The sequence below is a fragment of the Salvelinus sp. IW2-2015 genome, linkage group LG2, assembly GCF_002910315.2.
Source record: "Salvelinus sp. IW2-2015 linkage group LG2, ASM291031v2, whole genome shotgun sequence".
NCBI lineage: Eukaryota > Metazoa > Chordata > Actinopteri > Salmoniformes > Salmonidae > Salvelinus > Salvelinus sp. IW2-2015.
The window spans coordinates 2466486-2522069 of record NC_036839.1 but is presented as its reverse complement, the minus strand read 5'-3'; the positions used below and the strand labels follow the sequence as shown (position 1 = coordinate 2522069).

At 41.3% G+C, this 55584-nt stretch overlaps 1 protein-coding gene across 1 annotated transcript; it reads right to left on the bottom strand.

Moving 5' to 3' along the window:
- Window positions 1–12905: 12905 nt before the first annotated feature.
- LOC111973188 (SLAIN motif-containing protein 1) lies at window positions 12906–54548 on the bottom strand. The gene is made up of 9 exons (XM_024000466.2): window positions 53728–54548; window positions 39357–39493; window positions 28621–28761; window positions 27644–27730; window positions 26973–27122; window positions 23184–23531; window positions 22691–22873; window positions 22095–22410; window positions 12906–21612 (listed from the first exon to the last, which is right to left on the bottom strand). The coding sequence occupies exons 1-9, from the start codon at window positions 54156–54158 to the stop codon at window positions 21537–21539; spliced, it is 1869 nt and encodes a 622-aa protein (XP_023856234.1). The 5' UTR covers window positions 54159–54548; the 3' UTR covers window positions 12906–21536.
- Between the last annotated feature and the right edge of the window lie 1036 nt (window positions 54549–55584).

Genomic DNA, 55584 nt, shown 5'->3' with positions numbered 1-55584 from the left:
TTCCAGGGTCCTGAGCTTGGTGATGAGCTTGGAGGGGACTATGGTGTTGAATGCTGAGCTGCAGTCAATGAACACCATTCTTACATAGGTCTTCCTTTTGTTCAGGTGGGTGAGGGCAGGTCGGAATGCAATAGAGATTGTGTCATCTGTGGATCTGTTGTTCGGTATGCAAATTAGCGTGGGTCCAGGGTGTCTGGGATGATCGTGTTGATGTGAACCATGACCAGCCTTTCAAAGCATTTCATGGCTATGGATGTGAATTCTATAGTCATTTAGGCAGGTTGCCTTGTTGTTCTTGGGCACGCAAACTTGAATATGTCAGTGAAGACACTTGCCAGCTGGTCAGCTCATGCTCTTAGTACACATCCTTGTATTCCATCTGGCCCCGATGCCTAGCGAATGTTAATCTGTTTAAAGGTCTTACTCACATCGGTTACGGAGAGCAAGATCATACAGTCGTCCGGAACAGCTGGTGCTCTCATGCATGGTTCAGTGGAACCAACCTGATCGCTGTGTTCACCTTTCTATTTCATTTCTGATTTCATTGAAATGTGAAGTGAAATAGAATGGTGAAGCCCACGATCAGGCTGGTTCCACCAGGCTAAGTTATGCCCTGGACATTATATGCATATAAGAAATAGAATATAAGCAAAAAGTAATGTCAATTTAGATACGTTTTCTTTCCCAATTGAGTTTTCAAATGTATAAAAGTAATGAAGTGTGTTTACTTTCTGTATTTGTTCAAATGATGAGCCTGTGAAAGCTTTTGACACTGACAGGTGAAGGTTGCTGGCAGAATACTTTCCAACGTGTGGCTGACTGTTCCAGTCATAGGAATGCAAACAGTCTGCATGATGCGGATGAGGGCCCCCTTGCTGATCTTCTCTATGCTGCATGTTCGGCTGCAAACTGGACATCTCTCAAACAACTGCAGCAGGCAATCTTATGAGGTGGTGTTGACTTGTAGGACCTGTGACAGGGTGATATAATAGACAGCCAAGTGTTTAATTGCATTTTGTTCTAAATAAAGGACCAAGCTATTTGCTAATGCACTTCACAACAAAATGTGTATCTGCCTGGCTGGGGAATTAGCCAATTGTTTATCAAGCCGGGTATTTTTAATAAAATTTTTCAAATGTTTGAATAAAACTTTTCATGTTTCACCTAAAACACTATCTGTCATTGTTGAGGAAGTGGTGGGGGGGGGGGGGGGGGGGGCAAGTTAGGGGCGGCAGGTAGCCAAGCTCGAGAAATTGCTCCTCCTGGTAGATCCCGGCATCCGTTCATGACCAGGGGATCAGTCTGGGTCTTCGAAAGCCAAGTTAGGATCAGATTACCGACCACTTCGAATCCCACCATACCTTCTCCGCTATGCAATCTGGTTTCAGAGCTGGTCATGGGTGCACCTCAGCCACGCTCAAGGTCCTAAACGATATCCTAACCGCCATCGATAAGAGACATTACTGTGCAGCCYTATTCATCGACCTGGCCAAGGCTTTCGACTCTGTCAATCACCACATTCTTATCGGCAGACTCAACAGCCTTTGTTTCTCAAATGATTGCTATGCCTGGTTCACCAACTACTTCTCTGATAGAGTTCAGTGTGTCAAARCGGAGGGACCTCTGGCAGTCTCTATTGGGGTGCCACAGGGTTCAATTCTCGGGCCGACTCTTTTCTCTGTATATATCAATGATGTCTCTCTTGCTGCTGGTGATTCTCTGATCCACCTCAACGCAGACGACACCATTCTGTATACTTCTGGCCCCTCTTTGGACACTGTGTTAACAAACCTCCAGACGAGCTTCAATGCCATACAAGTCTCCTTCCGTGGCCTCCAACTGCTCTTAAATGCAAGTAAAACTAAATGCATGCCATTCAACCGATCGCTGCCCACACCTGCCCGCCCATCCAGCATAACTACTCTGGACGGTTCTGACTTAGAATATGTGGACAACTACAAATACCTAGCTGTTTGGTTAGACTGTAAACTCTCCTTCCAGATTCACATTAAGCATCTCCAATCCAAAATMATATCTAGAATCGGCTTCCTATTTCGCAACAAAGCATCCTTCACTCATGCTGCCAAACATACCCGTGTAAAACTAAACATCCTACCGATCCTCGATTTTGGGAATGTCATTGACAAAATAGCCTCCAACACTCTACTCAACAAATTGAATGAAGTCTATCACAGTGCCATCTGTTTTGTCACCAAAGCCCCATATACTACCCACCACTGCAACCTGTACGCTCTTGTTGGCTGGCCCTCACTTCATACTTGCCGCCAAACCCACTGGCTCCAGGTCATCTACAAGTCTCTGCTAGGTAAAGCCCCACCTTATCTCAGCTCACTGGTTYCCATAGCAGCACCCACCCGTAGCACGCTCTCCAGCAGGTATATCTCACTGGTCACCCCCAAAGCCAATTCCTCCTTTGGTCGCCTTTCCTTCCAGTTCTCTGCTGCTAATGACTGGAACGAACTGCAAAAATCACTGAAGCTGGAAACACTTATCTCCCTCACTAGCTTTAAGCAACAGCTGTCAGAGCAGCTCACAGATCACTGCACCTGTACATAGCCCATCTATAAATAGCCCATCCAACTACCTCATCCCCATACTGTATTTATTTATTTATCTTGCTCCTTTGCACCCCAGTATCTCTACTTGCACATTCATCTTCTGCACATATACCATTCTAGTGTTTAATTGCAATATTGTAATTACTTCGCCACCATGGCCTATTTATTGCCTTACCTCCCTTATCCTACCTCATTTGCACACYCTGTATATAGACTTTTTTTCWACTGTATTATTGACTGTATGTTTGTTTATTCCATGTGCAACTCTGTGTTGTTGTATGTGTCGAACTGCTTTGCTTTATATTGGCCAGGTCGCAGTTGTAAATGAGAACTTATTCTCAACTAGACTACCTGGTTAAATAAAGGTGAAATAAAACTTTWAAAAAATACCCATGATGCAGCCTGCACTATGCTTGAAAATATGGAGGGTGGTACTCAATAATGTTTTGTGTTCGATTAGCCCCAAACATAACACTTTGTATTCATAACAAAAAGTTAATGACTTTGCCACATTTTTTGCAGTATTACTTTAGTGCCTTGTTGCAAACAGGATGCATGTTTTGGAATATTTTTATTCTGTACAGGCATCCTTCCTTTCACTCTGTCAATTAGATTAGTATTGTGGAGAACATACAATATTGATCCATCCTCAGTTTTCTATCACAGCCATTAAACTCTGTAACTGTTTTAACTTCTTATGGCTGCAGGGGCAGTATTGAGTAGCTTGGATGAAAGGTGCACAGAGGTGCCCAGAGTAAACGGCCTGCTCCTCAGTCATAGTTGCTAATATATGCATATTATTAMTAGTATTGGATAGAAAACACTCTGAAGTTTRTAAAACTGTTTGAATTATGTCTGTGAGTATAACAGTACTCATATGGCAGGCTAAAACCTGAGAAGAAATCCAACCAGGAAGTGAGAAATCTGAGGTTGGTCGATTTTCAACTCATCGCCTATTGAAAACACTGTAGGATATGGATCTGTTTGCACTTCCTAACGGCTTTCCACTAGCATGTCGAACAGGTCTGTAGAACTCTTTTAGGCTGTTTCGTTTCCGTATGTCTGCACACCGTTACCTTTGCGGTTTCCGTGGGCTGCATCCGGATCGCTGCGCTCATCGCATCCGCAAGTGTCAGAATGAGTATATTGGTATTATTGTCGAGTCACCTAACGCGCTACAAAGATGGACATTACCGAACAAAACGAAACATTTCTTGTGGAAGTGGGAGTCCTGGGAGTGCATTCGACGAAAGTCAGCAAAGGTAAGTGAAGATTTATAATGCTTTTTATGAGTTTTGTTGACTGCACAGTTTGTCAGGTAACTGTATGGCTTACTTTTGTGCGCGAACGCTGTTCTCAGATTATTGAATATTGTGCTTTTGCCGTAAAGATTTTTGAAATCTGACACAGTGGTTGCATTAAGAACACGTGTATCTTTATCTATGTAACACATGTATCTTTCATCAAAGTTTATGATGAGTATTTATCTGTTATTTGACGTGGCTCTCTGCATTCTCCGGATATTTTGGAGGCATTCTGAACATGGTGCCAATGTAACTGAGGTTTTTGGATTATAAAACTGAACTTAATCGAACAAACACATATACAGTGGGGAGAACAAGTATTTTGATACAGCTTTGTCCAGATTTTTTGGCAGGTTTCTCCTGACTTTTCACAAGGCATGTAGAGGTCTGTAATTTTTATAAATGGTACAACTTCATGCCGTGAGAGACGGAATGTGAAAATCAAAATCCAAGAAAAATGACAATTGTATGATTTTTAAGCTAATTGAATTTGCCATTTTATTGGCATGACATAGTATTGATCACCTACCAACCAGTAAGATCGGCTCTCACAGACTGTTAGTTTTTCTTTAAGAACCCTCCTGTTCTCCACTCTTACCTGTAATTAACTGCACAGTTTGAACTCTTACCTGTATTAAACGAACCTGTCCACACACTGCAATCCAACACTCCAGACCTCTCCACAATGGAAAGACAGAGAGCTGTGTAAGACAGTCAGGGATACAATTTGTAGACCTGCACAAGGCTGGGGATGTGCTACAGGACAATAGGGCAAGCAGCTGGTGAGAAGGCAACAACTGTTGCCATTAAATTAGAAAATGGAAGAAGTTCAAGATGACGGTCAATCACCCTCGGCTCTGGGGCTCATGAAGATCTCACCTCGTGGGGCATAAATGTCATGAGGAAGGTGAGGGATGAGCCCAGCACTACACGGCAGGACCTGGTCAATGACCTGAAGAGGCTGGGACCACGTCTCAAAGATTTCATTAGTAACACACTACCGCTGTCCATGGATAAAATCCTGGCAGCGCACAGGCAAGGTCCCCTGCTCAAGCAGCGCATGTCCAGGCCGTGCTGAAGTTTGCCAGATATCTGCGATAATCCAGAGAGGAATGGGAGAAAGGTCATGTGGTCTGATGAGAACAAAAATAGAGCTTTTGGTCACATGTCCACTCGCCGTGTTTGGAGGAAGAAGAAGGATGAGACAACCCACTAAGGAACATCAATCCAACCGTGAAGCATGGAGGTGGAAATCACATCTTGGGGATGCTTTTCTGCAAAGGGGAAGGACGCCTTGCAGACGTATTGAGGGAGGATGGGATGGGGCCCATGATCGGAGATTCTTCGGCCACCAGACCTCCTTCAGCCTCAGTAAGAGCATGAAGATGGTCGTGGCTGGGTCCTTCCAGCATGACAACGACCCCGAAACAACACAGCCAGGGCAACTACCAGGAGTGGCTCCGTAAAGAGCATCTCCAAAGTCCTGGAGTGCCTAGCCCGTCTCCAGACTGACCCAATAGAAACAAGTCTTTGAGGGGAGCTGGAAGTCCGTATTGCGCCAGCGACAGCCCCAAAATCCTGAAAGGATTCTGGCGAAGGTCTGTATAGGAGGAGTGGGCCAAAATCCCTGCTGGAGTGTTTTGCAAAACCTGGTCAGAACTACAGAAACGTATGATCTCTGTAAATTGCAAACAAAGTTCTGTAGCCAACATATTAAGTTCTGCTTTTCTGATGTATCAAATACTTATGTCATTGCACTAAAAATGCAAATTCATTACCTTAAACATCATCAAATGTAGAATTTTCTGGATTTTTGTTTTAGAATTCCGTCTCTCAACAGTTGAAGTGTACCGAGAGAGAAATGTACAGACCTCTCTATGCTTTGTAAGTAGGAAAACCTGAACAAAATCGGCAGTGTATGCAAATACTTTGTTCTCCCCAACTGTCATGTAAGTTGTGTAAACATGAAGTCCTATGAGTGTCATCTGATGAAGATCATCAAAGGTTAGTGATTCATTGTATCTCTATTTCTGCTTTTTGTGACTCCTGTCTTTGGCTGGAAAAATAGCTGTGTTCTCACACCCTTGTGTGAGTTACAGTCTGAATTTAAAATGGTTTAAATGTAGATAGTTTTGTCAGTGGCCCCCATAATGTTAAAGTGGAATTATGTTTTTTGACATTTTTATGTGTCTTGCCTGAAGGCACCGTTGCATACTTATTTCTCGTGTTCTTATTTTTCTTTCTCATGTGTTTTTGTTTTACCTTAATGTTATTTTTAGTACTACATTGAAATTGATTACTGCTTTATTGGGTTTAGAGTTTGCAAGTAAGGCATTTCACTGTTCTTTTGCAAATGACATTAAAACCTGAAACTTGAAATATACACACACACACTTTCACTGCTCCACATACTGTATGCTGCTGCTACAGCTCAGTTGTATCTGTCCTGTTGCCTAGTCTCTTTACCCCTATCTATATATACATAGCTACCTCAATTACATCGTACATCGACTTGGGACGGATACTCCCTGTGTATAGATAGCCATGTTATTTTTTACTTGTTTTTAATTATTCACTGTGTATTTATTTCTTGTGTCTCTATTAATGTATATTTTTTATCTTTATCTTTGAATTGTTGGAAAAAGACCCTTGAGTAAGCATTTTTGAGGAACAATGGGGAAGTAATTCTGCTTTGAAAGTTGATTAACTTGTAACCTCAATTTTTAGAAAATGGCCTTTGTATCATGCCCTGATTTGTTTCAACTGTCCAACTGTCCTCCACCACCAGGTGTCGCCCATCTTCCCCATTATCCCTTGTGTATTTATACATGTGTTCTGTGTTTGTCTGTTGCTAGTTCGTCTTGTTTGTCAAGTCAACCAGCATTTTCTCAGCTCCTACTTTTCCCAGCCTTTCTTTTTCTCGCCCTCCTGGTTTTGACCCTTGCCTGTCCGGACTCTGAGCCCGCCTGCCTGACCACTCTACCTGGCCTGCCTGCCGTCCTGTACCGTTGCCCCTACTCTGGATTACCYACATCTGCCTGACCTGAGCCTGCCTGCCGTCCTGTACCTTTGCCCCACCACTCTGGATTATCAACCCCTGTCTGCCTTGACCTGCCGTTTGTCTGCCCCTGTTGCTCTAATAAACATTGTTACTTCAACACAGTCTGCACTTGGGTCTTACCTGAAACGTTATACTTTTAATGTTTTGGTACTACTACTGGAGCACTCTCCTTTGTCTACACCCATTCAGCATTGTTCACACCCTCTTAAGCCAGCCCCACCCATCTCTTTAAGGGTTCACGTGATGTCATGTGCTAAACAGTGAGTAGTGCAGTAAATATTAAGACTAAACGTGGTAAAAGTAGTAGCCTACAATACGGAAAAATTGCAGGTAAACAGAAAGTGTCCAGATAAAAATATTTTATAAATATTAGATGACGCTTACCAAGACACACTTGTCTAAATTGATGGGTCGGGAAATAAATGCTATAAATAAATGCTAAGTGGATGGGTGTCTACAGAAGCTGTAAACGGTACAGCCAAATGGTTACTGCATAGTAGCAATATCAGAAAGTGTCAATATAAATAAAATATACAATATGTACAAGAACAATATCAATAACGATATCAGTGATAGATGAGGTAGTTATATGTATACAATCAGGGGTAAAGTGGCTGAGAAGCAGYATAAATGTAAAAAATTGTAGCAGCAACGTATGGCGTGTGTGTTAGGAGAGAGTCATGTGAATAGAGGCACTGCAGATAGTGCTGATGACTGGTCCCTCCGAACCACGCATGAACAAGGGAATCTATATATTCGGAGAGCATGTTTCTGTCCTGCCCTTGACTTTTGTGCAGGGCATGTGATGTCCATAGCCTCTTCATCGCAAAACTCCCTGATCTTCTCAAAAAGATAGGTTTGTCAAGCTGTGTCCAGTCCAGGTGGTGCTTGTACAGGCAGACCATCTATGGGAGGAAGGATGTCAGCGTTGTGCATCATCTGAAACCTGGTCCCGACTGAGTCCAAACGCTCCTTGGCGACAACAACACCAGGCTCCAGAGCATCGAAGCTTAAAACAGGAAATAACAACAACAAAAAATAGAGAAGACATTACAACCTTGTCCAACATCAATTCACCTCTGAACTTTAGATAAGAAGAATAACCTCATACAATGCAATGYAAATTCTATTCACCTGAAGTGCTGGTACTGCTTGATCTGTGGCAGCGGCCTGAAGTACGGAGTCAGGTGTTGTTGCCAGCCATAGCGTTCCACCAGCACCGTACCATCCTCGAGTCCAACCAGCTGTGGGATGTTGACCCCTGTCACAGTGCTGTCCTTCACAACACCAGCAATCTCAGACAAAATGTTCACTGTGGTCTTTATGAAGCGCTGCTTGATGAAGCCGAAGCACCAGTCTGGGGCAAAACTTGGCGTGGCCTGTGACCAGGAAGTYAAGGRCCAGACTGTGGTGGAGCTTGTGCAGGGTCTGCCAAGCACAATACCAGAGCACAAACTTGTTCTTGTTTTGGCCACTGCAGTTATCACAATTCAGGTCCACACGTGTTTCCCCAACTCTGTTGTTGGTGAAGAAAGGGTGCATGTCATTGATGACTGCACTGCTGCCTTTGTTGGATGACATGCAGACATCAGTCAAGTACAAGTACTGACTTGTTGTGGTATTCCTTCACAGCTGACACCAAACAAGCCACACTTGTGAGGATTTCAAAAGTACATGGGACCTGGCTGCATAGGGTCAGAAGGATAGTATACCTGCAAACAACAAAGAGCATTAAGATCAATTCAAATTAATTCTCTCACCCCTGTCAGTCTGTCTTTACATAGCTCAGTMAAAGGCAATTGCCTGCCTTTTTTGTGTATATCTATCTACAGTCGTGGCCAAAGGTTTTGAGAATGACACAAAAACTAATTTTCACAAAGTCTGCTGCATCAGTTTGTATGATGGCAATTTGCATATACTCCAGAATGTTATGAAAAGTGATCAGATAAATTGCAATTAATTGCAAAGTCCCTCTTTGCCATGCAAATGAACTGAATCCCAAAAAACATTTCCACTGCATTTCAGCCATGCCACAAAAGGACCAGCTAACTTCATGTCAGTGATTCTCTCGTTAACACAGATGTGAGTGTTGATGAGCACAAGGTTGAAGATCACTCTGGCATGCTGATTTTGAATATCAGACTGGAAGCTTCAAAAGGAGGGTGGTGCTTGGAATCATTGCTCTTCCTCTGTCAACCATGGTTACCTGCAAGGAAACACGTGCCGTCATCATTGCTTTGCACAAAAAGGGCTTCACAGGCAAGGATATTGCTGCCAGTAAGATTGCACCTAAATCAACCATTTATCGGATCATCAAGAACTTTAAGGAGAGCGGTTCAATTGTTGTGAAGAAGGCTTCAGGGCGCCCAAGAAAGTCCAGCAAGCGCCAGGACCATCTCCTAAAGTTGATTCAGCTGCGGGATCGGGGCACCACCAGTACAGAGCTTGCTCAGGWATGGCAGCAGGCAGGTGTGAGTGCATCTGCACGCACAGTGAAGCAAAGACTTTTGGAGGATGGCCTGGTGTCAAGAAGGGCAGCAAAGAAGCAATTTCTCTCCAGGAAAAACATCAGGGACAGACTGATATTCTGCAAAAGGTACAGGGATTGGACTGCTGAGGACTGGGGTAAAGTCATTTTCTCTGATGAATCCCCCTTCCGATTGTTTGGGGCATCCGGAAAAAAGCTTGTCCGGAGAAGACAAGGTGAGCGCTACCATCAGTCCTGTGTCATGCCAACAGTAAAGCATRCTGAGACCATTCAAGTGTGGGGTTGCTTCTCAGCCAAGGGAGTGGGCTCACTCACAATTTTGTCTAAGAACACAGCCATAAATAAAGAATGGTACCAACACATCCTCCGAGAGCAACTTCTCCCAACCATCCAGGAACAGTTTGGTGACAATGCTTTTTCCAGCATGATGGAGCACCTTGCCACAAGGCAAGTGGCTCGGAGAACAAAGKATTGATATTTTGGGTCCATGGCCAGGAAACTCCCCAGACCTTAATCCCATTGATGCCAGGGCGGATTGCAGAGGTCTTGAAAAAGAAGGGTCAACACTGCAAATATTGACTCTTTGCATCAACTTCATGTAATTGTCAATAAAAGCCTTTGACACTTATAAAATGCTTGTAATTATACTTCAGTATTCTATAGTAACATCTGACAAAAATATCTAAAGACACCGAAGCAGCAAACTTTGTGGAAATTAATATTTGTGTCATTCTCCAAACTTTTTGCCACAACTGTACATCCATGGGCCAGCCGCGACATACGCCTAGTTTCCTGAAATGGGTCACACATGCTAAAGTTGTCCGTGATAATATTCAAACACTCAWCTTTTGGGTTGCTATGTAGATGTTTGTGCTACAAGCCCACACGCCATTCATTTTTGCCTTAAGTAACCTGTCTTATGTAACCATACCAAACGTAATATACACTAATATGAGTGTCTCGGATTTTTGTTTACTATGTTACGTCTAGTCTATGAGACCCGGCTGCAGGAATATGGGCTTTCACAAATGAGGGAAAGAGAAATTTAACAGACATGATGGAACACATTACATTTATTTAAATGTCTAGAGAAATGTGTAGGAAAAYTGTAGGACAATGGGTATTATTTTGGAAAGCTTTTATTTACATTGAAAATACACTCATTCCTTTTCAATACCATATGTTTTAGAAAAAGAGTCACAACTCCCCTATATGGGGACGGCAGGTAGCCTAGTGGTTAGAGTGCTGGGCCAGTAATCAAAAGGTTACTGGATTGAATCCCACCGCTGACAAGGTAAAAATCTGTTATTCTACCCCTGAATAAGGCAGTTAACCCACCCTGGTAGGCCGTCCTTGTAAATAAGAATTTGTTCTTAACTGACTTGCCTAGTTAAATAAATGTTACATTTAAAATGGGAATGTGCGATTGTGTTTTACAGTACAATTGTTTCTCAGTAGGAACATCAAAAATATTAACTGTCCTGTAAACAGTTATGATAAGAAAGAGAAGTAGGTGCAGAGCTACATTTGAGCTTTTATGATTGCAATATTTTCCAAAAGAATTCTGAGCATTTGTCTGAATCAAAAACAGTACTTGTAAGAAGTGTCATTAGTTCTGAAAACAACAAATACATTTCATGAAATCAATTCCAACACTTCAATAACAGGCACAAAATACTAAAAAACAAATGTTGAATTCCTATAAATCCATACTTAGACACTTGTTTCACAGTCCTCAATATTAAACAGGAAGGGACAGTTCCAAATTTACTACAGGGGAGTCGAACTCGAGGGGTCATAAAAAAATCACTACCCTCCTCCTTCATAAAATTAACAAAATAATATTGATCACCACAAATAATAACTGTAATCAGCTAGAGGGAAATGCGATTTTCATTGCTATAATAATATAAAATAGAATCTTCCGGCGCCGACAGCAATAGCTGCCTCGCTTCGCGTTCCTAGCAGAAGGAGCAGCCCCCTATCCACATCGACGGGACAGTAGTGGAGAAGGTGGAAAGTTTTAAGTTCCTCGGCGTACACATCACGGACAWACTGAAATGGTCCACCCACACAGACAGCATGGTGAAGAAGGCGCAGCAGTGCCTCTTCAATCTCAGGAGGCTGAATAAATTCGGCTTYTCACCAAAAATACTCACAAACTTTTACAGATGCACAATCGAGAGCTTCCTGTCAGGCTGTATCACCGCCTGGTACGGCAACTGCTCCGCCCACAACCGTAAGGCTCTCCAGAGGGTAGTGATGTCTGCACAACACATCACCGGGTGCAAACTACCTGCCCTCCAGGACACCTACACCACCCAATGTCACAGGAAGGCCAAACAGATCATCAAGAACAACAACCACCCGAGCCCCTGCCTGTTCACCCCGCTATCATCCAGAAGGCGAGTATAGGTGCATCAAAGCGGGGAACGAGAGACTGAAAAACAGCTTCTATCTCAAGACCTTCAGACTGTTAAACAGCCATCACTAACATTGAGTGGCTGCTGCCAACATACTGACTCATCTCTAGCCACTTTAATAATGGAAAAATTGATGTAATAAATGTATCACTAGCCACTTTAAACAATGCCACTTTATATAATGTTTACATACCCTACATTACTCATCTCATATGTATATACTGTACTCTATACCATCTTCTGCATCTTGCCTATGCCGTTCGGCCATCGCTCTTTCATACATTTTTATTTACATATTCTTATTCATTCCTTTAAACTTGTGTGTATAAGATAGTTGTTGTGAAATTGTTAGGTTAGATTACTTGTTAGATATTACTGCATGGTCGGAACTAGAAGCACAAGCATTTCGCTACACTCGCAATAACATCTGCTAACCATGTGTATGTGACAAATAAAATTTGATTTGATTTGAAATATATACAATACATTTTCGACCAACAGGTTTTTGTGCCAATGCACCACACACATACGGGGACTCGTCTGAAGTCGGTAGAGCCGATCTGCCAACTTCTGTCTGTAGCATCCAAACAATTTGGGCTACCCACTAATATGTCCCCTCTGTGGAAAGTTGAGACTCTCACGATAACGAACATGTCAGTTGCTCTAGAACCCCCACGGGCCTCACAATACTAGTCTGAAGGTACCCGGTACCAGTTGAATAAATTAATGTAAGTTTAGTGCCAAAAATAATGATCACATAATCTATCTCTCTCAGATATAGGAAAGACACTTCATAACAAACTTTGTTTAGATTTTTTGGGGGGAACTATCAGTTGTTCCTTGTAGTGAATCTATTACTTCATTGAGTTTGTAAGGGCTAATAGCAGTAAGGCCAAATAAAAATGTTCATAAAATAATTTTTTACAATATTTTTTTGATACTTCAATGGGTCTTAATAATCAAATAGCAATAGCAAAATGATCCTTGGTATGACCTTCTTAAAACAACTCCATATTGCTTGGTAACCCCCCCCCCCCCCCCCACCCCTCCGGGCTTAGACTTGAATGGGTTACAAGTTGAATGACAAGAATTAGATAGGTTCGAGGTCAGAGGTCGGCAACTAGGTTTGGCCTCGGGCCAATTTATTTCTGAGCAAATAGTTGGCAGGACAGAAGATATTTATCATAAAAGCAGCTCAATTCATATACTGTAGGCTCTCACTACAAATTAAACATGATTTGAACACATCTGGTTAGTATGTAATCATTTCAATTACAATAACATATTAATTACACTGATAATATCATCAATATCTATTAAATGTGTTTTTTATGTCTATTTCTCTGTTCATTGATCAGAGAAAATCAGCTGCAATCAAGAGAAAATGTCGCTTTCAAAGCCTCAAAAGAAAGATGGATAATGAAAATAGGAGTTTCAGGGAAGAATGGACACAGAAATATTTATTAAATCCAGGGTCTTGTTTGCAACAAAACTGTTGCTCTTAAGGATCCGCCCCCTTTTTTCAATTRTTGCCTGAAATGACATACTCAAATCTAGCTGCCTGTAGCTCAGGCCCTGAAGCAAGGATATGCATTTTCTTGGTACCATTTGAAAGGAAACACTTTGAAGTTTGTGGAAATGTGAAAGAAATGTAGGCGAATATAACACAATAGATCTGGTAAAAGATAATACAAAGAAAAACCAACCGTTCTTTTGTTTTTTTTTGTACCATCATCTTTGAAATGCAAGAGGAAGGCCATGATGTATTATTCCAGCCCAGGTGCAATATACATTTTGGCCACTAGATGGCAGCAGTGTGTGTGTGCAAATCTTTTGACTAATCCAATGAACCATTGCATTTCTGTTCAAAATTGTGTAACAAGACTGCCCAAATTTGCCGAATTTGTTAATTAATAATTTTTTAWGTTCAAAATTGTGCACTCTCCACAAACAATAGCATGGTATTATTTCACTGAAATAGCTACTGTAAATTGSACAGTGCAGTTAGATTAACAAGAATTTAAGCTTTCTGACAATATCAGATATGTCTATGTTCTGGGAAATGTTCTTGTTACATACAACCTCATGCTAATCGCATTGGCCTACGACACTGATCCCGAAGAAGTTTAACAAATAATTAAGACGTCCTTATGAATCTAAGCATATCCTACTTTCAAACGTTACCTTTCCACCCAGAGCCCCAACAGATACAGAAAAATTGAAGTTTCAACTGCTACTCTTCCGTTGCTTAATTAAGTTTCAAGTTTTAATGTCACATGCACAAGTACAGTGAAATGTCTTCCTTGCTAACTCAAAACCCAACAATGCAATAATTAATAACAGGTAGCAGGTAGGTAGCCTAGTGTTTAGAGCGTTGGACTATTAACCGAAAGGTTGCAAGATCAAATCCCYGAGCTGACAAGGTAAAAAATCTATCATTCTGCCGCTGAACAAGGTAGTTAACCCACTGTTCCTAGGCCGTCATTGAAAATAAGTTGTTCTTAACTGACTTTGTGCCTAGTAAATTAAAAAATGATCTAATACTAGAAAAAACACATGAGAAAGAAGAAGAAATATGAAGAACACAGTAAGTAAGCATAGTATATACAAGGTCAGTTCCAATACCATATGAAGTTGAAATCTTAAGTTTACTTACACTTAGGTTGGAGTCATTAAAACTTGTTTTTCAACCACTCCACAAATGTATTGATAACAAACTATAGTTTTGGCAAGTCGGTTAGGACATCTACTTTGTGCATGACACAAGTTATTTTTCTAACAATTGTTAACAGACAGATTATTTCACTTATAATTCAATGTATCACAATTCCAGTGGGTCAGAAGTTTACATACACTAAGTTGACTGTGCCTTTAAACAACTTGAAAAATTCCAGAAAATGAGGTCATGGGTTTAGAAGCTTCTGAWAGGCTAATTGACAACATTTGAGTCAATTGGAGGTGTACCTGTGGATGTATTTCAAGGCCTACRTTCAAACTCAGTGCCTCTTCGCTTGACATCGTGGGAAAGCAATTTCCGTGCGGCAGCAGAGAGAATAGTCTATGGGCTTGGGTGGTTGGAGTCTTTAACGGTTTRCCGGGCCTTCCTACCACACCGCCTGATATAGATGTCCTGGATGGCAGGGAGCTTAGCCCCAGTGATGTACTGGGCTGTATGATCGAGGGCGGTACTATTGCCATACTAGGAAGTGATGCAGCCTGCCAAGATGCTCTCAATGGTACAGCTGTAGAACCTTTTGAGGATTTGAGGGCCCATGCCAAACTGTTTCACCCTCCTGAGGGGAAGAGGTTCTGTCGCGCCTTCTTCACGACTGTGCCTATGATTCCACCTTATTCCTATATTGTCCTTTTGCTCGTTCGATGACTCTGCAGAGGTCATAGCGGGACTTCTTGTACTTATTCCTGTCCTTGGCCGTAGCCTCAGAGTTGTCCATGATAGCTCTGTGTGCGGTAGCCCTGTCCTTTAGTCTAGCGCCAACCTCAGTGTTAATCCAGGGCTTTGATTTGGGAATCCTCACCGTGTGGACAACGTCGGCGATTCATTTTCTAARGAAGCCTGTGACGGAGGTGGTTATCTCGCCAATGCTATCGGCGAAGTCTCTAAACATATTCCAATCAGCGCTAGCAAAGCAGTCCTGTAGCATAATCTCATTGTAGATTTGATGTTCTGCTTGTAAACAGGAAGCAGGAGTAGGAAGTCATGATCTGATTTGCTGAATGGCGGACGAGGGAGAGCCTTGTATGCTTGCTTGTGGGTAGAATAACAGTGGTCTAGAACTTTAGTGGTGTTGGAGACGTGTTGATGGAAGTTGGGCATCACATGTCTTAGTGATGCGGAATTTTAAAAAGTAGCCTCTGGGTGTAGGTTTTCTTGCTTGTTTATAGCTTTGTACAGTTCGTTAAGTGCCAGCTTGTTATTTTTCTTGTCCTGAGATGGAACATATACAACAGTCACGATAACAGCTCAAAACTCGCTCGGGAGGTAGAAGGGTCGGCATTTGACCATCAGGTATTCCAAGACGAGTGAACAGTGGGTCGACACTTCACCGCACTGGAGTTAGCTCACCAGTTGGTGTTGATGTAGAGGCAAACCCCTCCCCCACTTGATTTCCCAGACTCTACTGTCTTGTTCGTCCTGTTGAATGGAGAATCCATCAAGTTGGATATCCATGTGGGGTATCTTGTCCGAGACACATGTTTCAGAAAAGCAAAGAATACTGCAYTTTCGAGAGTCCCGTTGGTGGCAAATCCGCGATCGGAGTGGCCAGTAGAATGGAGGAAAGAGGGGGCCGGTTTTCCCTTTGCATTAATCTCATCAGGATCCCCCCCTCTTGCCTCTGTAACACCGGCGTATCCTCTTGGGTAGTCAGAAAATTGGGTCGGATTTACAGAGAGAGTTGAAGTTGAAGCCGAAATTGGGGTAAGTAGCTGCTGATCTGACGTTCAAAAGTTCTTCTCGATTGTAAAAAACAATAGAGGATACATTTCGTGTAAATAAAATAAAAAATAAATAAAATAATCACAAAATAGCTAAATTTGGCCATCCAGTATGGCACCCTTTTAGAATGAACCCAACAACAGAAGGTAACAAGTGGTTRCCTAAAAGCTGTCTGGGTTTAAACATCTCTTTCAGAAAGTGAATAGCTGATCGAGACATAATAGCAGTCAATTTTTGACTCCCCGAGTATAGAAGGCCATGACTCAGCGTCAGAATGTCATAGAGATGAAGCAAAGATATCACCATATGCTTCAGAGTTGAATCTTTCACAGGTATTTTAAAGTGTTTCTCTAGCTGAGCATTGTTACAGAACGCTTTATGTAACTAGGATCCTTTTTATTTATTTATTTTCAAAATATAAAACTAACAATAGGTAGGCTATACATTTTGCACCAGWTTTGCTTAACTTCTTATGGCTGGGGGCAGTATTGAGTAGCTTGGATGAATAAGTTGCCCAGAGTAAACTGCCTGCTACTCAGGCCCAGTTGCTAATATATGCATATCATTAGTTGATTTGGATAGAAAACACTGAAGTTTCTAAAACTGTTTGAATAATGTCTGTGAGTATAACAGAACTCACATGGCAGGCAAAAACCTGAGATAAAATCCAACCAGGAAGTAGAAAATCTGAGGTTTGTAGTTTCAACTCTACTCTTCTATTATATGCATATTCTAGCTTTTAGGACAGAGTAGCAGGCAGTTTACTCTGGGCACCTTTTTATCCAAGCTACTCAATACTGCCCCKCTGTCCCAAAGAAGTTAAGATGAAAAACAGCCCCAGACCATTATTCCTCCTCCACCAAACTTTACAGTTGGTACTATGCATTGGGGCAGGTAGCGTTCTCTGGTATCCGCCAAACCCAGATTCGTCCGTCGGACTACCAGATYMTGGAGCGTGYTTCATCACTCCATAGAACATGTTTCCACCGCTCCAGAGTCCAATGGCAGCGAGCTTTTTCTCAAGGGCAGAAATGTTTTGAACTGACTTGTTGGAAAGGTGGCATCCTATGACTGTGCCACTTTGAAAGTCACTAAGCTTTTCAGTAAGGCCATTCTACTGCCAATGTTTGTCTATGGAGATTGCTATATGCTCAGTTTTATACCTAATAACAACGGTGTGGCTGAAATAGCCGAATCCACTAATTTGAAGGGGTGCCCACATAACTTTGTATATATAGTGTAGCTTCCTTACAATTTGTGATGATGAGTGAATGTGTTTTTGCAGAAATCAATAGGCCTATGTTTAAAAAAGTATTCAATTAGCTACATATGCATTTAGTGTAATGAATTTTGATATATTAATGATGAAACTGCATTTCTTCCCCCAAGAGGAAGGAGTTGCTCTTTGCTTCATTTTGAGCACCTGCCCCTGAAAGGTCTCTGCACGGCCCTGATCTGCAATGACGCACCAGGCGTCTCCACTGCCTATCTATGATCTTGTGGATTTCRATTGAAAATTGGTGCAGATTTAAATTATTTTATGTGTGTATGATTGCTAGTTAACCTATTGCAGATCTGGACAAAACACTATTGTCACTATGGATAGAGGGTAGGTAGACTATATTGACCTGTGGTATAGTATGCGCCCAGAAAGCGTAGTGCATAAGGGAAGTACCAAAACACCGTGATAGGGGAGGCTCATGCAAGCAGATAAGGAAATGTAGCTACAGTATATGGAACAAGTAAAACCTGCAAAATGGGGACTGTAAACCAGGGAACAAATGCACTACCCTCCCCTGTGCCCAATAAATAAAAACACACAAGCCTCCCCAAAGCAACAAAAAAAAGTTTGACAACCCTCACGTATTTTGGACCAGCCACCCCACCTCACTACATTTCGAACTATGCCTAATTCAATGCAGTACCATGATTTAATAGAAATAGGCATGGGCCTTAGCGTTTAATATTTGTTTTGTGACGTATCGGATACAAATGTCTAGATTTGGTAGAGATGCTCTTTGGGATGTATAACTTTATATTAGAAGGGGTGCCCAAAAATGTGGGAATGGCACCCCCTATTTATTTGTTATTTRTTTTACATAATCCAATATGGCCGCCAAAACTGAATCAGAGGTTAGAAAGGTGATATTACTCTTGGATTTTCAGTGCCATATATAAAACATATATATTATGTATTTGTTAGTAGACCAACCTTCAATAATATGCCATTATATATCATAAGTAACCTGCCTAAAGTGTCAGAAAGGACCTGGAAACACCAGAAATCAACCTGTAAACCACTCAGATTTTGGTGAACTACGACATTAATAACCTTAGAGATGTCTTTAAAGGGCAATGTTATCAAACTTAATTGCACACACACCTTAGATTATGTATACATTATGTAGCTTATCTACTGAGAACATACAATGTGCAGCTAATTGATTGAGAACATGTGTAATTTACTCTAAGTATTACCTTAAACTGGTCACAGAAACAATGGTACTTTGTCCCATCAAAGGTTTCTCAGTAGATAATGCTTGTCTAGCCCCTACTTTTGCAATTATGCTTTTAGGCCACTCAGGATTTTCCCCCAAACCCAATATTCCTGTGAATCCAGTATGGCAGCCATAATGATATGGCCGCCATTTATGAAGCAGCAAGTTTCACCATGGTCAAACATGGCATGGAAATCCAAAAGCAGATCACACAACATTTCACTTCTGGCCAAAAACCTTTGATGGCCTTTGATGAACCATTTTTTGCTCTTGCAAAGTTTGTTCAAAAGGCTTATGAAGAGCAATGTTTGGTGGACTGCACATAAATATCGCCCTATGGCACATAATAGGATAACTTTTTGGCACCCCTTCTAAGATTTTTTCATATCACCTGAGGAATGTTTGTTCCAAAGTTCTTGCATGTATCTGATATAAAAAAACGATATAAGAATAATGGCCTTGCTAACGTTTTGGCTGGAGATGGATTCAATCACATGAATGAGAGTTTTGTGGCTCTATCTATTGCAACTTATACTGCCAACTCAGGCCAGCAWATACCATTGGTCAATGAAGATCATTGATTTTCACCATATTGCCCTCTTGTAATAGTGTCTTCCARTTGTATCCTCTTGAACGGTCTATTACACAACAGGTACATTAGATTGTGCTGTTTCGATCTCTCCTCAGTCCCCAAGAATAGTCTCCGTTTTCTAGAACAATGATTCCAAGGCCGGGATTCAATGAAATGTGCATTATCGACGAGCACATTGACTTGACTTTTAAAGGTAATTTARGTGTACACTCTTAGAAAAAAAGGGTTCCAAAAGGGTTCTTCGGCTGTCCCCAAATCAGAACCCTTTTGGGTTCCAGGTAGAACCCATTTGGGTTCCATGTAGAACCCTCTGTGGAAAGGGTTCTAAATGGAACCCAAGAGGGTTCTACCTGGAACAAGAAAAGGGTTCTTCAAAGGGTTATTCTATGGGGACAGGTTCTACTATAGATAGCGTTTTTGAGTGTACTGTGAATGCAATCTCTACAAACGTCAGGGAAAAACTAAAACTAAAGTGCCTTCAGAAAGTATTCATACCCTTTATATTTTATCCTTACCCAACTACACACAATAAATACCCCATAATGACAAAGTGAAAACATGTTTTTAGACATTTTTGCAAATGTATTGAAAATMAAATACAGATATCTCATTTACACCCCTGAGTCAACACTTTGTAGAAGCACCTTTGGCAGCGATTACAGTTGTGAGTCTTTCTGGGTAAGTCTCTAAGCGCTTTCCACACCTGGATTGTGCAACATTTGCCTATTATTATTTTCAATTCTTCAAGCTCTGTCAAATTGGTGGTTGATCATTGTAAGACAACCATTTGRCATAGATTTTCAGGTAGATTTAAGTCAAAACTGTAACTCGGCCACTCAGAAAATTCACTGTCTTCTTGGTTAGCAACTCCAATGTAGAGTTGACCTTGTGTTTGAGGTTATTGTCCTGCTGAAAGGTGAATTATTCTCACAGTTTCTGGTGGAAAGCAGACTGAAACAGGGTTTCCTCTAGGATTTTGCCTGTGCTTAGCTCCATTCCATTTKTTTTTTATCCTGAAAAACTCCCCAGTCCTTAACTATTACAAGCATACCCATAACATGATGCAGCCACCACTATGCTTGAAAATATGGAGAGTGGTACTCAGTAATGTGTTGTATTGGATATGCCCCAAACATAACACTTTGTATTCAGGACAAAAAGTTAATTGATTTGCCACATTTTTTGCAGTATTACTTTAGTGCTTTGTTGCAAACAGGATGCATGTTTTGGAATTGTTTTAATTCTGTACAGGCTTCCTTCTTTTMGCTCTGTCAATTAGGTTAGTATTGTGGAGTAACTATCCATCCACAGTTTTCTCCTATCACAGCCATTTAACTCMGTAACTCTTTTAAAGTCACCATTGATTGACCTCATGGTGAAATCCCTGAGCGGTTACTTTCCTCTCCGGCAACTGAGTTAGAAAGGACGCTGGTATCTTTGTCGTGACTGGGTGTACTGATAGACCATCCAAAGTTTAATGAATAACTTCACCATGCTTAAAGGGATATTTATTTGCTTCTTTTTATTTTTTCATCTACCATAGGTGCCCTTTTTTGCGAGGCATTGTAACACCTCCCTGGTCTTTGTGGTTGAATATGTGTTTGAAATTCACTGCTCGACTGAGGGACCTTACAGATAATTGTATGTGTGGGGTACAGAGATGAGGTAGTCATTCAAAAATAATGTCAAACAATATTATTGCAGACAGAGGGAGTTCATGTAACTTATTATGTGACTTGTTAAACACGTTTTACTTCCAAACTGATTTAGTCTTGGCATAACAAAGGGTTGAATACTTATTGGCTCCAGACATTTCAGCTTTTCATTTTTAATTAATTTGTAAAAAAAATAAAAAAAAATAATATTTAAAAAAAAATGTCAAAATATAATTCCACTTTGACATTAAGGGCCAGTGACAAAAGAAATCAAATTGTAATCCATTTTAAATTCAGGCTGTAACACAACAAAATGTGGASAAAGTCAAGGGGTGTGAATACTTTGTAAATGCACTGTATCCCTTTAAGCTGCGACTCATTTGGCCCATTTGAATGATCCATGGCCTCAGGCCTTGGTTCAGAACATASAGATCTTACAGTAACCCAATGAATGATGAGGTGTTATACAACATCACGGGTTCAGTAGCAGCCATCCTTCCAGCTGCCATCTCTCAGAGCGCTTAGCGCAGCCAGGCTCTTTGGGGGGGTCAATAGACTGCGAGAAAGTGAGAGGGGTCGAAAGAGAGAGTAATAGATAGAGAGATAGGGAGGGAGGGAGGGAGATATATTTATAGAGAGAGAGAGATTCAAAGATACAGTCACTCAGGATGAAATGGGAGAGTTYAGTCATACATTTAGACCCAATTGTATGAGGTTATTTTGCACTGCTAATGAACGTGTTTTGTATTGGTTATGAAGTTCTTATGTAGGTACCCTTCATATAAAGTGTAACAACAACAACATATTATAGAAATACTGCTTTTCCTCTCATACTTTTCTATTTAACATGACCCCTCGATAAAGTACCCACATTCTTGAGGCTACAATAATCAACTAAAGGTAATATTATATAATATCATGGATAACATACAGTAGATAATCTATAATCATATTATTTTTTATAGCACGATAATGTTCATTTGGAAAGTATAATAGACAGGCATCTAATTCACCCTTAGTCCGAATGACCCTATTTACCTGTGTGTGGGCTGGGCGATCTTGCTGGGGCGGGGAATGCCACCGGTCCCTGTGAAGGAGGCGGGTCGTGGTAAGGCACTACGGGGGGTGGAGGAGAGCTGGGGGACACCACTGGGGATGGTGACTTTGAGGGCCTGGGGTGCACTGCTGGGGATGTTGTGACGAATGGCAGAGGTAGAGAGGGTGTTGGAGGAGGAGAAGGGACCCTGTTGGACCGTGGGGCTGACATAGGCTGTGGCCTTGACGGGGTGTCGGGGGGTTGTGTGGAAGTTTCCCACACTCTGGAATCGCTGGCTGAGCTGGCCGATGGAGGGAACTGAAGGCAGAGGAAAAGGAAAGAAGGGTTAGTCAGTCATCAAACTATTCTAACCCAAGAATGTGGGGTGCAATGATCTTAAATTAAATAGGCTTAAATAAACAGGTGATACTGGCAAGCACAGTGTGCGGAATGTACCTTTTCTGTTGAGTCATTGTGTAAAGAATCAACAAATTTTATACATAACACGTATCAAAAAAATTAAAACTCTGTAAGAGGAGGTGTGCAGGATTCCTGTACTGATACGACTGATGGTAGACCAAAATGGGAGGGATCTTACTGGAGGACTGAAGTCGTGCGAGCCCATTGGACGAGTCGAAGCTCTGGCTGCCCCGCATGGTTATTGGCAGGGAGGAGGGGCCAGATGAGTGATTGACAGGAGACACCAGGCTTGGAACAACACTGGGATCGCAATGCATGCTGGGAGCTCGGATCAGGTTGGGCATGCTTCTCCGCAGCTTGTCTACGTAACCATGGAGACACAATCAAACGTCCACAGTCAAAAGAGGGAAGTTAAAAATCCATTGCAATCAAACCGGGAAGACATGCATGAAACGTATTACTCTTCGTTTAGGCCAMTGTTCTTCAGTCCTGCACCTGGAGATCAACAGGGTGTGCAGGCTTTTATTCCAGCTCAGTACCAACACAATTCAACTACTCAAGGCCTGATGATCAGCTGATCATTTGAATCAGATGTGTTAGRATTGGGCCAGAACAAAAGCCTGCATACCCTGTGGGTCTACCAGGATGGAACACCCCAGCTCTAGACTGACCTGTGCTGGACCTGTATCCATATGTGTCCGCGATGAGTCTGGAGGGTCCGGAGAATTGCTGCTGGTACTGGGACAGCCCACTGAGGGAGTACTGAGGGGTGGAGGTGCTGCGTCTGCTGCACTCCCTGATACTGGAGATACTGGAGAAGGTGTGTGAGTGAGACAGGCCGCCCCACTGCATGGACCCGGTCCGGAGCAGCCGAGGCTGGGGCGGAGGGAGCTGGTTGTAGCCCTCCTCATCCTCCTCTTCCTCGTCCAGGTCCATCTCGTTACACCGGAGTGAGAAGCTGGAGCTGCGACGGCTGGCCGTGGTCGAAGAAGAGGTAGTGGCGTACTCCTGACGCAGGCCTGGTGAAGGGAGACATYCAGTACCACCCAAAAGTTTGGGACACACCTACTCATTCAAGGGTTTTCTTTATTTTAAAAATCATGTTCCTTGATAACAAACATGTATGCCATCTGTAAATATGAATACAATTGTTAAARGGTAAGCCTAGTTGATTTAGCCACGGAAAACGATAGGAACCTTCCCTCTAGCCACGATTCGCTGAGATAATGGATTAGCCGGACATGCCGAGAGATGAGTTCGGATTGGTCTGCCATGTAGCACGCTTCTGTCTATAACATGAGCTGGTCAGTATGTGTAGGTAATCCTTTCTAACGCGGCTTTTTTTTAAAGATATCACGAAGAACTGCAAAAATGTTGCTAATACTCTCCACTTTCTGGCAGAGCGAGTTTTGAAATCAGTGGAATGCCCGGTGGAAGCAGTGTATGATAGCTAAGGCGTTTGATTGCAAATATGCGGAGGGAGTCAAAAAGAGAACACCTGTCTCCGGATTACTCTGTGTAGTGATATTATTGCAACGCCGATCCATTTGCATTGCTAGTTATAGCCTAATGTTAGRTYGCTAGTTTATATTGAATCTTGMTGATTAGCTTTCGCTACCTATAGATTCATGCAGGGTAGTAATTTTATGATTTGGGATTATGGTTAATTGTTTATCTAGCTACATGTCTAAACAAAAGACTTCACTATGCAAGTAACCATTTCGCTGTACCGTTTACACATTCTGTATCCTGTGCATGTGACAAATAAACGTTGATTTTATTTGATATAGTGTGTGTTTACCATAGACTGTAATGTGAAGAACAACATGACCTGCATCAAAGTCAAATTAGGATATAGCGTTAGGCCAGGGCTCTCCAACCGTATTCCTGAAGAGCTACCATCCTGTAGGTTTTCACTCCAACCCTTACCGAGCACACCTGATTCTAATAATTACCAGGTTGATAAGCTGAACCAGGTTAGTTACAACTGGGGTTGGAGCGAAAACCTACTYGATGGTAGCTCTCCAGGAACATGGTTGGAGACCCCTGCGTTAGGCCAACGAGACAGTGTCCAAGTTCTAAAATTCTCTGGTAGAATGCCTTGCTTTTATCTTGTRACACTCACAACTTTAAGCTATTTTCTGTAATTAGCTCACCATTAACTTGTAAATAATGACCTTGTTGTGAGTTTATTTTCCTGTAATAATTAATACAAATTAGCTAAAGTTAAGACGCTGTCAGCTACAGTGCATTTCGGGAAGTATTCAGACTGCTTGACTTTTTCCACAATTTGTTTATTTTATTCCASAATTTATTTACATAAGTATTCAGACCGTTTGCAATGAGACTAGAAATTGAGCTCAGGTGCATCCTGTTTCCATTGATCATCCTTGATATGTTTCTACAACTTGATTGGAGTCTACACTGTGGTAAATTCCATTGATTGGACATGATTTGGAAAGGCACACACCTATTTATATAAGGTCCCACGGTCAACAGTGCATGTCAGAGTAAAAACCAAGCCATGAGGTCGAAGGAATTGTTCGTACAGCTCCGAGACAGGATGGTGTCGAGGTACAAAATCTGGGGAAGGGTACAAAAAMAATTCTGCAGCAATGAAGGTCCCCAAGAACCCAGTGGCCTCCATCATTCTTAAATTGAAGTTTGAAATCACCAAGACTCTTCCTAGAGCTGGCCGCCCACTTAAACTTAGCAATCAGGGGAGAAGGGCCTTGGTCAGGGAGGTCACCAAGAAACCAACGGTCACTCTGAAAGAGCTCCAGAGTTCTTCTGTGGAGATGGGAGAACCTTCCAGAAGGACAAACATCTCTGCAGCACTCCGCCAATCAGGCCTTTATGGTAGAGTGGCCAGACGGAAGCCACTCCTCAGTAAAAGGCACATGACAGCCTGCTTGTAGTTTGCCAAAAGGCACCTAAATGACTCTCAGACCATGAGAAACAAGATTCTCTGGTCTGATGAAACCAAGATTGAACTGTTTGGCCTGAATGCCAAGTGTCACGTCTGGAGGAAACCTGACACCATCCCTACGTTGAAGCATGGTGTTGGCAGCATCGTGCCGTGGGGATGTTTTTCAGCGGCAGGGACTGGGAGACTAGTCAGGATCGAGGGAAAGATGAACAGAGCAAAGTACAGAGAGATCCTTGAAGAAAACCTGCTCTAGAGCGCTCAGGACTTCAGACTGGGACAAAGGTTSACCTTCCAACAGGACAATGACCTTAAGCACACAGCCAAGACAACGCAGGAGTGGCTTCGGGACAAGTCTCTGAATGTCCTTGAGTGGCCCAGCCAGAGCCCGGACTTGAACCTGATCGAACATCTCTTGAGAGACCTGAAAATAGCTGTGCCGCGACGTTCCCCATCCAACCTGACAGAGCTTGAGAGGATCTGCATAAAAAAATGGAAGAAACTTCCCAAATACAGGTGTGCCAAGCTTGTAGCGTCATACCCAAGAAGAGTCAAGGCTGTAATCGCTGCCAAAGGTGCTTCAACAAAGTACTGAGTAAAGTCTGAATATTTGTGTAATTATGATATCAGTTTCTATTTTTAATACACTTGCAAAAGTTTCTAAAAAACAGTTTTTGCTWTGTCATTATGGGGTATTGTGTGTAGACGATAAGAAAAAAGTAAAGGGGTCTGAATACTTTCCGAATGCATATATGGTCATTATTGGAACTGGCTAGCCAGCTATCTTAACGTTAGCTAGCTAGCAAAAAAGCTAGAGAGGAACCAAAACATTGTTTAGAAAGTTGTTTTTAGTTGCATGGTATGCTAGATTGACACACACATTTTTAACCAGGCTGCTGATGTCATGCAGCCTGTCGTTTATGTGTTTATACTTTTTCATAACGACAACGACAAGCTTGATGTCGGACGACAATAGAATGGTCATGATGCAACAACTGTTTACAAACATACACTACCATACTCACTCTGTTTAGCACATAGCCTCACGTGAATTCTTAAAGAGATGGGTGGGGCTTAAGKGGGTGTGAACGATGCTGAATGGGTGTAGCCAAAGAAGAGCTCTCCAGTAGGTGTACCAAAACATTCAAGGGCCATTTTTTCAAAAGTGGGGTTACAAATGTATCATCTTTCAAAGCAGAATTACTTTCCCARTGTTCCTCAACTGTAGTGTATGATATACACTTTTCTAGCTCTGAGTTTCTACTGTTATCCAATGTAAAAAACATKATTTGAAATTTTGCTACATAAGACCGAATCGAGCCGGTCGGTCACATTTATGCTTCATGGTAGTACAATGAACAAAATATATTGTTAGCATATACAGCTACATATGTTCCTTCCACATCATCTAGCGTGTTTATAAGGTGTATCCAAAACAAAATGTTATTGAGTTTATTGTTCATTTCTACCTGTACAGTTCCCAACTGATGAAGATATTTATCATTACAAAAACAGTATAGCGTACTCTACTCACTCTCCTCCTGCAGTCGAGCCATGACCTGTACGTCCGTCATGTCCTGTAGTTTATAGCCCATAGATATAGTGTCATCCTCCAGCTCTGAGGTGCCCACCTCACTATCCATGGAAGACTGGGGGCTGACCGCAGCATGCTGCCGACTCACACCTGCAACCACAGAGYACACGGTAATGTATGCTAATGTACGGTAATGAATAATAATAGATTTATTTTATATAGTGCTTTTCATTCAAATGAGTATCTCAAAGATGCTATAAAAAATATAAAAAAACAGATATAGGGTTCTGGAGGTTGGATGATGGTCTTCCACAGCTTCAGATGATAATGAGATGGTAATGTATGGTAAAGTAATGTGTTGTTAAAGCTAATATATGAATTCACTGCAGCTCCTTTCCTGTTTCTGTAGTGTACTGAACACAATAGTTCAGTGCAAGAAGATGTGAATAAAAATATGAGGTGAATACAAATATATTTTGGAAATAGTGTGATATGTTTCAGTTGATGGTATTGCTGTGGAGTGAACATGCTGCAGTACTGTTGGTGAATTAACATCYTTCAGTGTGAGTTATTACGTTGAAGGACAACACGATCACTCATGGAATGATGGGTCTTCACCCCTTTTAACTCAGCAATGGTACATCATGCTTCATAACAGTGATGAGTCTTACTGTGGTAAACCGAGTTCAGGCTGCAGGAGCCCCTCCTTGGGAGAGTCTGCTGCTGGGGCAAGGGATGGCAGGATGCAGAGAATGGTGCTGGGAAAAAGAAAGAGAGGAAATGGGTTCAAAATAGAGAGGGAGAGCCATAGAACGCCTTGACACTATCCCACAAATCAACCCCTGGCCCGTAGTCCTTAGGCACATTATATAGATTTGATACCTAGCCAGCATCAACGGTCAAGGTGGAACTATTACTATTTTGCTGACAGCAATCTAACCCTTTCAAAAATACACTGCCTTCGGAGAGTATTCACACCCTTGACTTTTTACACGTTTTGTTGTGTCACAGCCTAAATAAAACATGTATAAAATTGAGATGTTGTGTCACTGATCTACACGCAACATCCCATAATGCCAAAGTGTTTACAAATTAATTTTAAAAATGAAAAGCTGAAACGATTTGAGTCAGTGAGTATTCAACCCCTTTGTTTTAACAAGTCACATAAGTTGCATGGACTCACTCTGTGCAATAATAGTGTTTGACATGCTTTTTAAATGACTTCCCCATCTCTGTACCCAACACATACAATTATCTATAAGGTCCCTCAGTAGAGCAGTGAATTTCAAACACAGATTCAACCACAAAGACCAAGTAGGTTTTCCAATGATTCACAAAGGGCACCTACTGGTAGATGGGTAAAACAAAACAAACACGGACATTGAATATCCCATTGAGCATGGTGCAGTTATTAATTACACTTTGAATTGTGTATCAATACACACAGTCACTACAAAGACACAGGCAGCCTTCCTAACTCACGAGCAAGTGACTATATGAGAGAAATAAAATACACCTTTATGGACAAACGATCAATCAAATGTTCACCACTCTGTCTATTCGGGTTGGATAGTGGTGAGAAAATTAAGTGTGTCTGTTCATGTTGTAGGCTTTGATAGTGCTGGCCACGCAGTGCAGGATATGTTACCTGTGGACTCTGTGGTTAGTGCAGCAGGTTTAGTGTAAGGCAGGATGGGGCAGCTGAGGGGAGAGATCCACTCTGTGATGGAGCTGTAAGGACGGACAGAGGACACCAGACCCGAGTTGCTGATGCTTCTCCTCCACTTGCCTGGGGAGAAGAGCACATGGAGGGGGAGGTTTGAAATACTTAGACTGACAAATAAGAACACACACACACACACATACACTCTGAGCACATTTTCAATTGACTGAGCACAACAAGCCAATTCACAAAGTCACTTGTTCACTGCACCAAATCACCCTTTTCAAGTATTCTGCAAAATGCAATATTCACAATACTTTTGACATGTTTTAATTTTATTGTGTCTAGTTTTTTTTATCATATATTTTTACATCATAAATGTATCAATTGACATCAATTTATGTTGGAAGGTCAAATCATACATGGATGTGGCTGTAAATACTACATTATTATTCTTTATGTTCCATAGGACAAAGTGGATATAGTTACTCTATGTGCAACTATTTGGAATTACAGTGTACTGCACAATGCACAGGTGAAAAACCTGGATTGTACAATATTCGACTCATTATCAAAATGTAAAACTGATCAATTTTGTCAAGTAGAGCGAAGTGATAGAGTATCAGTTGACAAGTCACATAGAAAAGGTGATTTTGTACAATGTTGCATAGGTCACCACTGTGCTTCAAAAATATGGTTTTTCTGTAGTCTACTGCTTTACAATACCCAAACTATACACAACTTATGATTGTTTATTCTATGAATGRACTGTGTAAGGATCATGGAACTCTAAGACTGACATATTTAATAAAACATTTTAAAATAATCTAGTTATAGCCAATTACTSCATGGAAAATTATATTTTCCATCTACTATTCCTCTTCACTTAAAAAATTACCGTTTAAAAAAATTATATATTGAATTTTTTACTATTGAATTAAGTGTTATTTAAGTAAACGGTGAGCCTGTCATTWTRTGATGTATTGGTGGCTAAACAAAATGTGGTCAAGGTACTGTATTTCACATAAAGTGTTGTTCAACTCCAATGAAAGCTCAATCAAAGATTATGAACATACATGCAAGACAGGGGTCATTACAAGTGTTATCGGTTTTGAGTTTTGTACAAAGAGATTTGAAAATATCGGAAAATTGTGCTAAAGTGATTGAAAAACACTGTAATATTTCAGATTGTAAAAACTATTGTGTAAAATCTCTGCTTGGACAGGGAGGGCTTTAACAACCAGATGAGCTTTGCAGCTGCAGCTTGTTGGTGCATGCATATTTAGGGGGAATAATTAGGGATTGAACCATGTAAAATCCCCACCCAAAAAACTAAATGTGCTCCCTTCAACATCCCTAGTGTACTGGCTGGAACACATAGTGCATAGTGATTACTAGATATGAAAATGTGTGGAGGCTCTGTGTGCACATACAGCAAACTGAGTTTATTCTCAGCTGCATATGAAATTACACCCTTTTCCCTATATAGTACACTGTTTTTGAGCATAATGAAGTAGACTGTATAGGGAATAGGGTGCCATTTCCTACGCAACCCCAGTTATTGGTAGGCAGCAAGGCACATGACAGAGAGAGAGAGAGAGCAGTGCGTTAGCYTTTAGCGTACTTCACATACAATTAGCCTTCACATACAATTAGCCATAAAATTAGCAATTAGCTTTTGTCTTCCTGGGGTCCAAACCAGATTAAGGCAAACTTTTTTTCACCCAACACATTATTACACCACTACTCTACAACTACATATCTACAATACWAKATTTCTAATACCACAATACAACAATGTTACAAAATTACAATGTACGTGTGTGTTGCGTATGCATGTGCGTGTCTTTTCACAGCCCGCGTTATCCGTTTTTAAAATCAGATTTTACTGCTCACTTGAGTTACTTGATGTGGAATAGAGTTCCATGTAGTCATGGCTCTATGTAGTACTGTGCYTTTCCCAGAGTTCTGTTCTGGACTTGGGGACTGTGAAGAGACACCTGGTGGAATGTCTTGTGGGGTATGCATGGGTGWCTGAGCTGTGTGCTAGTTGATTGAACAGACAGCTCCTTGCTTTCAACATTAGTAGTGACGCAATCAATCTCTGCTCTACTTTGAGCKAGGAGAGATTGACATGCATGTTATTTATGTTAGCTCTTCGTGTACACTGAAGGCCCAGCCGTGCTGCTCTGTTCGGGGCCAACTGGAATTTGCCTATGTCACTCTTTGTGGCACTTGACCATATGACTGGACAGTTGGGGCCTGTAGGACTTGTTTTGTTGATAGCGATGTCAATAAAGCAGAGTAAGGCTTTATTATAGATAGACCTCTCTGCAATTTTAACTACCGTTGCATCAATATGTTCTGACCATGACAGTTTACAATCCAGGGTTACACCAAGCAGTTTAGTCTCCTCAACTTGCTCATACAATGTTTTTTGTTTTTTAAATATTTAGCTTATTGCTTGCCACCCATTCTAAAACTGACTGCAGCTCTTTGTTAAGTGGTGCAGTGATCACACTTGCTGTGGTAGCTGATGTGTATAATGTTGAGTCATCAGCATACATGGACAAAAAGGCTTTACTCAGTGCCAGTGGCAGGTCATTAGTGAAGAAAATAAATAAATAAGGGGCCTAYGCAGCTGCTCTGGGGTATGCCCTACCTGGACTATGTTGGAGTGGCTTCCAATAAAGAACACACTCTGTGTTCGGTTAGACAGGTAATTCTCAATCCACGATATAGCAGAGGATATAAAGCCATAACATAGATTTTTTTCAGCAGCAGACTATGATCGATAATATCAAAAGCTGAACTGAAGTCTAACAACTCACAGCTACCTACATGAACAACAGTTAACTGAGACCAGAGGAACAAAGCTGTTTCATGACATACAGACAGAGAGCCAACCTTTCCTGAATCCATCCTTTGAAAGCAGAGAGAAGGACTTTGAACATACATACACACCCCTTTGGAGACACACTTCATCCATTATCCAACTGCAGAGGTGACTGGACAGAGCRACACCAACTAACTGATACAGAATGTATTGATCCCAACCAATCTTCAGAATAACAAGATTAAACTACACACACTGTAGCAAAGCACACGTGCACATATACAAGGGCACACATGTGCATACGAAAACACATGCATGCACGCACCATATGTGGTTATGCTGTCTGATGCAATATTAGTGAACCACTCTGTTTCAGTAGCAGGTAGATTGAAGTATTTTTCAATTGCTTTGGTGCTATTTTCACAAGTATGTGTTGAAGTTTCAAAATTCTTAGTAATAAACTCCAAACTGTTAACACTTGTAATGCAGCAAGTCTTATATTCTAAACCTTTTATTGTGCATTCATTTGGTTTGGAGACATCTTTCATTATACAACCATTGATCCAAAATAAAAGTTTACTGTGAAATACCATGCGAACATTGATTTAATCTCCAAAACACAACATAATAATATCTTCTTAATTTAGTTATTTAACAACCAATAGCAATAAATTAAAGACACATGTTTCAAAATGCTTACAGTACTGTAAATTACATTATACGTTTTCACATTAGGCAACACACTTGCACTACCTATCAAAATTGACTGAACATCAAAGGTGTGGTCATTGAAGAGATCTTTCACAACCATTGATACAAAATATGAATGTGTTGTTCAGATATAATTACATTATAGGTGTACTGTAATCAAATGAAGAAAACAATTTATGAAAGAAACACAATGTTTAATTGGCACTAGTTGGCATCAAGTTTGTCTTGAGCATCTGGCCATACTGTATGTTCTCATCAACATAGTACATGTCCTCATTGTTCATGCACCTYGGGAAAAACCTTTTGGCATGCCGAATCCAATACCTGACATACAGTGGTTCTTCGTTTAAAAGTTGCGTCATACTGCAGCACAGCTTGCGGGGTGCCACAGAATTCTATGGCACGTTATTTAAGTGTCAGCCATTGTTGCCATTGATGCTCGTTCATGCTAGTTTGACCACCAGAAGGCATCTTTGATAAGTTAAGTTATTGAAATGACATGGAGCTGTAGGCCTAACACGGACCCCAAACCGTCTGCGCGCGTGCGCCATCGTGCGCCATCGTGCATAAATGTATTTTGTCCCCCTACACCAAACGTGATCACGACACGCATGTTAAAATATAAAAACAAACTCTGAACCAATGACATTAATTTGGGGACAGGTCGAAAAGCATTAAACACTTATGGCAATTTAGGCAGTTAGCTTGCACTTGCTAGCTAATTTGTCCTATTTAGCTAGCTTGCTGTTGCTAGCTAATTTGTCCAGGGATATAAACATTAGGTTGTTATTTTACCTGAAATGCACAAGGTCCTCTACTCCGACAATTAATCCACACATACATCAACCAAATCGTTTCTAGTCATTTCTCCTCCTTCCAGGCTTTTTCATCGTTTAACTTGTATGGTGATTGGAATCTAAACTTTCATAGTATTACCACAACAACCGGCAACAGTTCGTCTTTCAATCACTCACGTGGGTATAACCAATATAACCAATCTCTATGCACGTGGGTACCTGCTTCTATAAACCAATGAGGAGATGGGAGAGGCAGGACTTGCAGCGCGATCTGCGTCAGAAATAGGAATGACTTCTATTTTAGCCCTTGGCAACACAGAAGCTCGTTGACACACGCGAGCAGTGTGGGTGCAATAAATGAATAACAGATTCCTACATACATTTTGCACTCAGGGTATAAGAGTCCTGTTTACTGTAGCTGTTTTAGCTTCACATACTTATTGGCATCAAGGCCTACTTCAATATACAGCATATCAATCAATCATTCATTTGTGCATGTCATAACACAGCATACAAGTCACACATGTCTTGAAGACACACGGTCTTGGACATGTCTCCAGACACACGGTCTTGGAGACACACGGTCAATGTGACTCCACACGGTCAATGTTAGGCTTGCACAGATCAGGAGGACCTTAGGAACGTTCCTGTGGTTGAATTGGGCTTCTAACCCTAACGGTTCTGCCGCTGTCACCCAAAAGCACCTGAAATTTAAGTCAGGCTTCATTTTGGGCCTACTTTTTTGCAAGGTCGCTGCGGTCAGACCGAGCCAAGCGAGCTACGGTCAAGTGGGGCATCTCGTTGAAATCGGCACAGCCTAGAGATTGTGGTGATGCCATTGCAGGCTCTCTGTGTCTTTAAGCCCCACACTGTGTCACTCCAGCTAGCTGTGGTGTGTGTGTGTGTGTGTGTGTGGTGTGTGTGTGTGTGTGTGTGTGTGTGTGTGTGTGTGTGGTGTGTGTGTGTGTGTGTGTGTGTGTGTGTGTGTGTGTGTGTGTGTGTGTGTGTGTGTGTGTGTGTGTGTGTGTGTGTGTGTGTGTGAGTTTTTATTGCACATCAGTTGGGAGAATTACTGATTTACAGTTCATGAGGGTTGCCTAATCACACATATGAAATTTTGGAAAGATGTGACCTTTTTAACCCTTCGAAACAGCCCCTATGACCCCAATTTATGGAACTTCCGGTTGGCACAGGAAGCTGGAAGTGAACACATATCCTCATTGGGGTAGGCTTCTAAAGAATCCTGAGTGTCAAGTATTTACGTTAAGAACTGACTGATTTACAGAGGGTTGAATACAGTGTTTTTAACTAACTGCAGGTTGGTAAAATCAAAACACTTTTAGGGTGAATTTAACCACATCCGGTTGCTCCAGGAAGCTTTGAKTCAACACAGGTAATCCTCATAGTGGCCTGATGGATTGTCATGATATGTATATGATATTTAATCTGTCACTCCCCATTGACTGTGTGTGTGTGTGAGTTCCCGAAAATCACAGAAATCACGTAGAGCTCCGAAACCCGCCTGAACGGATTCATCTGAACACGCTGCAAATGGATCTATAACTTTTTTGAACACATTTCTTTAATCAATGGAAACAGGATGCACCTGAGCTCAATTTCAGATCTCAGAGCAAAGGGTCTGAATACTTATGCATATAAGGTATCTGTTTTRTAATTTGTAATAATTTGTCAAAAAAATCTATAATGTTTTCGCTTTGTCATTATGGGGTATTGTGTGTAGATTGATGAGGAAAATAGTTTATTTAATCCATTTTAGAATAAGGCTGTAACGTAACAAAATGTGTAAAAGGTCAAGGGGTCTGAATACTTTGCGAATGCCTGTACATTAATCAATGTCAAGTCCTAGTTGATGGAGCTCAGATACACCCCCCTACCCTGAAACACACACAGGGTTGTCCCCCGTTGTGACGATTTTCCCAAGCAATCAGACCTTTTGATTATATAGTGCTAGCTACAGTGACCCGGTAGCGAGGCTTGGAGGAAGCATTTAGTGTTTTGTGCATTGTCTGTGCACTTAGCTAGCTAGCATGATTCTATACATGGCATATTCTTCTTATTCATTGCGGTTTAACGGCAGTTGGCGTCCATTGTTTATGATGCATTACCCCCACCAACTGGAAGGGTAAAAGAAAAGTAAACTCCATATGGTAAAAAACAAGGAGGGAGTGGGACCTTAATTCACACAAAAAGAAACCTAACAAAAACAAACTTTCACTTCTTCCTTCATTCAAAATTCCATATTCTATATTTAAGCTACTGTGGGTGGGGTAGGCAAATCATTTTGAATGACATATTGTTGTGTTACAGCCTGATTAAAAATGGATTAAACTATGATTTTATTTTGTCACTGGCCTACACACAATACCCCATAATGTCAAAGTGGATTTATATTTTTTAGAAATGTTTAAAAAAATTATAACACTTTTAAAACTGAAATGTATTGAGTCAATAAGTATCAACCCCTTTGTTATGGCAAGCATAAATAAGTTCAGCAGTAACATTTGCCAAACAAGTCACATACTGTAAGTTGCATGGACTCTGTGTGCAGTAATAGTGTTTAACATTATTTTTGAATGACTACCTCATCCCTGTACCCCACAAATACAATTATCTGTAAGATCCCTCAGTCGAGCGGTCAATTTCAAACACTGATTCAACCCCAATGTCACGTTCCTGACCTGTTTTATGTTATTTTTGTATGTGTTTAGTTGGTCAGGGCGTGAGTTGGGGTGGGCATTCTATGTTTTGTGTTTCTATGTTTAGGTCACTTGTAATTAGCCTTATATGGTTCTCAATCAGGGACAGGTGTTTGACGTTTTCCTCTGATTGAGAACCATATATAGGTTGGCTGTTCACACTGTTTGTTTGTGGGTGATTGTCTTCCGTGTCTGTGTCTGCGCACCACACGGGACTGTAGCGTTTGTTCGTTCGTTTGTTATAGTCTGTACCTGTTCCTACGTTCTTCGTGTTATATGTAAGTTCTCATGGTTTAGGTCAGTCTACGTTCGTTTTTGTTATTTTGTAATCCTTCCAAGTGTTTGTTTTCGTGTTTCGTCGTTTGCTTTAATAAATCATTATGTATTCACAACCCGCTGCATTTTGGTCCTCCGATCCTTCTCTCCTCTCCTCGTCCGAGGAGGAGGAYGATCTAGACACCCGTTACACCCAAAGACCAGGGAGGTTTTCCAAAGCCTCGCAAAGAAGGGCGCCCATTGGTAGATGGGTAATAAAAAGAAAGCTGATGTTGAATATCCCTTTGAGCATGGTGGAGTTATTAATTACACTTTGGATGGTGTATCAATACATCTCTTTTCTAAAATGATCTACCGTAATTGTTGCAACCCCTTTAACTAGCCTGTTCAAACTCTCTTTCGTATCTTCTGAGATCCCTAAAGATTGGAATGCTGCTGCGGTCATCCCCCTTTTCAAAAGGGGAGACACTAGACCCAAACGGTTACAGACTTATATCCATCCTACCCTGCCTTTCTAAAGTCTTCGAAAGCCAAGTTAACAAACAGATCACCGACCATTTAGAATCCCACTGTACCTTCTCCGCTATGCAATCGGCTTTCCGAGCTGGTCATGGGTTCACCTCAGCCACGCTCAAGGTCCTAAACGATATCATAACCGCCATCGATAAAAGACAATACTGTGCAGCCGTCTTCATTGACCTGGCCAAGGCTTTCGACTCTGTCAATCTTATCGGCAGACTCAACAGCCTTGGTTTCTCAAATGACTGCCTCGCCTGGTTCACCAACTACTTCTCAGATACAGTTCAGTGTGTCAAATCAGAGGGCCTGTTGTCCGGACCTCTGGCAGTCTCTGCCACAGGGTTCAATTGTCGGGCAGACTCTTTACTTTGTATACATCAATGAAGTCGCTCTTGCTGCTGGTGATTCTCTGATCCTCCTCTATGCAGACAACACCATTCTGTATACTTATGGCCCTTTTTTGGACACTGTGTTAACAAACCTCCAGACGAGCTTCAATGACATACAACACTCCTTCAGTGGCCTCCAACTGCTCTTAAATGCAAGTAAAACTACATGCATGCTCTTCAACCAATCGCTGCCCACACCCGCCCGCCTGTCCAGCATCACTACTCTGACGGTTCTGACTTAGAATATGTGGACAACTACAAATACCTAGGTGTCTGGTTAGATTGTAACCTCTCCTTCCAGACTCACATTAAGCATCTCCAATCCGAAACTAAAACTAGAATCGGCTTCCTATTTCGTAACACGGCATCCTTCAATCATGCTGCCAAACATACCCTCGTAAAACTGACTATCCTGCCGATCCTTGACTTCGGCGATGTCATTTTTCAAAATAGCCTCCAACACTACTCAGCAAATTGGATGTAGTCTATCACAGTGCCATCTGTTTTGTCACCAAAGCCCCTTATACTACCCACCACTGCGACCTGTATGCTCTCGTTGGCTGGCCCTCGCATCAAATTCGTCGCCAAACCCACTGGATCCAGGTCATCTATAAGTCTTTGCTAGGTAAAGCCCCGCCTGGTCACCATAGCAGCATGCGCTCCAGCAGGTATATTTCACTGGTCATCCCCAAATCCAACTCTTATTTTGGCCCCCTTTCCTTCAAGTTCTCTGCTGCCACTGACTGTAACGAATTGCAAAAATCACTGAAGCTGGAGTCTTATATCTCTCTCCCTCACTAACTTTAAGCATCAGCTGTCAGAGCAGCTTACCGATCATTGCACCTGTACACAGCCCATCTGTAAATCGCCCACCCAACTACCTCATCCCCATATTGTTTTTTTTCTTCTCCTTTGCACCCCAGTATCTCTACTTGCACATTWATCTTTTGCACATTTATCACTCCAGTGTTTAATTGCTAAATTGTAATTATTTTTCCCCTATGGCCTATTTATTGCCTTACCTCCCTAATCTTACTACATTTGCACACACTGTATATAGATTTTTCTATTGTGTTATTGACTCTGTCTTGTTTGTGTCGCACTGCTTTGCTTTATCTTGGCCAGGTCGCCAGGTAAATGAGAAGGTAAATGAGAACTTGTTCTCAACTGGCCTACCTGTTTAAATAAAGGTGAAATAAATAAATAAAACCCAGTCACTACAAAGATACAGAAGTCCTTCCTAACTCAGTTGCCGGAGAGGAAGGAAGCCACTCATGAGGCCAATGGTGACTTTAAAACAGTTACAGTCTAATGGCTGTGATAGGAGAAAACTGAGGATGGGTCAACAACTCCACAACACTAACCTAATTGACAGAGTGAAAAGAAGGAAGCTTGCACATAATAAAAATATTCAAAGACATGCAACAAGGCACTAAAGTAATACTGCAAAAAATGTAGCAAAGCAATTAACTTTTTTTATACAAAGTGTTATGTTTGGGGCAAATCCAATAACACTTTACATTACTGAGTACCACTCTCCATATTTTCAAGCATAGTGGTGGCTGCATCATGTTATAGGTATGCTTGTAATAGTTAAGGACTGGGGAGTTTTTCAGGATACATTTTTTTATGGAACCGAGCTAAGCACAGGCAAAAATCGTCGAGGAAAACATGGTTCAGTCTGCTGACACAGGTAGATTAATTCACCTTTCAGCAGGACAATAACCTAAAAGGTCAAATCTACACTGGAATTGCTAACCTAGAAGATTGTAAATGTTCCTGAGTGGCCGAGTTACAGTTTTGACTTAAATCTACTTGACAATCTATGTACATAGATAAATGGTTGTCGAGCAATGATCAACAACCAACTTGTCAGAGCTTGAATCATTTTTAAATGTTTTATTGGCAAATGTTGCACAATCCAGATGTGGAAAGCTCTTAGAGACTTACCCAGAAAGACTCACAACCGTAATCGCTGCCAAAGGTGCTTCTACAAAGTATTGACTCAGGGGTGTAAAAACATATTTAAATCAGATATTTCAGTATTTCATTTTCAATAAATTAGCAAAAATGTCTAAAAACATGTTTTCACGTTGTCATTATGGGGAATTGTGTGTAGATGGGTGAGAAATATAATAAATAAATATATGTTTCATCTATTTTGAATTCAGGCTGTAACACAACAAAATGTGGAATAAATCAAGGGGTATTCATTATTTCTGAAGGCACTGTAAAGTCTCAGATTTTTGTGTGATATCCCTGTCATATTTTTTATATGTATGTAGCTGCTGTATGTACATGTGTTTTAATAACTGGGAAATAAAATCTATCTATCCTCTCTTTCTTGAAGTAATCACAGATCAAACAGCCATGTGGCACATGAAGATGAGTGAGACAGATGTGCAGACAGGTAAAGAGGAGTGAGACAAGTGTATTGTGCAGTCAGACAGATAAAAGGCAGTCTCAGGTATGCTACCTTGCTCCAGTCTGTGGCACAGGGACCTCTTGGCCATCTCCACTTCAGGGCCTGGGTGGTCCAGCACCTGCCTGCTCCACTGAAGGGGACTAAGGAAACACTCGCCCCGTAGCCTGGCCTTAGGACACACATACAGCCTGGAACAGAGGACGATGAATGAATCAGGTGTCTTGTCAAAATGGAACAAAAAAAGAGAAGACAGCACAGGGCATAGTGTGAGAGGAGACGTCGATGGCCTATTCTCCATGAGGAGCGATGTACCGAAGTAAGTAAGTGTTGTCCTAATTCTCTCCAAGCTTGAGCCATAGGCCTACATGACAGTAAACATTGCTGACAGGGGAAATGGGAAAAGCATGACATGTGTTGTTCATAAGAACTCAACTCAAAGCACGATGCAATTAATACAACAACCACAACACTGTTCTGTAACTGGGTATACGTTCAATGCCGAACGTGTTTGTGTATTCATTTCCACTTCGACCTGGTAAGAGAGATTTTCTGATATCTTTTCTGCATAGAAATATAGGCATTTTAATATCTTGAACGGTTGTGGGTCTTGATAAAACCAGTGGGACAAAGAGCACACCTAAAAGTATTAAAGGTCCAATCTGTGATACTTACAGCCTTTATTGATCATTCAGACTACTGATATTAATGATATTTTTTTTTTGAGGGGGGGTACATCAGCTTTAATATTGCAGATAGATTGTGGATTCCATCAATGTAATTGTCTGCATCATTTCCAATCACCCATATATTTTTTTGTAAATATATATATAGAGAGATTTTTTGTTGTTGTTGTAAAAATATATATATATTGTAAATATACACATATATATATATTTATATATATACACAGTACCAGTCAAAAGTTGACAAACCTACTCATTCAAGGGCTTTTCTTTATTTTACTATTTTCTACATAGTAGAATGATAGTATAGGCATCAAAACTATGAAATAACACATGAGAAATCATGTACTAACCAAAAGTATTAAACAAATCAAATATATTTTATATTTGAGATTCTTCAAAGTATCCACCCTTTGCCTTGATGACATCTTTGCACACTCTTGGCATTCTCTCAACCAGCTTCACCTGGAATGCTTTTCCAACGGTCTTGAAGGAGTTCCCACATATGCTGAGCACTTGTTGGCTGCTTTTCCATCACTCTGCGGTCCAACCCAAACCATCTTAATTGGGTTGAAGTCGGGTGATTGTGGAGGCCAGGTCATCTGATGCAGCACTCCATCACTCTCCTTCTTGGCCAAATAGCCCTTACACAGCCTGGAGGTGTGTTGGGTCATTGTTCTGTTGAAAAACAAATGATAGTCCCACTAAGCGTAAACCAGATGGTTTGGCGTATTGCTGCAGAATGCTGTGGTAGCCATGCTGGTTAAGTGTACCTTGAATTCTAAATAAATCACTGACAGTGTCACCAGCAAAGCACCCCCACACCTCCTCCTCCATGCTTTATGGTGGGAACCACACATGTGGAGATCATCTGTTCACCTACTCTGCGTCTCACAAAGACATGGCGGTTGGAACCAAAAATCTCAAATTTGGACTCATCAGACTAAAGGACAGATTTCCACCGGTCTAATGTTCATTGCTTGTGTTTCTTGGCCCAAGAAAGTTTGTACTTCTTATTGGTGTCCTTTAGTAGTGGTTTCTTTGCAGCAATTCGACCACGAAGGCCTGATTCACGCAATGTCCTCTGAACAGTTGATGTTGAGATGTGTCTGTTACTTGAACTCTGTGAAGCATTTATTTGGTCTGTAATTTTGGAGGCTGGTAACACTAATGAACTTATCATCGCGGTCCTCATGAGAGCCAGTTTCATCATAGCGCTTGATGGTTTTTGCGACTGCACTTGAAGAAACTTTCAAAGTTCTTGAAATTTTCCGGATTGTCTGACCTTCGTGTCTTTAAATAATGATGGACTGACGTTTCTCTTTGCTTATTTGAGCTGATCTTGCCATAAAATGGACTTGGTCTTTTACCAAATAGGGCTATCTTCTGTATACCACCTCTACCTTGTCACAACACAACTGATTGGCTCAAACGCATCAAGAAGGAAAGAAATTCCACAAATGTGGCATTTATTTTTAACTGTGCTGTGTCACAAAAGTTCTGAACCTTTATACTTTTTACGGACAAAGTATATTTTACATTATTGTTTTTTTTTGTCCCACCCTTCAGCTTCACTCAACTCTTCCCATCTATATCTTTACACCATCCAGTTATTATTTATTTTTGCTATATATTTTTCAACTGTGCTGTGAAGTTTCACAAAAGTTCTAAAACTTTCTATTCTCATAGTGACCTGTGACCAAAAACAAGCTACATATGGACAGTACCAAAACAAATTATCTAATGATTCTTTCTCTTTGCAGCAAATTCTGAGCTGGGATGTTTGTATCCCCCATATAATTCCTTACTTTTTCGTCCTTCCACTTGCCTCTTCCATTTTTGCGTTAATGCTGCAATTAGTTGGTTGTAATTTTGGGTAGAGCAGACATTTTCCTATATTTTTGTTAGCTACATGTGTGACATATCTCCACCAGTCCTTTATATGATATCATGAGTTTACCTTAATATTTGTCGTATTATTTATTTTCTGGTGGATTAAACTGAAATTGCAACCAACTTTCTATGGCTTGTTTCAAAAATAGCGATATGTTGGAGATTACTTCATTTTCAAATAACCGAAGGCTGTGAGAGGCTGTAATCTGAATAAAGGGGAAAAGATCATTATTGAACATGGGGTGAGACATTCTTACTAATCTGCTCGAGAACCAGTTCGGATTTAAGTATAACTTTTGTATGACTGAAGTCTAATGCTTTAATATTTAATCATTTCTGCCCTCTGAATTCATATTCATTATATAAATAGGCAGGGTTTAATGTTGTCTGGCTTGCCGTTACTAATAAAATATAATATTTTTTGCTCATATAATAAAATAAAAACAGGTCGCTAGGTGTAGGCAAGGCCATAAGCAAACAGGTCAAATGGGATATTCCTTTTTGTTTTTCCTCTAACTTATTCTGTGCCTCTATAGTACTGCTTTTTACTATCTATCTGTACTGTTAGTCCTTCTATTTCCTCTGTTAATATGGACTCTTTTGACCTAAATTGCTTTTGTTTTAGAGATAAGTATTGAATTGCATGGCTTCTAAAGGCACATTTAAAAGTATCCTTGAGTTGCGCAGCGGTCTAAGCCACTGCAATTCAGTGCTCGATGCATCACTACAGACCCTGGTTCGATTCCAGGCTGTATTACAACCCGGCCGTGATTGGGAGTGCCATAGGGTGGCACACAATTGGCCCAGCGTTGTCCGGGTTAGGGTTTGGCCAGGTTAGGCTATCATTGTAAATAAGAATTTGTTCTTAATTGACTTGCCTAGTTAAATAAATGTTAAATAAAAATAAGGGGATCTGCAGTACCTATGTTATGTCGGAAAAAGTATGTTATAAATTAATTTTGTCCTAGTTAAAAACAAGTTATCGTCCAATAAGCTTTGATTACATTTCCAATATCCTCACCCAAATGGAAATTATGTAAGAGTAATGTATATGGCAATTATTTGATGGTCCGACCGCATTCTGTCCACTATCAACACTTAAAAATGTTTCAATGCCAGCGAGAATGACATGAGAAAGTAGTCAAGACGACTAGCTTGATTGAGCCTCTGCCATGTATATCTCACTAGGTCAGGATATTTAAACCTTCATATATCCACTAGTTCCAATATATTCATGTTTGTGATTTCCTTAGGGGTTATAGCTTGTATTACCTTTTACAGTCCATTGAGGTATTTAAAACCATATTATAATCTCCCACCATAACAATAGAGTCTTGTATTGCTTGTAGGTTTGATAAATTATTATATATATTTTCAAAGAAGCGTGGATCATCATTATTTGGACCGTATAGATTAACGAGCCAAATCTGTTTATGGTCCATTAACATATTTAAAATAATCCATCTACCTTGCGGATCTGTTTGGACAATTTGAACATTCGGATCAAAATGATTGTTAATTAATATCATCTCCCCTTTTGAGTTTCTTTGACATCGGCTATTGAACATCACTTTTACATGCCATTGTGACCTTTAGTTAAACGAGAGAGGACATTTTCCAATTTAATGCAGTAATATATTTGTCCTGGCATTTGTGTGATACAAATTCTCTTAATAGCTCCTCAATACTAAAACCTACACTTTGAGTTGTGAATCATATATTGAGCTGTGGCGTATATTCTAATATTTTATTGACTTTGTGCAGCCAGACACAAACTACTGGAAAGATGAACGAACATGTTACTGTAAAAGTCGGTCAGCTCCACGAAGTGGCCATTGAGTGAAATGTATAGGCTAATCATCATCTGCTGATGACACATACGAAATAAGTACTGGGATGGTAAGTAATTGTAGTAGTCGGTTAGTAGAGGGTGGCAGATAGCCTAGCTGTTAGAGAGGCGGGCCAGCAACTAGAGGATTGTCAGTTTGAATCCTAATTCGTATGGGAAAATCTGGTGTGGTGAGCTGGCAACAGAGGTTTGCTGGCATCATACTAGGTGCCGTTGTGCCTTTGAGCAATGCACTTAACCCTCTACAACTGCTCCAGGGGTGCTGTGCCTGACCCTAAGTGAGATTTGGTTGCAAGCAAGCAAAACATTTTAGTGGCACGCCCCTTAACTGCGAAGAGAAACATTTGCAGCTTTAAAGCAAATGTCTTGCAGTTATACACATTTTGCAATGGGACGAAGAGAAAATGTTTCCATTTTAAAGCTAATTTCCTGCAATTCTTCCCTAGTGGCCCCATATGTTGCTTCTGCCAAGAAACGGCACTGACCCTGGCGTGTGTGTGCTTATTTGTCAGTCTGAGTATTTCAATCTAACCTCCCCTTCCTCATGCTCTTTTTCCCACCCAAGTGGAAAAGAAGGATCAGCAGCTCTACCATTCTCTGTAAGTTAATGGGCAATAAAGTACATCTTAGCTTATTTTAGTAAGCGGACCTAAAGTTTTTCAGTAAAAAAAATTCTGGGCAATACTGTATCCCAGAAAACCAGAAACATCCGCTTTCTACCAACTCTGCGAAGAGTGTAATAAGCTACTGTGGCACACTCATACCCATTTCACACTACCGAGCCAAGCTATACTGTGCTGGCCTGGTTATGAACCATAGTTGCTGGAACCATTGGACAATGTGGAATCAAAACATCCAAGACAGCACAGTATGGTTCAGGTTGTCGCTACAGCATTAATCTGGCACTAGAAGTAAAGTGAGTGGTACACTTTCCGTAAAAGACCATACATCTTGGTCAAAGTCTATTTCCAATGTAGGGCAGAGTGGGAGCGAAGAAAAATACAGTTATGGCAAGTTCTTAGACATAACTAGACAGAACTGGGTCACGATTATAAAAGACTAGAACTGGTGGGATCTGTTCAATGGACTGAAGAATATCAATACAGCCGGTGCGAGTGTGGGATACGATAAACGCTGCATTGAGCTGCGCGAAAGTGTGCTACATTTTACACCTCAGCAGATGGAAATGGGTTAACCACTCAGCATGTCAGTGGCTGTTTCCCAAATGGCACTCTGTACAATGGGAATAGGGTGCCATTTGTGTATCAGTGTACATGAGCAGCTTCAGTCAGCCGATAGCTCCAGGCTGAACTATAGCGAGGCAGGCTAAAAGGATACACAAAGCCTGGGTAGCCAACTACACAGTAAATCAAGGATAGTTGAAATCACAGTGTTACATTTTTGATAAAATTGATTATTTTTTATTAAATTGACTCTACTGGGAGTTATCTTAACCCTCAAAAGAGTGTTACGCTCCCTGGAGTTAGTGTTGATAACTGGAGTGCATTGGAACAGAGTACTTTTAACTCCACTAAGAGTAACCAGAGACAGGCAGTGAATCACAAACCACCCCCTCGTCCCTACCAACTCGCTCAGAGGCCCCTCCGTTGTCAGATGTTACTGACGAAACTCCGGGGGTGACTTCCAGACAGTGGTGGGGGGGCTCAATAAACCCATCAACTTCGGGACACACTTGTGACTTGAATGATGCAATTCATGTTCCACTTTTAAATAATACAATTTAAATTAAAATGAACAAATCCCCACTGTCGTTTTACAAGATATAAACCTCAGTAACAGTTAAACATTTCATTTGGGAGGTATCAAGTCCCGAAATCAGACATTAAAAAATACGCACATGGCACATAATTACAGTAACTTGCAAAATTATTCATCCCCCTTGGTGTTTGTCCAATTGTTTTGCATTACAACCTGTAATTTAAATTGATTTTTATTTGGATTTCATGTAAATGGACATACACAAAATATTCCAAATTGGTGAAGTGAAATTTATAAATTACTTGTTTTTAAAAAATCGGAAAAATTTAAAACAGAAAAGTGGTGCGTGCATATGTATTCACCCCCTTTGCTATGAAGCCACTAAATAAGATCTGGTGCAACCAATTACCTTCAGAAGTTACATAATTAGTTAAAGTCCACCTGTGTGCAATCTAAGTGTCACATGATCTCAGTATATATACACCTGTTCTGAAAGATCCCAGATTCCGCAACACCATTAAGCAAGGGGCACCACCAAGCACGCGGCACCATGYAGACCAAGGAGCTCTCCAAACAGGTCAGGGATAAAGTTGTGGAGAAGTACAGATCAGGGTTGAGTTATAAAAAAATATCCAAAACTTTGAACATCCTACGGAGCACCACTAAATCCATTATTAGAAAATGGAAAGACTATGACACCACAACAAACCTGCCAAGAGGGCTGCCCACCAAAACTCATGGACCAGGCAAGGAGGGCATTAATCAGAGAGGCAACAAAGAGACCAAAGATAACCCTGAAGGAGCTGCAAAGCTCCACAGCGGAGATTGGAGTATCTGTCCATAGGACCACTTTAAGCCGTACACTCCACAGAGCTGGGCTTTACGGAAGAGTGGCCAGAACAAAAGTCATTGCATAAAGAAAAAAATTATCAAACACATTTGGGGTTGGCCAAAAGGCATGTGGGAGACTCACCAAACATATGGAAGGAGGTACTCTGGTCAGATGAGACTCAAATTTAGCTTTTTGGCCATCAAGGAAAACACTATGTCTGGCGCAAACCCAACACCTCTCATCACCCCGAGAATTTCATCATGGTGGTGGCAGCTTCATGCTGTGGGATGATTTTCATTGGCAGGGACTGGGAAACTGGTCAGAAATTAAGGAATGAATACAGGGAAATTCTTGAGGGAAACCTGTTTCAGTCTTCCAGAGATTTGAGACTGGGATAGAGGTTCACCTTCCAGCAGGACAATGACCCTAAGCATACTGCTAAAGCAACACTCGAGGGGTAACATTTAAATGTCTTGGAATGGCCTAGTCAAAGCCCAAACCTCAATCCAATTGAGAATCTGTGATATTACTTAAAGATTGCTGTACACCAGCAGAACCCATCCAACTTGAAAGAGCTGGAGCAGTTTTGCCCTGAAGAATGGGCAAAAATCCCAGTGGCTAGATGTGCCAAGTTTATAGAGACATCCCCCAAGAGACTTGCAGCTGTAATTGCTGCAAAAGGTGGCTCTACAAAGTATTGACTTTGGGGGGGTGAATAGTTATGCACGATCAAGTTTTCAGTTTTTTTGTCTTATTTCTTGTTTGTTTCACAATAAAACATATTTTGCATCTTCAAAGAGGTAGGCATGTTGTGTAAATCAAATGATACAAACCCCCCAAAAAATATATTTTAAATCCAGGTTGTAAGGCAAAAAAATAGGAAAAATGCCAAGGCGGTGAATAATTTCGCAAGCCACTGTAGTGTCATTTTAACTCCATCAAAACCATGGCCAGAGTAGTTTTAACACAAAATGGGGGTGGGACCATATAAACCCCAAAATAGGGTTAACTTTGACTCCCTAGGAGTTGAATTAACATCTTGTGATTTTACTGTGTACTATATGGGTTGTAGAATACAGCAGAAGGCATTGTCTTACATTCATCACACTGCTTCAACTGTGAAGAGAATAATAATAATAGGCCTACATTCTGTTTATACAGCACTTGTCAGGATGCTCAAAGATTTTTACATGTACTGTAATCAAAGCATGGGTGATTGACAACAATGGCCTAGTGTAGAAGTTTACATAGGCTAATAGTGTTGACTTTGAAAGGCAAATGTTTGAATGTAGCCTTTGTACAGATGCACGAGCTTGATTTTTTTACCTTTATTTAACTAGGCAAGTCAGTTAAGAACAAATTATTATTTACAAAGATGGCCTTCCCTGGCCAAACCCTAAGCTGCCCTATGGGACTCCCAATCACGGCCAGTTGTGATACATCCTGTAGTGATGCCTCTAGCACTGAGATGCAGTGCCTTAGACCACTGCGCCACTCAGGAGCCCTGATTTGATCACTCCTAAATTGTTGAGGATTTTCCTGCACAGCAGGAAATGCAAACTTGTAGTGTATTTGAGTTTAAAAAAGCTTCCAATTTGAATGAAAAATGTATCAACCCATACAAAAATGTCCATTTATTATAATCAACATAATAATTCACGTCCTGCTGCTGTAGCAAACTGGCTCAAATTAAGATCCTACATCTGTAGCATAACATCTTTACTTAAACTGTATTTCAGCAGGGAATCATGCTGACACCATGGTCTATTTCACAGGTGAGCCCTACTTGTAGCCAGTGGAGGAAAATTTATGATGTATTTAAATAGGATAAATCAGATTCACATTTAGGCTACCACTTCGAACAAAATTATTTCATTGGAGGTCAGCTGGCAATTTGCAACATTGTTTGAAAATGGCAACGTTTTCAACTTTAGGAGGTTTACAGTGTTGACATTGGCATAGCTTTATTCGAATATAAATATAAATGACCGTTTTCCTAGCAGAAAGAGATTATGCTGGCAGCACGTTTGCGGATTTTCCTTTTCAAAATAAGAGTCACCCTACAAAGACATGCAAAACATTGGGAATATCAAATATTTAGCACTCTAGTGCAGTACAACTGTTTTTCACAGCATTGCTACCACCTTTGTGGTACCACGTATTTTATTTTAAATATTGTATTATTCATACCGTCATTACTTTTGAAAATTTACACAAATCAAATCAAAGTTTATTGGTCACGTATCCAGCAGTACATATCCAGCAGCACTTTGTTCTCCACCCCCTCCATAGCCCCCAATGTAATACACTGTAATATACTTAACATGGGATACATATTGGCCCATAGAGAGAAAAGTTTTCTACCGGTCTCAGTTATGGAGGGGTGAACGAAGTGTTGCTGGATATGTACGACACAGTCCCCCTCCAAAACTACACATAAACTTAGCAAAAAAAACATGCTTTTTTCAGGACCCTGTCTTTCAAATTTAATTCATAAAAATCCAAATAACTTCACAGATCTTCATTGTAAAGGGTTTAAACACTGTTTCCCATGCTTGTTCAATGAACCATAAACAATTAATGAACATGCACCTGTGGAACGGTCGTTAAGACACTAACAGCTTACAGACGGTAGGCAATTAAGGTCACAGTTATGAAAACTTAGGACACTAAAGAGGCCTTTCTACTGTCTCTGAAAAACACCAAAAGAAAGATTCCCAGTTTCCCTGCTCATCTGCGTGAACATACCTTAGGCATGCTGCAAGGAGGCATGAGGACTGCAGATGTGGCCAGGGCAATAAATTGCAATGTCCGTACTGTGAGACACTTAAGATAGCGCTACAGGGAGACAGGACAGACAGCTGATCGTCCTCGCAGTGGCAGACCATGTGTAACAACACCTGCACAGGATCGGTACATCCGAACATCACACCTGCGGGACAGGTACAACAACAACTGCCCGAGTTACACCAGGAACGCACAATCCCTCTATCAGTGCTCAGACTGTCCACAATAGGCTGAGAGAGGCTGGACTGAGGGCTTGGTGGCCTGTTGTAAGGCAGGTCCTCACCAGAAATCACAGGCAACATCGTTGCCTATGGGCACAAACCCACCGTCGCTGGACCAGACAGGACTGGCAAAAAGTMCTCTTCACTGACGAGTCGCAGTGAGTGGGTGGGGTGGTCGGATTCGGTTTATCGACGAAGGAATGACCGTTACACCGAGGCCTGTACTCTGGAGTGGGATCGATTTGGAGGTGGAGGGTCCGTCATGGTCTGAGGCGGTGTGTCACAGCATCATCGGACTGAGCTTGCTGTCATTGCAGGAAATTTCAACGCTCTGCGTTACAGTAACTGCGTTACAGTTTGCAGACGACACTACAGTGTTAGGCTTGATTACCAACAACGACGAGACGGCCTACAGGGAGGAGGCGAGGGCCCATGGAGTGTGGTGTCAGGAAAATAACCTCACACTCAACGTCAACAAAACAAAGGAGATGATCGTGGACTTCAGGAAACGCAGAGGGAGCACCCCCCTATCCACATCGATGGGACAGTAGTGGAGAAGGAGGAAGTTCCTTGGCGTACACATCACGGACAAACTGAAATGGTCCACCCACACAGACAGCGTGGTGAAGAAGGCGCAACAGCGCCTCTTCAATCTCAGGAGGCTGAAGAAATTTGGCTTTGTCACCAAAAAAACTCACAAACATTTACAGATGCACAATCGAGAGCATCCTGTCGGGCTGTATCCGCCTGGTACGGCAACAGTTCCACCCACAACCACAAGGCTCTCCAGAGGGTAGTGAGGTCTGCACAACGCATCACAGGGGGCAAACTACCTGTCCTCCAGGACACCTACACCACCAGATGTCACAGGAAGGCCAAAAAGATCATCAAGGACAACAACCACCCGAGCCACTGCCTGTTCACCCCGCTATCATCCAGAAGGCGAGGTCAGTATAGGTGCATCAAAGCTGGGACCGAAAGACTGAAAAACAGCTTCTATCTCAAGGCCATCAGACTGTTAAACAGCCATCACTAACATTGAGTGGCTGCTGCCAACATACTGACTCAAATCTCCAGCCACTTTAATAATAAAAAATGGGATGTAATAAATGTATCACTAGTCACTTTAAACAATGCCACTTTATATACAGTGAGGGGAAAAAGTATTTGATCCCCTGCTGATTTTGTACGTTTGCCCACTGACAAAGAAATGATCAGTCTATAATTTTAATGGTAGGTTTATTTGAACAGTGAGAGACAGAATAACAACAAAAATATCCAGAAAAACGCATGTCAAAAATGTTATAAATTGATTTGCATTTTAATGAGGGAAATAAGTATTTGACCCCTTCTCAATCAAAAAGATTTCTGGCTCCCAGGTGTCTTTCATACAGGTAACGAACGGAGATTAGGAGCACACTCTTAAAGGGAGTGCTCCTAATCTCAGTTTCTTACCTGTATAAAAGATACCTGTCCACAGAAGCAATCAATKAATCAGATTCCAAACTCTCCACCATGGCCAAGACCAAAGAGCTCTCCAAGGATGTCAGGGACAAGATTGTAGACCTACACAAGGCTGGAATGGGCTACAAGACCATCGCCAAGCAGCTTGGTGAGAAGGTGACAACAGTTTCTGTGATTATTCGCAAATGGGAGAAACACAAAAGAACTGTCAATCTCCCTCAGCCTGGGGCTCCATGCAAGATCTCACCTCGTGGAGTTGCAATGATCATGAGAACGGTGAGGAATCAGCCCAGAACTACACAGGAGGATCTTGTCAATGATCTCAAGGCAGCTGGGACCATAGTCATCAAGAAAACAATTGGTAACACACTACGCCGTGAAGGACTGAAATCCTGCAGCGCCCGCAAGGTCCCCCTGCTCAAGAAAGCACATATACATGCCCGTCTGAAGTTGCCAATGAACATCTGAATGATTCAGAGGACAACTGGGTGAATGTGTTGTGGTCAGATGAGACCAAAATGGAGTTCTTTGGCATCAACTCAACTTGCCGTGTTTGGAGGAGGAAGAATGCTGCCTATGACCCCAAGAAACCATCCCCACCGTCAAACATGGAGGTGGAAACATTATGCTTTGGGGGTGTTTTTCTGCTAAGGGGACAGGACAACTTCACCGCATCAAAGGGACGATGGACGGGGCCATGTACCGTCAAATCTTGGGTGAAAACCTCCTTCCCTCAGCCAGGTTATTGAAAATGGGTCGTGGATGGGTATTCCAGCATGACAATGAACCAAAACACACGGCCAAGGCAACAAAGGAGTGGCTCAAGAAGAAGCACATTAAGGTCCTGGAGTGGCCTAGCCAGTCTCCAGACCTTAATCCCATAGAAAATCTGTGGAGGGAGCTGAAGGTTCGAGTTGCCAAACGTCAGCCTCGAAACCTTAATGACTTGYAGAAGATCTGCAAAGAGGAGTGGGACAAAATCCCTCCTGAGATGTGTGCAAACCTGGTGGCCAACTACAAGAAACGTCTGACCTCTGTGATTGCCAACAAGGGTTTTGCCACCAAGTACTAAGTCATGTTTTGCAGAGGGGTCAAATACTTATTTCCCTCATTAAAATGCAAATCAATTCATAACATTTTTGACATGCGTTTTTCTGGATTTTGTTGTTGTTATTCTGTCTCTCACTGTTCAAATAAACCTACCATTAAAATTATAGACTGATAATTTCTTTGTCAGTGGGCAAACGTACAAAATCAGCAGGGGATCAAATACTTTTTCCCTCACTGTAATGTTTACATACCCTACACTACTCATATATATATATACTGTACTCTATACCATCTACTGCATCTTGCCTATGCCGTTCGGCCATCGCTCATCCATATATTTATATGTACATAGTCATGCATTCCTTTACACTTGTGTGTAAAAGGTAGTTGTTGTGAAATTGTTAGATTACTTGTTAGATATTACTATATCGTCGGAACTAGAAGCACAAGCATTTCGCTACACTCGCATTAACATCTGCTAACCATGTGTATGTGACCAATACATTTTAATTTGATTTGGAAGACATCCTCCTCCCTCATGTGGTACCCTTCCTGCATGCTCATCTTGACATGACCCTCCAGCATGACAATACCACCAGCAATACTGCTCGTTCTGTGCGTGATTTCCTGCAAGACAGGAATGTCAGTGTTCTGCCATGGCCAGCGAAGAGCCCGGATCTCAATCCCATTGAGCATGTCTGGGACCTGTTTGATCGGAGGGTGAGGTCTAGGGCCATTCCCCCCAGAAATGTCCGGGAACTTGCAGGTGCCTTGGTGGAAGAGTGGGGTAACATCTCACAGCAAGAACTGGCAAATCTGGTGCAGTCCATGAGGAGATGCACTGCAGTACTTAATGCAGCTGCAGCTGGTGGCCACACCAGATACTGACTGTTACTTTTGATTTTGACACCCCCCCTTTGTTCAGGGACACATTATTCCATTTCTGTTAGTCACATGTCTGTGGAACTTGTTCAGTATATGTCTCAGTTGTTGAATCTTGTTATGTTCATACAAATACTTACACATGTTAAGTTTGCTGAAAATAAACGCAGTTGACAGTGAGAGGACGTTTCTTTTTTTGCTGAGTTTATTCGGTTAGTATAGACTGAGTTTTTTCCCCACCCCACTTTAGCTAAGACAGGTACAAAAAGTTCTCTACAAGCCCAAATCAAATTTTATTGGACACCGGCACATATTTAGCAGATGTTATTGCGGGTGTAGCGAAATGCTTGTATCCCATGTAGAGTCTACTACATTATATTGCATTGGGGGCTATGGAGGGGACAGAGTGAACAGCCAGCAGCAGTCTGTGTGACAAAGTCCCCCTCAAAAACGAACCATGTCTGGTTAGTAGAGACCCTACTGAGTATTTCACATCACACTTTAGCTGAGACAGGTTGAAAAGTTCTCTCTACAAGCCAATATATATCCCAAGTACTGGTCTCTTTTGAAATGTATTTTATTGAGGGCTATGGAGAACGGAGTGCTGCTGGATATGTATGACACAGTATCCCTCCAAAACTACACACATATTTGGTTATTAGAGACCCTACTGAGTATTTTCCACCCCACTTTAGCTGAGGACAGGTAGAAAAGTTCTCTCTACAGCCCAATATTCTCAACATACCAGTGTTACCATAGTATTGTTTATTATTTTTAGTCTTAAAAAGAACTACAATATTTACTGATTGCCTTTACTTGTTGGCACAATACAATTGGCCACTAATTAAAAATATATATCTTCTGAATGAGTTATCCACATTGCAATGTTTTGAAATGCAGGCTTTTATTTAAACGGTTTCCTCATTACCATACTAACGTGACGTCATAATTTGTGCTCCTGGCAGAATAAAATATAAAATAAGCATTTTAATGGCACAGACATGGTAGGAACGGGGTCAATAAAATAGAACAGCATCAATACCAGCTATGATCAGCCTCTCCAACCGGGAGTACGGTATCCAGGTCTAGAATATCGACCTCGTCCAGAACAGTGGCAGGTCCGTAACCGACAGCCTCCACATCAGCATCAAATACCGAGTTTTGTTGAAAATTGGAGAATGGTCCAAGAGCACAAGGATGCGATAGTGCTGGATTTGAATAATTTGCAGAGAAAACCAGACTAGAAGCAGAACACGCTGTACTCCCGTGCAGACAGGCCGATGAGGTTGGAAATATATGTGGGCCATTGTTGCAATTGTTTACTGAATTAGCTCTTGTCCTGAGCTGTTCGTTTTGTTTCTCCAATTTTCGCACCAGCTCCTGAAGCTTTATCACTTCGAGCTCCGCGTTTTGAAATTTATTGTTGCCATTAACGTCCGCCATCATTTGGGGGTTCAACACTTCCGCTTCCATTGGTTAAAATACGCATTTAGAAAGACAAAATCAACACGCACTACGGTCGGTAACCGTAATGATCGGTCGGGTCGTTCTTTGTAGTAGACAATTGAGACGTGCTTCGTAGTGATGCTGTGTGCAGATTCAGCCCAATGATGTATTTATGCCGCGTTCAAGATGACTGGGAACTCAAAAATCTCTGACCTCCGACTTCAGTGTGTTCAAGATAACTAGGAACTCGGGAAAAACACGAGCTCTGATTGGGAAAAATCGTTTTGAATGGTCATCCGTACTTGGTCATCCGAGCTTGGGCATCATCACCCCCCGATTCAAATAACCAACTCATCATCAAGCTTTGATTATTCGAATCAGCTGTGCTAGGGCACTACACAGCTTTCCGAACTGAAGATCACTGACGTCACGATTTGACCTCGTTTTTCCGAGTTCCCAGTTGTCTTGAAAGCACCAAGAATCCCTGGATTGCTGATTTCAAAGGGACAATAAAGAGTCTTTGAAGGCACCGGCCGCCATATTGGTACTCCTCAGACGCAGCAGTTCTCCATAGGAACGAACGTAAATCTATAGTATTTTAATAATATATTTCAACGACAAAATGTCATTTATTTAACTATTTCTTTGTTGTAGTGCGGACATTAACATTAGTACTCTCAAAAATATATACTTTAAAGCTGGAATAAGTAATGGTGAAACTGCCACGTCTGTTTGTGATATTACAACATCAAATGAATTGATTCTCACAATGGTAATGTTTTTTCCCCTCTGAAATCATTGCACATCATTGCACGTGTGCTAGAACAATTACCCCACCAAAAACATTCTTCAGACTTTATATGGGCAAATAAAACTAATTAAAAATAAAATAAAAGGGAAGGTTCCATATCTTCCTAAATCTGAGGGTGATTCTAATCTTCCAGACTTGGAATTGTATCAAGTCGCCACCCAGGACTTTTACTTGGGACATATAGTTATTTAAATGCACTAAATGCACTCGTTACACCTGCAATAACATCTGCTAAACGTCTATCCGACCAATCAAATTTGATTAGATTTTTGATTTGATATAGAGGAACAATGAAGATGTGCATGCTCATCCCTAGAATCTTTGTCTATTTTCAAAAGGGTCAAGCTAAGAACATTAACAACTTAATAGTTAAGAACTCTATAACAATATGGGCTACGTTTTTTAAAACATATTCTACAGAACCATTATCACTCCCTAAAACATGGAACAACCCGATGGAACAATCCTTGGATAGCTTTTCAGAATTCAGAGATAAATTGGTCCACACAGAAAACTGAAGGCATGGTAACCGTAAATGACTTGGTAATAGGAAATACATTTATTTCCATGACAGAATTCAAAAGCAATTTTGGACTGACTAATGTAGATATTTTCAAATACATGCAACTCAAAAGTTTAATA

Excerpts from the sequence above, each read along its gene's own strand:
- LOC111973188 (XM_024000466.2), bottom strand. The coding sequence starts at position 54,158 with ATGGAAGCGGAAGTGTTGAACCCCCAAATGATGGCGGACGTTAATGGC. Across the intron at positions 39,494-53,727 it reads GGAGAGGCTGATCATAGCTG|GCTGTATGTGTGTCCTAAGG; the intron begins GTATTGATGCTG and ends CCTCTGTTCCAG. Across the intron at positions 27,731-28,620 it reads ACTAACCACAGAGTCCACAG|CACCATTCTCTGCATCCTGC; the intron begins GTAACATATCCT and ends TCTTTTTCCCAG.